Below are 72,089 nucleotides of genomic sequence, written 5' to 3' on the forward strand. Positions count from 1 at the left end.
AAAATTGATTATATGCAATGGAGATTATGGTATGTTTGCCATCAAACATATCATACATTTGTTTTCTAGGCTACCACTCGATACCGTTATCGATGAGAACATGCAGCATTTTAAGACCAAGTGGTGTGTGGACCTATTCTATTAGAATTTGTCACTGTGATGCTCTTTACATTTTTTTGATACACCTCTTGTATAGTATAGTATATAGTTAGTTTTGTATGTGGTTTTTTATCAAACATTATTTTTTTATAAAGTTATTAAATAAAAAACTATTGAATTCACAAAACTTGTCTGCCTCGACAAAACTCAATGTGCCAAAAACACTGCCTCAATAAGACTCGATTAGGTCTAGAATAATACTTAACCAAATCTGCCTCGATAGGCCTTGATAGGACTGAATAGGTCCAGATTAATACATGACGATATATGCCTCGATAGGCCTCGATGGATCCAGATTAATACATAATGATATTTGCCTCGATAGGACTCGACTGGACTCGATAGGTCCAGATTAATACATAACGATTTATGCCTCGATAGGCCTCGATAAGACTCGATTAGCCTTGATGGGTCCAGATTAATACATAACGATATCTGCCTCAATAGGCCTCGATAAGACTCGACTGGCCTCGATGGTTCCAGATTAAGGCCTGTCGAGGTAGACTGACTACTGTGTCGAGGCCAATCGAGGCAGATAGGAAAAGTTTTGTGAAGAGCTATTTATTTAGATCAAAACCAAAAAAGTATTAGGAGAGGTACCTTAATGAAATAAATGCAGCAAAATCAATTGAATTATTATAGAACACAAATTTGTAAAGCCTAGCCTTACTTGACTTCCTATTATGCGCACTACCACCACATTTGCTACACTTACGTGGCTTGACGATCTTTTCCTCGCGTGAAGCATAGAAGTTTGTCTTTCGCTAACACAAATGACAGGATGACAGTACTAGAATCCACGCATAAAAACACTGAGGAAAAAGAAGCAATACAAGAAATGACCATCTTCTGCTACAAAATCAGTAATTGTACCTGGGATCTTATGCTCCAATTGACACAGGTATCCAAGTAACTTGGAGTATGATTCCTCAGGTGTCCCTCAGACATACAGGAGAGCTTTTTCTCTACATCTCCATGTCTTCTCATAGCTCATTTCGACCCCAGAATAGTGCTTCATGTCCTCCCTTATGTTGTTTTCCATGTACCGAGTACCATCGGTAGCAAATTTCCTCTTGATTAGGTGGCCAACAATCCACAGTGATGCTTGATGGTGGTTCTTATCTCGAATTTCTTGTGAGCAAGTGTGTACTTCGTTGTATACAGTAATCTCGAACATTTCATATCACATTTTTTTCTTTCCCCTCAATCTCCAACCACAATCAGGATCCTTGCAGGTAATGTACCACACATCAGTACCAGATTTCTTCACCATAAACTCAAAATTATTCTTCATATCAAATATGGATGCTTTGGTTTTCAATTCAAGCTTGTTTTGAAAGAACTTGCAAAGGTGCAATTCTCCTGAAGCTTTGTTGGTTGAGGAATGATGTTGAAGTGAGGCATCTATATCCTCTTTGGTGAACATGGGAGCACTTCATGTTCTACGATCTTCACCTAAGTCCAATGGAGAACTCCATCTAAAACTATCATCTGTTCTACTTGGACCTGGACGACTATTGCTGGTCTTAGGTGTTTGCCGATCTTTTATTCTGCGCTCCTCAACTACCATAACATTTGAACTCTGCGTTGGAAAATCTTACCTAATATCTGGCCCACCAGCATCTGTTGCATCAGCAGCTGGACCCTTTTTGACAAAAGGATCGTAGACATAGGGATCATACTCCGTTGTGTCATGAAAGTATGGCGGATCTCTAACAGGGATATCATCATGGACTATAACGTCTGGATTTGTCTCAGGAACAAATGTCCCAACCTCACTTTGAGTTCCTTTGAAACCATGACATGGGGGAGAAATATTCTCTTCAAATCGAACTTATTTATTAACACTGGGAGAGGTCGATGAATTTCTTATACCTCCCTTCTTAACCAATGTCGAACATAGAGGAATTAGCTTCTCCACAGATTTTGATGCTAACCCAATGAATGCATGCACATCCTATCATTTTTTATAACGGTAGGTTTGATGGATTGTGAGAGGCATGTGTACGGGACCTCAATTTTCAAGTCATACACACATTTATCCACTTCAAGCTCATCGTACAGAATGTCAAGCAGTTGCTCATACGTCACACCCTTCTCCAAAGGCAGAACTTGATTTTTAGCATCCCTAAAAATTCAATCCCTTTTTTCCAGTTCCCAAACACCATTGAATGCAACAAATATGGAAATAGTCGAATTTGTATCAAAAAAACAAAAAAAAAAAGGTCAAAAATTAAAATTATAACATAAAACAGCAAAATATCGATTTCTATCGAGATATGTCGAGGCCTATCGAGGTCAACCTATCGAGGTCTATCGAGTACAATCGAGGTAGACTGACTAAAAAAATTTCTTATGAACCCATTGAGGCACATACTACATACATTAAGTACTATGCCTCTATCGAGGTCCATTGAGGACCATCGAGTCATATCGAGGTAGCCTATTGACATAAACGTATGAGGGTTTTATCGAGGTCCATTGAGAACCATCGATTCTCATTGAGTCATATCGAGGTAGCCTATTGACATAAACGTATGAGGGTTTTATCGGGTCCATCGAGAACCATCGAGTCTCATTGAGGCATGTCGAGGTAGCCAATTGGCATAAAAATATGAGGGCTTTATCGAGGTCCATCGAGGACCATCAAGTCTCATCGAGACAAACAAAAAACCCAGAAAATCCAAGAAAGGAATGAAAATCCATTCCGACCGTGAAAATTACAATAAAACATGAAGGCATACACAGATCTGTTTGAAATAGCACAAGCAATGTAGATAAACAAGTTTCCTCACTACATATAATAAATATATACTTACCCATATGATTTTTCCCCTAAATTCGAAAGAGAAACCAAAATGAAGTTTCTTTGCTTGAAAGGATTCACAATTTTCTTCTAGATTCGAAATACAAAATGACCTCGAAAATTAGTATAGATTAAAATAATGGTGGTTGTCTGTGTATGAGACCTTAGAGAGATAGAGAGGGAAAACGTGAGAGATGGAGAGAGAGAGAGAAGACAATAGGAGAAGAAAATAGGGAAATAAATGAGAGGGGTATTTTTGGAACTAATGAAGATACTAGGATCAAATGCATATGTATACAATGGGTATGGTATTTTTGTTATGGTACCCCATTTAATGCATCAATAGTCAAATTTCTCTTTGTCATTATAGATTGTCTCCCCCATTTTGTATCCCATCTCCTCTTATTTATTGTGAGGAGTTTAGGATTACAATTAGATCATGGGCCTAAGTTATTGGGCTTGGCTTGCAAATAATACATTACAACAGAAATACAATTATATTTTGATAAATGACAACTCTGTACTCCTTTGCTAATTCTTTTAGCGTGGATTTTGGGTGTTGAACGAGCAAGATCCTTCTGTTAGCTTGTAATGGTTTGCCTTGTGCGAACAAAGGTTGAAGGATGTGGCTATGCGACCAAATCCCTTCTGTTAGTGCTTGGTAGTGTGCTTTGTACTTTGTGAGAACAGGAACTCCTTTGTGCTTTGTGAGAACAGGAACTCCTTTGTGCTTTGTGAGAATAGGAAGCACTTTGTGCTTCATGAGAACAGGAAGTATTTTGTGCTTCGTGATAACAGGAAGTACTTTGTGCTTTATGCTTTGTGAGAATATGAAGTACTTTGTACTTCGTGAGAACAGGAAGTACTTTGTGCTTTGTGAGAATATGAAGGTTATGTGTTTTATTCATCATCCCTTTATAATTGTTATTTTTTGAAATGTCATAAATCCCCAAAATGGGTACAACACAATTCACCAAGTTTAGGTAAATTACAACATTGTCCATAAAGAATACAATAAAAAATCAACTACTACCCACATTTACATAAATACCCTCATTTAGCTATATATTTCTTACTCTAAATATACAATCCAATAATAAATACTGACTACAGCAAGTTGACTCCTGAATTTTTTAAGCTTATGTGGGCCATTGCCCTATACACCTTTTTCATCCAAGTACACATTCTTGTACAACAAAGTTAGGCCTCATCATTTTTTTTAATAAATAAGAGTGTTACTCATTCTACCATAGTAACATTATCAGATGGCTTTTTCTTTGTATTTGAAAAGAGAACATAAATAATACTATAATAGTATGACAGAATTCATAGTAATAGTATGGACAACATTGAAGAATGTGTAGGCCTATGTCAACGTTTCTCGTATGAATGAATCACATTTTTTCACCTCATAATATTTTTTTAAAATTACATTTTCAATAAAAAAAAAGTGTTATATATAAGTTAAAAAAAAGCATTTTTTCAGAAAAGGAAGTAATTGAGTTCAAAACTTCTACTCTAGAATAGAGTACTACATGTCAGTTTAATGAACCACAAAAGAAGAAGGCCATTAATAGAGATAGAAGATGAAGAAGGAGAAAGAGTGACCAAAGAAGCAAGAGCTTAATCGACCTTGAATTTGAAGAGCTAAAATGGTTTATAGATCTGGGTTTTTTTTTCTCAGAAGATGACATGGAATATATCAAGCTTGACTTCAAAAATTTCTGGTTTACAGAGATCAGGAAATAAAAATAAGAAAGAAGAAGAAGAAGAAGAAGTAGTCGAAGATGAAGAAGAAGGTGTTGATGATAACGATTCTCGGATTTCTAGTAGGGGTGCACATATGGACCCGCCCGACCCGCACCCAAAAAACCCAAAAAAATGACGAAACCCAAAAGGTCGAGTCGGGCTCAACTCTAGGGTCCTGTCGGGTCAGGTTCGGGTGTAACAAATTTAAGTATGTCGGGTTTGGGTTACACCCAAACCTGACCAAGTCTTATTATTATTATTATTTTTTTTTCAGTTTTTACTTTTTAATTTTACTTTTTAGTTTTAAAAATAAAAAACTAAACCCTAAACTAAAAGACCCTCCCCCCAAGTCCCGACCCCTCAGCCCCAGCCCCCATCCTCTTGCTCGCCTCAGAGCGCCACCACCCACCCACCCAGCCCGACCAGACCACCACCCACCCAGGCACCCACGATCCCACGCCCCATGGTCCCGACTCCCCACCATTGGTCCACCTACAGTCCCACGCCCACCTCTCTTGCTTCTCCTGCTGTCCTGCGACGACTCGTTCTGATTCTACGGAGGTTCATTGTCAACGCCAGCAAGGCAAAGGGAATAGACAGGAGCACACTAGGCTCAACAGGCAGGGGTCACACACGCACGGCAGTCGGCACCACTCGACAGAGGTAATTTTTTTATTTTATATTTTAAATGTATATATATTTATATTATAAATATTAATGTGTGATTGTACGCTTATATAATATATAATATATATGATGATTATGATGAATAATACATAATGTTTGGTTTGAATTGAAATTGTTATTAGTTAGTTAGTTTAATGGATATTGGATTTGGATAATTGGAATTTTGAATTGTTTTGCTTAATTGTATATGTAAAATTAAAATTGTTATTAGTTTAACTTTGATGTATATTTGATATTTATAATTTTGGATTGTTTTCCTTGGTTGTGTGTGGTTTGTTTAGTGTTTAGTGGATATTTGATTGTTTTGCCATGCCTCTTCTCTATCTGTTGTACTAGACTGGATTAGTGGATTTTAGGTCTACTTTGTCATTAATCATTATATTATATATTTTTGTGTTTTATAGATTATAGATATATATCAAGATCAAGTAGATGAAACTTGTAATGTCCCAAATTACCTAATAAGGTTTAGGCCTTGATTAGGGGGCCAGGATGGTAAATTATGGAAAATTATGTGTTTATGTGATATATATATGTGTATCATTATATGATTATGTGAGTTATATTATAATATGACTTGATATGCATGTTTAGGTGTATTAAATATGTATGTGGGCCCGTTTCTCATCAGAAGGGCAATTTTCGTAATTTGGCCTGTTATGGGTATATTTGGAGTAAATGTGCATATATGTTGTATATGTGTGGGACCACATCATTGTGTGGATATATTTGGGTTACTCGGCACGAGGCGATCCTAGGGAGCAAGCTAGCGGGAAAGCCACAATGGGACCAATACTCGACTCGGGGTGAGTCAAGGGGTATTATGGGTATTTAGTACATTACCGTGATATTGGGTAATGGAAACAAATATTCAAGGATATATTCGGAGTTAGCGATATTAGGAGGGAATTATGCGGATTTTGACCATTTTTCCCTCAGGGACGTTTTTGGGTATCTCGAGCCTTGGGATTTGTTTAAGGATACTTGAACTCAAAGTAACCTCTCATAACCGTATAACTGAGAAAGCTCTCTCGCTCTCTCTCATGTTCTCTCATTTCAGCTCGTTAGTATTTTTGAAGGAAACTCGAGTTTTAGAGCTCGCATTCAAGCAAGGTTAGAGTCATAACGATTCTAGGGAAGATTAGAAGCTTGATAGCCAAGGGATTTAGCTGGAAAACAACATAATCAGAGGTAATATAAGCTTTAAGTTTTTGAGTTTTGTTTCCTTAAGCTTGGATTGGATTTTATGGTTTTGATGAGTTTTTGATTCGTTTATAACTTGGGTTTTGTTGGTTTTGAGTTGAGGAGTTGATTGGGAACTTTACTTTTGGGATTTGGCTATGTTTGGATAGGTTTATGGAGGGATTTGGCTTGAGAAAAATGGAGGAAAAGCTGGGATTTCATGTCGAGCCGCGACCTTGTTCTCGGGGCATCGCGGCTCTCATGAACGAGAAGGAGAAGGAGGTGTTGAACCTCCATTTGAGTCACGGTGCTTGTTGGGGAACGCCACGGTGGGTTTGTTCAAAGAAGATTCCTTGGGCTCTCTGACTTGGGCGGGTCACGACTCTTTTGTCTGGGACGCAGCGCTTGAAGGGTTTTTGGGCCCTAGGGAGATTTTGAGTGCGGGAACTCAAACCTAAGGACTCGAGATCGATCCTACTACTCGTTTTAGTAAAATTCGATGTCCCGGAGGCTAGGACTTGGTCCGGAAGCCTTTATTTGCTCGTTATTGATGGGATTCTATACTTTCTTGTGACTAGGTTATCACCAGGGTCTCAAAAATAGGATCGTGCTCGAGGGTCGTTCATTCTTAACATGAGCTTGGACCAAAGGTAAGAAAATTGCACCCAATACATGATGTACGTGATTAGGGCTTGGCCCGAATGTTGAATATAGATTTGATCGAGGCTTGGGCCTCTCAGAATGTGCATGATTATGATTATGTTTGTGGTTGTTTATTAAGCATGTTGAATGGTCTGTATCTGGATATTTGGTATATGATATATGCTTGTCTGCATTATCTAATTGAAAAGACTTGACTTATAAGTCAAGAACGACAATAACGCACTAAGCATTGGTCGAAATAATTGACTCATAAGTCAAGGGCAGCAATAGTGCGCTGAGCACTGGTTGAAATAATTAGGCTAATCAGGAGCACATCATACGCTTGTCCGACCCAATGGTCGTGGAAAACTCAGCGCCAGGTACGATGGGCCAACTCCAAGGCTGGTTATAAAAAGGATAGGGAAATGGGCCTTGGGGTGACTTATTAGTCTCATATCCTAGGCCTGGGCCCCCTGACTTGACTTATAATTCAAGAACGGCATTAGCGCATTGAGCACTGGTCGATATGGTTATGCCTAATCAGGAGTGCATCATACGCTTGTCCCACCCAATGGTCGTGGAAAATTCAGTGCCAGGTACACTGGCTAGCTCCAAGGCTTGTTATATAGAGGATAGGGCAACGGGACCGGGGCGACTTTTTAGTCTCATATCTTAGGGCGCTGAGCCCCAGTATGATTCATTAATCATGTATTTTGGGCAACGACCCTGATATGGTTCGTTAATCATTTATCTAGGGCAACTAGCTCCATATGACGTTGTAGTCATTTATATGAATGGTATGCGTGCATGAGTAGGGTTATTACTGCTAGGCATGCTTATTATGATTTGGTAACGTGTTATTAACTGCTTATGAACATGCTTATGTTTTATTGTTGAGCCTTGGCTCACGGGCGCTATGTGGTGCAAGTAAAGGGAAAATGAAGTTGGACCATTCATGAGTTGGAGAGGTTCGGTAACGATGTGTACATATGCGACTGCTCGAGCACCACGGCCGGGGTTTCTCAGAGGAACTAGGGTCAAAACCTATTTTTCCGCTTAGGTCGGCTGGTTGTAACTTTTCAATTATAATTAACCTTATTAAATGTGAGTTTGGGATCCCATGTATGGAAGTAAACATTTTAGTGAAACAGTTATACCTTTTGACCAAAAACTTTAACCCTAAACCATTAATTACGTTTAGTTACACGGTTATGGCCAGACGACTAGTTTAGCGAGTCGAGTACTATTTAAAATACACATTGTAATGGTCCTTGATTAGGAGGACGTTACAAAACTCCACCACCTCCACCTACCAATGATGAAACACCTACAGATCAGGCCCAGGGTAAACCTAAAAGAAGGGGTAAAAAAAGAAAAAAACCTCCTTTGCCTCCAAAAAAAACAAAAGGGTCAAATATTTTGGAGCATTTAAAAAAATTGCCCACAATTGATCCTAATGATAAAGAAGAGATACCCAAGTGCATTTTTGTTATTGTGGTGGTGAGTTCTTATGTGATAGTATAAAGCATGGGACTAGTCATCTGTGGAATCACTTTAGGAATGTTTGTGAGTTTAGTCCGTATAAGGTTCATGAGAAAAAGAAAAAGGTTTAAGTTTTGAGCCAATGAAAGGAGGGAAGGAAGGGGAAATAACTTTAGTTCCAGTGGCTTATAACAAAGAGGCATGCAGGCTTGCCTTGTCAAAACACATTGTGTTGGATGAGTTACCTTTTAGACATGTTGAGGGGGAGGGTTTCTGATAATTTGTTAGAACCATACAACCTAGGTTTGATATCCTTCCTAGGATGACTATTGCTTAAGATATGTTGAAATTGTATGATGCAGAGAAAAGGAATTTGAAAAATATTTTAAATCATGAGAGAGTCTCCATCACCACTGATACATGGACTTCTATTAAAAATTTGAACTATATGGTCATCACGGCGCATTGGATTGACTCTGATTTCCACTATCAGAAAAGAATCATAATTTTGTGCCTAGTGGTAGATCATACGGGGAGACTATTGGCAAAGAGATTGAGACTTGTTTAAATGATTGGAGAATTTCAAAATTGTTTGCCATTACGGTGGACAATGCTTCTTCAGATGATGTTGTTATTCAGTTTTTAAAGAGACGGTTTAGAGAAAAGAAAAATTGTCTCATTTTAGATGGGAAGTTTTTACATATGAGGTGTTGTGCTCATATTGTAAACTTGATTGTCAATGAAGGATTAAAAGAGAAGCATGATTCGATTGCTAGCATTAGACATGTTGTAAGATATGTTAGGTCTTCTCTCGCTAGGCTCAAAATGTTTAAAGAACTTGCCATAGAAGAAGGAATTGAATGCAAAGGAGTTCTATCTTTAGATGTCCAGACAAGGTGGAACTCTACATATCTCATGCTTAATTGTGCATTAAAATTCCAAAAGGGCATTTGAAATTTTAATGTCATATGCAAATTGCAAATTTCTTGAAGTATTTTGATGAGGTTAACAAAGATGGAAAGAAAAAGAAGGGGCCGCCTACTAAGACAGACTAGGAGAATGTGACAGTCTTTGTGAAGTTTTTGGAGACTTTCTACGAGGTGACATTAAGGTTTAGTGGATCAACCTATGTTACGGCAGACAAGTACTTTATTGAAATATGTAATATGCATCACACTTTGTATAGAATGGCAGTTGAGGAGGATGACCCATTGTTAGCGAGTATGGCACAAAGCATGAAAGTGAAATATTACAAATACTGGGGAAAGATTGAGGAATGTAACAAGGCCCTTATAATTGCCTTGGTTCTTGACCCAAGATACAAGCTCAAGTATCTCAACCATTGCTTCAAAGCTTTTTATGGTCCACTGACATGGGCTTATATGGTTAATGAGGTAGAACAAACATTACGATCACTATTTGATTTGTATGGTGGTGGGGGTTCTACATTACTTCAGCCTCAGCCTCAACCTAGTGGATCTTCCTCTTCCTCATTCACTTCTACTTCTAGTTTGAAGAAGTATGCTTTGTTGCATGATGAGTTTGTACACCAAAGGAAAGAGGAAGATGGTGGTAAGACAAAGAATGAGGTTGATAGGTATCTAACTGAGGATGTTGAACCTATGATTGAGAGTGACAACTTTGACATTTTGAAATGGTGGGCCGGAAATGCATCCAAGTACAAGATCTTGTCAATCATTGCTCGTGATGTGTTAGCCATATCAGTTACAACTGTTGCTTCTGGGGCTACCTTTTTGACTGGTGATCAAATTTTAGATCCTTTTAGGAGTTCACTGAGTCCTAAAATGGTTGAATGTTTAATATGTCTCAAAAACTGGTGGAGCAGTTCACATCAACCAATCATTGTTCGAGACTACATGGATGAAATAGAAGTGCTAGAGACATCAGAGATTCTCGAGTCTGGTAAGTTGTTAAACAAACTTTTATTTGGTATTTTAGTTGTAATTATTTTTTGAATCATATTTATGGAAGTATATAATATATGAAATTTATTGATATATTGCAGAGATCACAGGTGATACTGCTGCTGCTAGTGCTAGTGAAAATGTTTATGATTCGCCTTCGCCTTCGGGTTCTATTAATGCTCCATCTACAGCCTCATCTGCTGCACAAGGAACTTAATGAATGAAGATGGGAACCTCATATGATGTGGCTTGACTTGTAAGAATTTAAGAAACTCATAATTCAAAATTCATACTTAGCATTTTTGTTTTAATTTATTTAACTTATTTATTTTTCTATTTCAAGGTTTACATTATTTTGGAATTGGAAACTGGGAAGGAGAAATGTAGGAAATGAAGGGAAGGATGATGAAGGAAGACTTTTATATCTATTTTGGAAATTACTTTATTTGGGCTTTGGACATTTTGTGGACTTTTTAAATTTTAGTAGTTTAGTAACTTTTGTTAAGGACTTTGAATTTTGACTTTTGGACTATGGTTTTGGTATAGTTGGTATAGACGTTATAATTTTAATTAAGGACTTTGGAAATTATAGATTTTTGTTTTTGGTTAGAGTTTGAACTTGGATGTTTCATGTTAGTTTTATATTTGTGAATTGAATTGTGTGAATTGGAATAGTCAATAGCCAATACTCTCTAGTCATAGTCAAGTCAATACCCAATTGTTTTATAAATTAACTCAATTGTAAAAAAAAAAAAAAGAGTTAATAGTCTAATTTTGCAATGAAAAAAAAAATAAAAATAAGTAAAGTCTTGGGCCCACTCGAACCCTACCCTACCCGAGTCTATTTCGGTTGGGTTCGGTTACACTTCTTCCCCACCCGAATCAGACACCACCTGAGCCCAAGGTTCCCCCATCCGACCTGATTCGAACCCAATCTAACCCCGACTGCATTTCGGGCGGGTTCGGTATTACCTTCTCTCACCCGAAACTCAACAAACTTGACCCGACTAACGCGAATCCGACCAACCCACTCGATGTGCAGCCCTAATTTCTTGGGTCGTGTTTGTTTTCCATTATACTAACTAGGTATTAGATGCTTGTTTCTATAACGTATTAAACCACATTTTAATGGCATCGCAATTTATTTATGCTCATGAATGTGTGATGAATCCTTATTCCATTTTGTTTACTGCTGCCATCATCTGACGCTTAATGCTAATGTTTTCTTAGTTGGACGGAGAATGGAAACGATTAAATGTTTTTCAGGCTTTAAGATTCTGGATTTTTTTTTATTGTTTATTTGTGATTTTTAATTCTTTAAATTGATGTTTTTCATTTGGTGACGAGCTAGATCTTCGAAGAATGGTAATTTTAAGCCTCCTGATATGCTATTTCAGCTAAACTAGTCTACAATTGATATTGACAAAGCTTCTTTGTACTGGAAATGGGTAAAATAAAGAGTATCAACCTGGGAAAATCTTGAACTTTTTCGTATTTATGCTTAGGTTGGTTGAGAAAAAGATTGATATGTCACGTTCTCTCTAAAAAAAAATAGAATGTCAAGTTGGTTTATTCATAAAGGGAGGTTGAGTGGACACATGTTTATTTAAATACTTTAATATAAAAATAAAATGTGAGAAAATGGTGTAATTCTATCAGCCGATTTCCAAAAGCTAATTTATTAGAAAATGGGATCTACATCAAAAACAATAAAAATGGTAGTTGGTGCTGGCGTTTTCGTCGCCAGCACATATGAATCCCCTAACACATAATATGTTTGTTAACACTAATTATATAACTTGAATAAAAAAAAGTACTTTTGTTAAATTATATGAAATTGTGTGGATATATTGTTTTTTATTTTTATTTTTGTGTAAGAATTGTGAAATTATAACGGTCATTTTTCTTTTTCCCAATATTGACCCGAAACTAGCATTATCAGCCACGTTATTAACAACATCCTCCTGTAAAAGAAGCATTTGGGTCACCGGAAAGTCCCTAAACTCAACTTCAACCTCAACCTCAACCTCACCCACCGGACCCCATTGCTTTCCAATCCTGTATCTGAGATTCTGGGTTGTCGCTTGATTCAAATATGGCGTCGTTTTTGGCCTTCCCCGCCATTTCCACACCTCCTTCCTCTCTCCCAAGACCTTCCTTTCCCATTCGCCTCAACTCACTTTTCCACAACCGCTCTGCTATCTCTCTCCCCCACTCTCCCAGGTCACAATTCAAACTCTCTGTCACTTACTCCACATACACTTTTCCTCATAACTTACTTTTTTTCTTTTTCTTTCTTCTTTCTTATTATTTACCAGATAATTGCATGGTCTAGTTTTGAAAATTATCACTAAAGATAGCAAGCAACCCAGAAAAGTGTTGATTTTATTTTGTTCCGTCTTTGTTTCTTTTGTGGGTTTTAGTTCCAAAATTTCTAGTGGGTTTTTCAATGGAGAAAATAATGGTAAAATTTGAAGCTCCTATTGTGGGTTTTCTGCAAGTTCTCTAATGGGAGTTGTCGTTTTTCTTGAACTGTAGTGGAGTGTGTATTCTGTTATCACCCCATGAGGAATTATGCGAAATAATCATAAGACCTACCATAGTCTTCCCTTTAAGAAGAAAGCAGCTTCTTTTCTACTATGTAGCCTCTTTTGTTGATGTTAGTACTTCTATTATGATTTTGGAGTGAAGATTTTCACATTGTTTTGATTGCTAGCTTATGCAGGTTTAGAGTTGGATGTAGTTATGCGGAATCAAGTATAAACGCAGACTCCAATTCTGCCACGATAGATGTTGTGGCTGATATTAGGAGTGAACGGGTAGGTCACAACTTATTCCACCTTTTCATTGTTAGACATCATGATGATATATGCAATTTCAGGCCATTTTGGCTACATTTTACATTTATATGCATAAGCAACTGACCAAGATGCTCTTAGTAGATTGTGGTCTTGGGAGGCAGTGGTTTTGTTGGTTCGGCTATATGCAAGGCTGCAGTTTCCAAGGGCATAGAGGTCGTTAGTGTAAGCAGGTGCTACAAATTTTGATTTTTTTTGTTTTTTTAACAGTAATGTGTGTTTTGTGTTCTTTATGTTTCTGACTGCTTATATTTTGGTGATCTTTGATGAAGAACTGTAATGAACTGATTAATCAATGTATTGCCGTTTTACCATTTTATTGTATTCTTTGTCTGAAATATGAAACTTTGCTCTATTCACAGGTCAGGCCGTCCTACTTATCCTGGTTCATGGATTGATCAAGTTTCTTGGGTACCGGGTATTATAAATTCATCATGTTCCCATGAATTATTTTGCAAAATATATTCTCATGGTGATCCAGTAAATTACTTATTTAGAGAGTTTATTTGAATGAATTTGTGTTTGTGGATGTAAATTAAAAGAAAGAATAACAAGCATACTTGAAAGAAACAAATTGCATTTCAAGTATCAGTTCTTTGGTTGTATTTTTGGTATCTGCCACTAGAAATAAATTGCTTACCTTAAATCAAGTGTTGATGGTGGTTAGTTAGGGCAACGTGCATAAACCAGACAATATTTGGAAGAGGCAAGTGCAACGAATGAGGTAATAGAACCGATGACACAGTTTCATTTTAGTGAAACAGATCCTCCATGATAAAGATATTTGGATCATTCAAAAAGCTCTTTGCTTATTCAGATGGTCTTCATTCTTTTACTATATAATATGGAATTGGGAGTAGTGTCTATGTGACTATACCTTTAACATATTAAAGTTGTTTCTAAAGGATATGGAGGTGGAGAATACGTGCATGGCTAGATAGTGCATTAGGTGCTGCTAAGTTGTTAAGTAGGAGACCGAGTAGCTGGGCAAGGGATGGCCATATGGATCACTTCTCCGACTGATAGTTTTACTCGTTTTGCTAAAACTATATGTCAACGAGTGATGTCAGTATTAAAATAGCTGATGGTACTCTCTCTTCAGTAGCTAGTAAAGGGTCTATCTATTTATCTCCTTCAATTACCCTTACAAATGTTCTCCTTGTTCCAAAACTCTCTTGCAATCTACTCTTTGTTAGTAAACTCACAAAAGATCAGAATTGTATTGCATCTTTCTCCCCTAATTGTTGTACATTTCAGGACATGTCCTCTAGGAAGACGATTGGAAGTGCGAAGGCATGTAGTGGGCTGTATTACATCGATCCGTTTCCTATCTATTCTGCTCAAGTGAATAACACTCTTGTTGCTAGTTATCTTGCTTCTAGTGATAATGATATTATGCGGTGGCATTATCGGCTAGGCCACCCTAGTTTTCCCTATTTGAAATATTTGTTTCCTATGTTATTTAAAAATAAACACTTGAGCTTATTTAAATGTGAAATTTGTCAGTTTGCTAAACATACTCGGGCTGTTTTTCGTTCTATTCCATACAAAGCATCTCACCCTTTTTCTAGTATTCATAGTGATTTATGGGGACGATCTAAGATAACAAATACTACCAATACCAGCTGGTTTATCACATTTATTGATGATCACACACGAACTAGTTGGGTATATCTTCTCAAAAATAAATCTAATGCTGCCATGACATTTAAAAAATTTCATTCTATGATTAAAAATCAATTCAATGCAAATCTGAAAGTCTTTCATACAGATAATGGAACTAAATACTTCAACTCTATCTTAAATGATTATTTTTTATCTCATGGTATTCTTCATACAAGTTCTTGTCCCGACACACCCCAACAAAATGGGATTGCCGAACGAAAAAATAAATATCTATTAGAAATTGCTAGAGCACTCATGTTTACTGCGTCTATGCCAAAAATCTTTTGGGGAGAAGCCATACTCACCGCTGTTTACCTCATAAATGTATGCCTTCTCGAGTGTTAAAATATAATACTCCTTTCTCTATCCTTCTTAAAAATCATCCTCATGCACATCTTATTTCTAATCTCCCCGTGAAGACATTTGGATGTGTCTCTTATGTGCATGTTTTGGGTCCAAATCGCTCAAAATTTGACCCACGTGCTCTTTAAGTGTGTTTTTTTGGGCTACTCTTCTACCAGAAAAGGGTATAAATGTTATCACCCCTCTACTCGTCGTATGTATACGATGTCACCTTCAATGAAGAGCAATTTTTTTTATTACACCACTTCACTTCAGGGAGGGACAGTGAGTGAAGTTTCTGGTTGGGATACTTGTCTACCTAAGGCTATTCTTGATTTTGCTATTCATCCCTCGTTTGATCAATCGTCTCAGCAGCCACTATCTCAGTCATCTCAGCAGACACTATCTCAGCCTATAACAAAAGAGGTGATAGTATACGATCGAAGAAATAGAAACCATCAAGTAATACAGTCAACTACTGAGCCTCCACCTCATGAGTCTGACTCTCGGACTACTCCTAATGTAAGTAACCCTTCTCTTAATTCTATACTACCTAATGAAATTCCTAACAGTACGGAGGAACATGAAGCTGAGTTACCTATTGCCAAAAGAAAAGGAGTTCGTAGTTGCACTGTACATCCTATATCCAAATATGTATGTTATAGTAAGCTCACTCCTCAATACAAAGCCTTTCTTACAAAAGTTGAGCAAGAGGTGGTTCCAAGAGATATAACCGAAGCTTTATCGAGAGAAGAGTGGAAGAAAGCAGTTTATGAGGAGATTGGGGCACTTGAGAACAACACTACATGGACAATAGTTACAAAGCTTGAGGATAAACATGTGGTAGGATGCAAATGGGTGTTTATTATTAAGCATAGAGCTTATGGAACCATAGATCGGTATAAAGCGAGACTAGTTGCGAAAGGGTTCACACAAACATATGGAGTGGACTACAAAGAGACCTTTGCACCTGTTGCTAAGCTAAATACTGTGAGGGTTCTGCTATCATTTGCTGCAAATCTCAATTGGCCACTTCAACAACTGGACATAAAGAACGCCTTCCTTAATGGACACGGGGAAAAAGAAGTCTACATGAAGATTCCTCTAGGGTTCGAAGAGAGATATGGAAAAGGGAGGGTGTGTCACTTGAAAAAATCCTTGTATGGCTTGAAACAATCCCCACGGACATGATTTGATAGATTTAATTAGGTGGTAAAGAAGTATGGGTACAAACAGGCGCAGTCCGATCATACCTTGTTCTTTAAGCATTCACAAGAGGGTAAGATAGCTATTCTTTTTGTCTATGTCAATGTATTTTAGAGAACAAATGGAACTCAAAAGACTGCTAGCCCAAGGGTTTGACGTAAAGGACCTTGGATCAATGAAGTATTTTTTGGGTATGGGGGTTGCAAGAACAAAGAAAGGAATTGCTGTACCTCAGAGGAAATATGTGTTTGATCTACTCAAAGAAACTGGAATGAGTGGCTGCAAACCTGTAGCAACACCAGTCGAACCAAAGAGCAAATACAAGGATTTAATTAAAGAAGATACAGTTGACAAAGGAATGTATCAACGATTAGTGGGAAAACTGATCTACTTCTCCCACACAAGGCCTGATATTGTATTTGCCGTGAGCCTAGTTAGTCAATACATGCATAATCCATTAGAGGAACACATGAAGGCAGTATATAGGATACTACGGTACCTAAAAGGAACACCAAGAAATGGATTACTGTTCCAAAAGAATGAAGAAAGGGGGTTGAGGCTTTACAAATGCAGATTGGGCAGGTTCAGTTGAAGATAGAAGATCAACAACTGGATATTGTACTAAAGTATGGGGGAATTTAGTCACATGGAGGAGTTAAAAACAACCAGTGGTAGCTCGCAGTAGTGCAGAGGCAGAATTGAGGGCCCTTGCTCAGGGAGTTTGCGAGCTGTTATGGATCAAATGAATATTCGAAGAATTAGAGCTGCAACAAACTGAGCCTTTAAAGCTGTACTGTGACAGTAAGTCAGCAATCAGCATAGCACACAATCCAGTTCATCACAACAGGACCAAACACGTTGAAGTGGATAGACACTGTATCAAAGAAAGGATCGATGGAAAAGAGCTATGCGTTGTGTACATTCCTAGCAAACTGCAGCAAGCTGATATGTTAACCAAAGGCTTGTCAAAAGAAGTTTTTAACGAGTTAGTTTACAAGCTGGGCATGTGGAATCTTTATGCACCAACTTGAGGGAGGATGTAGAAAACATTCTATTTTTAGCATTTATTTAGTATAGCTGTATAATTGTAGTAGATACTATAATTAGATTATTCTGATTAGGCTAATTAATTTACTCTAGAATATTTGTAATTATTTTTTGTATATTTGGTATTAACTACCAGATTTGTTAGAGCTGTACAGTGCCTAGTGCCTATTTAAAGGCCTTATTCCTCATGAATAAAACATAAGAAAAAGTCTCTTTTTCCACCGTACTTATTGACAGTGGAGCGACACATAATTTCATCTCATCAACATTTGTCTCGGCCATAGGACTTCCAATTACAGCCACCACATGCTATGGAGTTCTCTTGGGAACAGGGGGAGAAAGTCTGAACAGAGGGAATTTGTGCTCAAGTTGAGTTGAATTTGGGTGCAATAAGAGTGGTAGCTGACTTCTTACCCTTGGAATTAGGTGGAGCAGATGTAATTTTGGGTATCAAATGGCTGGAAACACTGAGAAATATGCAAGTGAACTGGAGGACTATGGTGATGAAGTTTGAGCAAGGTGTTTGGGTGACTTTGCAAGGAGACCCAAGCTTGTGCAAATCACCAATTTCTTTAAAGATTATGCTACTCACAGTAGAGAAGGAAGGGCACGGTTTTTGGGTACAATTCGGATCCATGGCAGCAGCTCCAGAGGAGGCTCTCCCTCTCGTTCCACTGCCGGTATCGTCCTTGCTTTAGTGTTTTGAGTCGGTATTTGCCATGCCCGCCGGCCTACCACCAGGAATAGGGAGCATTCGATCACCTTGAAGGAAGGAGTAGGACCTATCTCAGTGAGACCCTACCGATATGCCCAGGCTCAAAAGGATGAAATCGAGAGGCTAGTGAAGGAAATGATGCAAGCTGGACTCATATAGCCGAGTACGGGCCCTTTTTCCAGCTCAGTTTTGCTTGTTAAAAAAAAAGACGGGAGTTGGAGGTTTTGTGTGGACTATAGAGCTCTAAATCGGGAGATGGTGGCTGACAAATTCCCAATACCAGTGATTGATGAGCTGTTGGATGAACTACATACATGGAGCTAAATTTTTTTCAAAACTTGATTTGAAGTCGGGATATCACCAAATAAGAGTGGCGACCAAGGATCTGGAGAAGATGACTTTCCGCACACATGAATGACATTATGAGTGGCTGGTCATGCTGTTTGGGCTTACTAAGGCGCCCGCAACTTTCCAAGGTGAAATGAATGAGATCTTCCGAGATCTTTTGCCCAAGTATGTGTTAGTTTTCTTTGATGATATTTTGGTCTACAGCCCATCAATGGAGGAGGACGTAAAACACTTGGAAGTGGTACTCGACAGACTTCAACAAGCCAACTTCTATGGTAATCAGAAGAAGTGTTTATTTGCTCAAGAGAAGATAGAGTACCTTGGTCACATAATTTCAACTTTTGGAGTTTCTGCTGATCCAAGTAAAATTGACGCTATGAGCAAGTGGCCGGTACCCAAGAGCATTAAAGAACTCAGAGGTTTTTTGGGACTCACGGGCTATTATCACAAATTTGTTCAAGGCTATGGACAACTAGCTCGACCATTGACTGATCAGCTGAGAAAGGATGCATTTGGATGGAATCAAGAAGCCCAAGAAGCTTTCGACTGACTCAAGGGAGCGATGTGCACGGTTCCGGTTTTGGCATTGCCTGATTTTTCGATGCCTTTTGTGGTGGAGGTTGACGCTTCAGGATCAAGGTTGGGGGCTATGTTGATGCAAAACCAGCGCCCCATCGCATATTTTAGCCAAGTTTTGTCAGCCCGAGTTCGTGCGAAGTAAGTGTATGAAAGGGAATTGATGGTGATTGTGTTAGCCATTCAAAAATGGCGTCCATATCTCTTAGGGCACAAGTTCATTGTCTGCACGGACCAACGCAGCTTTAGGTACTTATTAGAGCAGCGGTTAGTAGCAACGGAGCACCAGAAATGGCTCTAAAAAATTCTAGGGTATGATTTCGATATTCAGTACAAACGCGGACTTGAAAACAAGGCTGCTGATGCATTATCTAGAATTTATCAAGAAGTTTCATTGGCTGCCATTTCTGTTCCAAATGTGTTATCCATACCAGACCTTCAAGCACATATTGCGTCAGATCCTACCCTCTCTAAAGTGGTTCATGAGCTGAGTTTGGGGAAGGAATGTGAGGGATATTCGCTGGTGCAAGGCTGCCTCGAGTTCAAAGGACGGTTAGTACTGCCTTCGACCTCTCCCTTCATCCCATTACTGTTACAAGAATATCACAGCAGTAAAGTGGGGGGACATTCAGGGGTGTTTAAGACATTTCAAAGGCTGACAACGGACTTGTATTGGTCCGGGATGAGGAGGACGTTCAGAAATTCGTGGCGGATTGTGCAATATGTCAACAAAACAAATACTTGGCTCAATCTCCAGCTGGGTTATTACTGCCCCTACCTATACTGGAGCAAGTGTGGGAGGACATCTCAATAGATTTCATCGAGGAGCTGCCAATGTTGAATGGGTTCGATTCCATTTTCGTGGTGGTGGACCGTTTGAGTAAGTATGGGCATTTTATCCCTCTCCGCCATCCTTTTTCAGCCCTCACAGTAGCAACGGTTTTTGCTCGCAAAGTTGTTAAGCTCCATGGACTGCCACGTTCAATCGTTTTTGACCGGGATAAAATATTCCTTAGTAATTTTTGGAAGGAATTATTTCGTTTGCAAGGCACTACACTGAAACAGAGCACTGCTTATCATCCACAATCGCATCCACAATCCGATGGGCAAACGGAGGTGGTGAAATGTTCCTTACCTCAGGTGTTTTGTTAGCCACAAACCCAAACAGTGGGTGAAATGAGTGTCGTGGGCTTAATATTGGTATAACACTTGCTACCATTCAGCAACAGGGATGGCGCCATTTCGGGCAGTGTATCATCGGGACCCCCTTCCATTACTTCGCTTTGAACCAGCTCGCACCAAGATTTCATCGGTTGAGGAGCACCTTCAAGAAAGGGATGATATTCTGACCTTGCTGAAACAAAATCTGCTCCGAGCTTAGCAAAAAATGAAGGCCCAAGCAGATCGTAAGTACCGGGATGTGAACTATGAGGTGGGTGATTTGGTCTATGTCAAGTTGCGCCCGTACCGTCAACAATCGGTGGCCAAACGTCACAACGAGAACAACGAAAAGCTATCTCCTTGATATTTTGGTCCATTTCTAGTGCTGGCTAGGGTTGGAGCAGCGGCATATCGCTTACAACTTCCGCCAGATGCTACCATTCATTCGGTGTTCCATGTTTTGCTCTTGACAGCTGCTCGTGGCCACCATCAGCAGGCATCTGCTCTTCCTCCCGGTTTGACAGCCGAATTGGAATGGATTTTGGAACCTGAGAGTGTTCACGGTGCGACCATGTACTCACAAGGTGGCTCCACAAGCTCTGATCAAGTGGATTAATATACCGGAATTTGAAGCTACTTGGGAAGACTTCGCCTTTATTCAAGAGCAATTTCCTCACATCCACCTTGTCCAACCTTGAGGACAAGGTGAGACTTTTGGCCGGCGGTATTGATAGGCCTCCACTGACCTAGGCAGCAGTAGGGGAATAAAACTGATTATGATGTAAGTTGTTATTTGGGTTGCGTTTGTATGTGGCTGTGGTCCACAATAGTCTAGTGAGTACTAGTATAAAGTTTGTATGGTGGGTCTCTAGTGGTGTAAGGTTGTAACCTTTTTGTGGGAGAGAACAGGGCTCTCGAACTCCCTGGATATTCAATACCAGCTCAATTTCCTCATTTCTATTTCCTTACTGTTACTATACTTGCTGTTTATACTTTCTTAACCAGGCAAATTCCTATCAGTAGCTTGTTAATATGGTTGCAAAAAAATTCAGCATGCCAAATTTGTAGTGTTCACATAGATGCCTATTAAGCATATTGGCCAGCTAACATTTGTTAATACTAAATATGATATGGTGTTAACTTGATCATGACTTTATTCAGCAGGACATGGTGCCTGCTCACTCTATAATTTTTCGATCTCTTTCAAGAAAGTTCCAAAAAATATGTGTTTTTTTGCCTAGAATGCTAATTTGGAAAATGTTTTTGAAACAAGAGGTATTCTCTTATATTTCAATGAGAAATAAACATATATTTATATACAACCTAGGGAAGCTATTCTAGGAAACTATAAATTCTCAGCTCAATATTCTTATGAGCCAGAGTAATTCTATTTATATATGAATGCTTTGTACAATAGTGTGAATATGAAAAGGCTCAATACAGCTATTACAAATCAGAATATTCTGAGAATGATTACAACATAAAGATATTTTTGGGACCACATAATCATTGGGTGAGCACACCCACATACTTCGTACAAGCCGTTAGCAATCCTGGGATATTCTAGCTGCTATATTCCTCTGTGTGTAGCCTCATGAATTCTCTGCTGCACTGTGTTTCTCAACATCCCCTCTCAAACGAAAGGGTGATGTTCTCACACCGAGTTTGTTGACGAGAAAATGGAATCGCTCATAAGTGAGCCCTTTGGTAAGGCAGTCGGCGATTTGATCGTGTGACGGAATGTACCTGACTTCAAGCTTTCGTTGCAGTACTTTGTCTCTCACATAATGCACGTCTATTTCTATATGCTTGGTTCTAGCATGAAACACAGGATTGGATGCTAAGGCACTAGCACCAATATTGTCACACCATGCGACTGAGGGTGTGATTACAGGAGCACTAATTTCATTCAGCAAGGATTCAATCTATGAAATTTCCGCAGCCACATGTGCTAAAGCTCGATACTCCGATTCTGTGCTAGACCTTGAGACTACTGGCTGCTTTTTCGAAGACCATGACACAAGCGAATCACCAAGGTAAACACAGTAGCCTGCTACTGATCTCCTATCATCGGGGCAGCATGCCCAATCGGCATCCGAGAATCCTGTGATGTTCAGTTTGTTATTGCAGCTGATGTGTAGGCCGAGTTTAGTGGTTCCTTTCAAATATCGCAGGACCCGTTTTGCTCCACTCCAATGCACAGATGTAGGTGATTGCAGAAATTGACTTAGTTTATTTACTGCATAAGTTATATCTGGACGTGTGTGACACAAGTATTGAAGGGCACCGATTATACTTCTATAGACAGTCGGATTGTGCATAAGTTCACCATCATTAATAGACATAGGTCTCCCAGCAGTCATAGGGGTAGGACATGGCTTCAAATTTACCATGTTCATTCTTCGTAGTAGATCTTCTATGTACTTCGTCTGTGTTAGATATAGGCCCGAATCATCTCGGCTCACCTCTATACCGAGAAAGTAATGCAAGGGCCCCAAATCTTTGAGTGTAAACCGCTTGTTTAGCTCAGCAATAAAGTCCCTGATTTTGTTGTTATCATTCCCAGTAACAATGATATCATCTACATAGATTAGTACCATGATGATTGTTTTTCCTGACTTGTAGAAAAATAATGATGTATCAGCCTTGGAGTTCTTGAAATTCCACTGTATGAAGGTGTTCTTGAGTCTTTCAAACCAAGCCTTTGGTGCTTGCTTCAATCCATAGAGAGACTTATTTAATTTGCACACAAAATTCTCCTTGGATTTTTCTTCAAAACCTTGCGGTTGTGCCATATAAATATCCTCTTCCAAAACTCCATTTAAGAACGCATTATTTATGTCTAGCTGCCTTATATCCCATCCTTTTGATACAACTATGGTAAGAATTATCCTCACTGTTGAAGCTTTAACAACCGGGCTGAAAGTTTCTCCGAAATCAATGCCGGGCCTTTGGTGGAAGCCCTTGGCAACAAGCCTAGTGATAGGAACCAACCTGTAAATTCAGCAAACAAACTAACACAGACAACAGAATGAATAAACTCAGCTTTGCATTAATGGAATTTCCTAGAGTTCGAGAGCCAAGGTCTCTCCTCAGTCCAAACAGACTACAATATCAGCATAAGAAAATACATTTAGTTACTACCCCTTTATTTACTACTCAAGCTTACCCCAAACCCGTGCACCCTCACACAGAGGAAAAACACTCCTCTAACTAACATTCTAGCCACTTACTGAGCTGGCAGCCCCTTTTCCCTTCCTTGTATACACGTATGTGATTGGAGGCCTATCAATACCCCCTGCCCAAAGTCTCACCTTGTCCTCAAGGTGGAATGCAGGATAGTTCTGTTGAAGCACATTAAAATCTTCCCAAGTGGCATCAAACTCAGGTAGACCGACCCATTGAATCAAGGCTTGTGGTTGCTGTTTTTGTGTACCTGGCCGCACGTCCAGGACCTTGGCTGGTTCAAGTGTCCATTCCAGATCTGGCGAGAGGTCTTTGGGAAGAGTGGTGGCTGTTTGTTGGGGTCCCAAGGCAGCACGAAGCATGGACACATGAAAGACGGAGTGAATGCGAGACCCCGGAGGCAATTGGAGCTTGTAAGCCGCTGCACCAACCCGAGCTATTACAGGAAACGGCCCGAAGAAGCGAGGACTGAGTTTCTCATTCTTTCTCTTGGCGATGGAACGCTGTCTATACGGGCGAAGTTTAATATAAACCAAATCACCTACCGCGAACTGAACATCCCTTCGTTTCTTATCAGCCTGAGCTTTCATTTTTTGTTGGGCACGGTGTAAGTTAGCTTTCAGGAGTGCTAAAATCTCATCACGCGACTGTAAAAACTGGTCTACCGCCGAGACCTTTGTGCTGGCTGGTTCAAAGCGCAAGAGCGGAGGGGGATCACGGCCATAAACAGCTTTGAAGGGAGTCATTCCAGCTGCTGAATGGAAGGCAGAATTGTACCAGTATTCGGCCCAAGACAGCCATTTCGCCCACTGTGATGGTTTCTCACTAACAAAGCACTTCAAATAAGTCTCAAGGCAGCGATTAACAACTTCCGTCTGGCCATCCGACTGTGGGTGATATGCCGAACTTTGCTGTAAACTGGTGCCTTGTAAACGAAATAACTCCTTCCAAAAAATGCTCAAGAAAACTTTATCTCTGTCAGAGACGATGGATCGTGAGATTCCATGGAGGCGCACTACTTCTCGCACAAAAACAGCGGCTACCGTGGTTGTGGAAAAAGGATGACGTAAAGCAATGAAATGCCCATATTTAGTGAGCCTATCCACCACAACAAAAATTGAATCGAACCCATTCGAATGCGGCAGCCCCTCAATGAAGTCCATTGAAATATCCTCCCAAACTCTATCCGGAATCGGTAAAGGTTGCAGAAGTCCCGCTGGCGACTGTGCTAAGTATTTGTGCTGCTGGCAAACTGTGCATTTTGCCACAAACTCCTGAACAGATTTCCGCATCCCCAGCCAATGAAAGTCAGCCGCTGTAAAGTCTTGAACGCCCCAGAATGGCCCCCAACTTTGCTGTTGTGATACTCTTGTAAAATCAGCGGAATGAACGGTGATGACGAAGGCAGCACCAATTTCCCTTTAAATTTCAGGCAGCCATGATTATAAGTGTATCCAGAATTTGCGAGGCCCATCTGCACTTCCTGAATAATTTTTGACAGCAAGGGGTCGGCTGAAACATGGGCTTGCAAATCAGGAATGGAGAGGACTGAAGGTACCAAAATGGCCACTAACTCAGCTGAGTGATCTACCCTTGATAGTGCATCCGCCGCTTTGTTTTCGAGCCCGGGACGATATTGAATCTCAAAGTCATAACCCAGTAGCTTTGTCAACCATTTTTGATGTTCCGAAGCTACCAATTGCTGCTCCAACAAATACTTAAGACTGCGTTGATCTGTGCGAACTATAAACTTCCTGCCCAACAAATAAGGTCGCCATTTCTGAATGGCCAGCACTATCGCCATGAGCTCACGTTCGTACACTGATTTGGTCTTCGCTGTGGGGGTCAAAACCTGACTGAAATATGCTATGGGGCGCTGATTTTGCGATAAAACAACCCTTAATCCTTCACCTGGAGCGTCAGTTTCAACAATAAAAGGGGCAAGGAAATTCGGCAAAGCAAGAACAGGTACCGAACACATGGCTGTCTTGAGATGTTCAAATGCTTCCTGTGCTTCAATGTTCCAGCCAAAAGACTCCTTACGCAGCTGGTCAGTCAAGGGCTTAGCTATCGAACCGTATCCCTTCACAAATTTACGGTAGTAGCCCGTAAGACCAAGGAAACCCCACAGCTCTTTGAGTGTTTTTGGGACTGGCCAGCTCGTCATAGCCACTATTTTAGCAGGATCTGCCTCCACACCTTCTGCAGTAATCACATGACCCAAGTAATCAATTCTAGCCTTGCCGAAATGACATTTGTTTGCATTGGCGTACAACTGGTGCTGCTGTAGTCGCTGTAAAACCTGCTCCAAATGATCCTTGTGCGCTGCCAAAGATGGGCTATACACCAAAATATCGTCAAAAAATACTAAAACGAACTTGCGTAGAAAGTCGCGGAATACCTCATTCATAAGGGCTTGGAAGGTGGCGGGTGCATTGGTTAGGCCAAAAGGCATCACCAAAAATTCATAATGCCCCTCGTGAGTGCGGAATGCCGTCTTTCAGCAACCCGAATTTGATGGTAACCGGACTTGAGATCTAACTTGGAAAAGATAGCCGCACCATGAAGTTCATCCAATAACTCATCGATTACTGGTATGGGAAATTTATCCGCCACTGTCTCACGATTCAAGGCTCGGTAGTCAACACAAAACCGCCAGCTGCCATCTTTCTTTTTAACGAGCAAGACCGGACTTGAAAATAGACTCATACTTGGGCGCACTATTCCTGACTGCAACATTTCAGCAACCAACCGTTCGATTTCGTCCTTTTGGACCTGGGCGTATCTGTATGGGCGTACCGAAACAGGACCAGCTCCGTCACGCAAAATAATAGAATGCTCCTTAGCTCGCTTTGGCGGCAGTCCCACTGTCATGTCAAAAACCGAAGCAAATCTGGCCAGCAACTGTGAAATAATGGGTGGAACTTGCTGCAATGGTGCCTCCATTTCAGTCGACAAAAGCCCAAAATGTACCCAATACCCATGCCCCTCTTGCTGCACCACCCGAATCATAGTATTGAGTGAAATCTGTGACATACACAGTTGTGGATCTCCTTGTAACGAAACCCGAGTCCCTGCCACCTGAAATCGCATAGTCATTTCCCGCCAATTTACCTCCATGTTGCCAAGGGTTTCTAGCCAATGAATGCCGAGAATCACATCAGCCCCCCCTAAATCCAACGGTAAAAAATCTGTGACTACATGCAGTGTACCCAAATCGAGATTAACTTGAGAACAAATACCCTCCGTTCGTACTTTACTTCCTGTACCCAACAGAACGCCATAACAGTTTGTAGCGGAAATCGGTATCTTCGCCGCCTTCACCACATCCGTGGAGATGAAATTATGTGTAGCACCGCTGTCAATCAACACAGTAACCTGCTGAAGGCCTATCTTGCCGGCTAACTTCATCGTATGGGCCGATGTAATGCCCACTAGCGAGTTCAACGATAAGGTGGCCAAGGTTTCTTCTGGGGTTTCTTCCGACGAGGAGTCCGGTGTGAGAGGTGGTGAGTCGAACCCCAGTGGTCTCTTCATCATCCAAAATTAACATTATTTGCAAGCTTTTCTGTTCACATTCATGCCCCTTGTGGTACTTCTTATCACATTTAAAACAAATTCCGCGAGCCCGCTTGTCCTGATATTCGGCCTCTGTGAGACGCCTGGTGAACGGCGAAGTCGTCGTGGTTATGGGTCTGCTCATAGCTGCGTTCGCCGGAGCCACGCCAGGAGAAGTCGAAGAAGACGGAGCGACAAATCCCTTGGCTGAGAAAGGGGGAAACGGGCGCCTGGGTATGGCCAACGGGCTTGGAGCAACTTTTGGGCCAGGGAATGGAGTAGGGTAGCCCGATTGAAACATGGAATGGGTTTCTTCAACCCGTTGGGCCGTGTCCATGATTTGGGCCAAGCCCACTGGTTGCAAAATATGCAGTGCCCCTTTGATATCTTCTTTCAGGCCCTTCACGAAGCTGCCTTCCAGAATGTGTTCCGGTACACCGGAAACACGGGATGCCAGAGCCTCCCACTTCACACGATATTCTCGAACAGTGGTATCCTGAGTAATGGATAACCACTCTTCGGTCGAGGACCCCACCGGCACCGTTCTGAAACGCAGGAGCAACAACGTCTTCAACCCCATCCAGGAAGTGATGGGTCTCCTCTGATTTTCCCATTGGAACCATGAGAGAGCATCTCCCTCTAGACTGATAATTGCAGCTTCTAGCATGTGTGCCTCTGTCAATCTGTTCAGGAGGAAATACCGTTCAACTCGAAAAATCCATCCCTCCGGATTACTCCCTGAAAACAATGGAAGATCCATTCTAGGGGGGCGATAATCGCGACCTGGGCAATGGTCGGTGGCCGCCCAAGGTTCCTCCGTCCGCGAATGGGGTGGTTGCGACGGCCGCAGCTCAGGCGGAAGCTGACTCGACGAAGACGACCCCTCCGCATCCACCGCTTTCCTCTGGCGATCATTATCGGCGGCTGTTGGTTCAGTGAGGTGGCGGCCCGACGTCGAAAACATCTTGGTCATATGGTCAACTAGGAAGTCGATCTTCTTCTGCATAGTCGACACATTCGACTTCAACGAATCCAATTCCTGAGGCAGATGCTGGAAATCTGATCGCACCCCCATCAACTCTGAACGAAAACCCAGCTGTAAATTCTCCAATTTCTCGTCAATGGCTTCCAACGGAAGGTCTTTCTTAGGCGCCATGGAACGTAGAGTCTCTGATACCACTATGATAGGAACCAACCTATAAATTCAGCAAACAAACTAACACAGACAACAGAATGAATAAACTCAGTTTTGCATTAATGGAATTTCCTGGAGTTCGAGAGCCTAGGTCTCTCCTCAGTCCAAACAGACTACAATATCAGCATAAGAAAATACATTTAGTTACTACCCCTTTATTTACTACTCAAGCTTACCCCAAACCCGTGCACCCTCACACAGAGGAAAAACACTCCTCTAACTAACATTCTAGCCACTTACTGAGCTGGCAGCCCCTTTTCCCTTCCTTGTATACACGTATGTGATTGGAGGCCTATCACCTAGCTTTAAGTCTTTCAACACTGCCATCTGCTTTCTTTTTTATCCTGAAGACCCATTTATTTCCAACTAAGTTGTAGCTGCTTGAGGGAGGTACAAGAGTCCAGGTGTTGTTAGCTTGTAAGGCATCCAACTCAGCCTTCATTGCGGCTTTCCAGCCATCATGTTGCAAGGCATCTTCAACCGTGTGTGGTTCTTCACTTATTGGACACCATTTGGAACTGCCCATGTATACTTTTGGCTTGAATATTCCAGCCTTTGCACGTGTCACCATAGGATGTGTAGGGAGTGGAGCTTTAGATTGTGCAACTGGAATGGAGTGAGTAGGTGTGGTTGAGCTCGAAACAACAACCTGCTGCATATTATCCCCCTCACAACCTGACTGTGCACTAGCTAAAACATCAGAACTTACAAAATCAATAGCAACAAACTCATTGGAATTCACCTGGTGTGTTGCAGAGGAGGTTGAACACACTGGAGAAGGTAATTCAGCAGCGAATACTAAAGATGTATTGGGTCGAGTAGAGCCAGCAGGTTGAGAGGAGATTGAAGTTGATGGTCAGAAAGGAAAAGGAGGCAGCATGGTCGAAGAGGAACTATGAATAATGACTGGTTTTTCAGCTTGATAATTGTTGAGGATACCAAGTTTGAAGGGAAACTCTAGTTCGTTAAACACTACATTTCTAGAGATATATATTCTGCCCGTGGGACTGAGACATTTATAGCCTTTGTGTGACTCACTAAAACCCAAGTTAACACACTTGACTGAGTGAAACTGAAATTTATGAGATTGGTAAGGACGAAGACACGGAGAGCATGCCGAGCCAAAGGTTTTGATTGAAGTGTAATCAGGTTTTTGAAGATACAAAACCTCAAATGGTGACTGGTTATCAAGTGTAGGTGTGGGAAGCCTATTTATTAAATGGACAGCTATTTGAAAAGCATCACACCAATACTTGAGAGGCATGCTAGCTTGAGCTAAGAGTGTGAGGCCCATTTCGACAATATGTCGATGTTTACGTTCAGCTCTACCATTTTGAGCGGAGGTATGAGGGCAAGAGTGTTGAAACTCAATCCCATGAACTTTGACAAGATCAGAAAAGCTTTGATATTCCCTCCCCAATCAGTTCTAAGACATTTTATTTTCCTGTCAAATTTGTTTTCTACAAAGGCTTTGAAATGAATGAATGCATCTAATGCATCTGATTTGTTTTTGAGAGGATATACCCAAGTAAATCTACTAAAGTCGTCAATGAAATGTATGTAGTACCTATGGTTTATGTTAGAGGCAATTGGGGCAGGCCCCCATAAGTCGGTATGAACTAAATCAAGCACAAACTGAGCACGATTTGATGATAGTTTATATGGTAGAGCATGAGATTTTCCATATTGGCAAGCATCACAAAAGCTTTTGATTTCATTTCTGGAAAATTTTACATTATTGGACTCTAGGACTTGACTTAGGACTCTTGAAGATGGGTGACCTAGTCTCCTATGCCACACATCTATTTTGGAAATAAAAGACTCGTCAGCCACAAGCTGATTTACATTGACTCTAGACACTTTGGTTAAACCAGAAAAAGGAAAAGAAACAGTAGTGCTGAACTGAGATGTGGAAGGCAGACTTGGCTTGGGATTTGATGTCTCTAATTGATACAATCCTTCTTTAAGTATCCCCTGAAGAAGTACCTTCCCTGTTGCTTTGTCCTTCACCAAACAACAATTAGAGTGAAATTCAATGAGTATATTATTATCTGATGTAAGTTTAGAAATGCTAAGCAAATTTTTAGCTATATTAGGCACATGCAGTATTTCTTTTAGCAACAAGGTGTGGCCAGATTTAGTAAGTAAACAACCATTTCCAATGTGTGCTATAGAAAGCTTACTTCCATTTCCTACTGTAACAGTTTCCTTACCCCCATATTCTCGTTTCTGGTTCATTGTGGACACATCTGAGGTGATGTGATTACTGGCCCCACTGTCTGCGAACCAGGTGTCGCTGTCCAAGATCTCCGAAGTGGCAACAAGGGCACTATGATTAGAAGGTGTCTTGTTTAGAGATGAGGTTGTATTAGGGTCAGATCCCATATAGTGGTCATCATATCGATTGTAACAAACGGCTGCAGAATGGCCATACTTGCCACAAACTTGACATGTTGGTTTGGAGACAGTGGACCTGCCTCTACCACGAGAGCGCCCCCTGAACCACGACCATTAGGGCCACGACCACCCCCACCATTTGAGTAAGAGCCACGGCCACGATGACTGGAGGAAGGAGGCTTAGCAACCAAGTTGGCTTGAGGACTAGGAAGGGAGCCAAGGAGTTTGCTAGTAGAGGAAATGGTGTGGAGACGCTCAATCTTGCTGTCAAAACTGAGTAACAAGTCTTGAAGTTCCTGCCAGGAGGTGCTAGACCGAGCTTCAATCAGCACAATGATGGAGAGATACTCCGAATCAAGGCCGGAGAGCACATTTGCAACTAAATGAGCTTCAGGATATGGATCCCCAGCAAGAGCAAGGATGTCTGCCCAATGCTTCTTTTGACGAAGATACTCACTCATGGTGGTGGTTCCCTTTCGAGTGGTCTGTATAAGAGTGCGAGTCTCATCCATTTTGGATTTGGAGTAGGCACCATATAAAGCGTCAAGGGCGCGCCATAAACCAGCTGCAGTAGAGGAGCCCATGACCTCGGTTGCAATAGCCTCAGACATGGAGCTATATAGCCAGCCCATGAGCAACTGGTCGTTGACGACCCAATGCTCATATTCGGGGTTCACTTGCCGTTCAAACCCAGAACCGGTATCGCCAGAAGAGCCACCTGCATCAAGAAACTCATTAGGACACGGTTTAGTACCAGTAAGAAAGCCATCTAAACGATGACCCCTAACTATAGTGGAGACCATAGTCTTCCAGAGGGAGAAATTGGTGCGGTCAAGTTTTAGGGAAAAGGGCTGGTTGGGGAAAGGGATTTGGGAGCTGAGATGAGGAGGAGGGAGCAGAGTGTGAGGCACCATGAGGTGCTGCACTGGCAACGATTGACCCAGTGAGAGGAGAGGTGCCAGTTGGCGTGGCAGCCGGGGGAGGAGTTGAGTCGTTCCCAGTCGACATGGCTAGGGCCGAGGAGAAGGCTCTTGATACCAAGATTGAAAATATAAAACAGAGTATTGAATATAAATTCTCAGTTCAATATTCTTATGAGCCAGAGTAATTCTATTTATATATGAATGCTTTGTACAATAGTGTGAATATGAAAAGGCTCAATACAGCTATTACAAATCAGAATATTCTAGAGAATGATTACAACAGAAAGATATTTTTGGGACCACATAATCATTGGGTGAGCACACCCACATACTCCGTACAAGCCGTTAGCAATCCTGGGATATTCTAGCTGCTATATTCCTCTGTGTGTAGCCTCATGAATTCTCTGCTGCACTGTGTTTCTCAACATGCTCACTCTATAATTCTTCGATCTCTTTCAAGAAAGTTCCCAAAAATATGTGTTTTTTTGCCTAGAATGCTAATTTGGAAAATGTTTTTGAAACAAGAGGTATTCTCTTATATTTCAATGAGAAATAAACATATATTTATATACAACCTAGGGAAGCTATTCTAGGAAACTATGAGAGAATAGGAAACTAATTAGTCCTAATATATAGCTAATTTAGAGTTAATATGAACAACTAATATATATAGCCAAGAGTTTTCATAAACAGGAGATGTTTTCTACCTTAACTGGGATGAAGTACTTCCTGGGGCAACTGCAGTTGTTTCCACAATCGGGGGGTTTGGCAGCGAGGAACAGATGCTAAGGATTAATGGTGAAGCAAATGTTGTCGCTGTTAATGCTGCTAAAGATTATGGTAAGCATAACCATCAATTTTAATATTGCAGCAGTTTATAACATTGATGTCAGTATGTTTTTCCTTTGTAATCGCTTTTCCTGGTTATACATTGCATAACAGCTCCCTTCTTTTCAGTGCATAGGGTCCATTGGAAACATCTAAATGTTTGACGTGTATTGGACAACTTGTCATTCCCTTTTTGAAATACTGTCTTATGTGCTTCTAACTTGCATCAGCTCTTTTCTTTCCCCAGTTTTCTTTTATCAAGGAATGCTGTTTAAGCATGGCAGTTACTATTCTTCTCCATTTTTTAAATGTTATGTTAATTTTTGGTCTAATTAGGAAGAAACCCAGTGCTCTTGGTTTCGATTTCCTCCTTTGTATGGATTAATTTGGATATCATATTGTTAAGTTCAACACATAATGGCAAAATAGATGCCATCATGCTAGAACGATTGGTAGAGCTTTGGAAGTAAAGGCCCTTATAGCTTGATCCTTGAAACTTCTTGTTGTATCAATTAAGAAGCGATATTTTATAATTGTCTGGATCAGTTTTTTCTTTTACATCTTACTATCTACAATTGTCTGTATCCTTGAAACTTCTTGTTGTATCAATTAAGATGCATATGTGGTCTCTTATGCATCTTAATTATGGACAAAGCATGCTAGGATGCTAGCCCATGGATAGAGAAATGAGCTCTTACTCTTTTTTTTCTTCTTTTATGGCAGGAATTCCCAAATTTGTCTTGATATCAGTGCATGACTATAATCTTCCATCATTTTTACTTTCATCTGGATACTTCACCGGAAAAAGGAAAGCAGAATCCGAGGTTCTCTCCAAATATCCAAACTCTGGTAACATAAAACATTTCTTCTCCGTTCTTTCTTTTTTCTTTGAAGAATTTAAGAATCCCGGTCTTACTAGAACTTCATAATTCAACTCAGTGAAAAGATGCAAAATTGAAAATGTGGATACTAGTATATCTTTTTTTTTCAAAAAGAAATTATATGTTAAATAATTGTTTGGTAACATTTTAACTGCTGGAACATTACCTTTATAAAGAAATAGGAGCAACAAGCTCAGTGAAACTATTGATAGGTTATATAGTATTGGATTCGTTTAAGTTACTCTTAGCGTCAAGTTTTTCTTGAAGTGCAGACTGTTCAAATTAGATGTTTTTTGCTTCAATTCATAGCCACTGGGTTTTGCATCCTTAGCTGCAACATTTTTTTTTTATAGTTTTTCATTTGCTTATTTATTCAAACCCGCACAGGAGTCGTGCTAAGGCCAGGTTTCATATATGGGAAGAGGCGAGTGGACAGCTACGAGATTCCATTAGATTTGGTAGGAGAACCGCTGGAGAGAATACTATGTTCTGTTGAGAACTTCACAAAACCATTAAACTCTCTTCCAGCATCTGATCTGATATTGGCTCCACCAGTTAGTGTCGATGATGTTGCATCTGCAGCAATCAACTCGATTACAGATGACGATTTCTTTGGCATTTATACCATTGAACAAATCAAGGAAGCTGCAAAAAAGGTGAAGGTGTGAGCATGCATCGCATATTAGAAAAGACATATTAATAAGTACACAAAAGATCTGAGTTTCATATGTTGAGCTGCTATACAAATGACAAACTGCCTTGTGACAATACCTTCTGCATGTTTTTTTTTATTAATCTCTTGCTTATAAAATTGTATATCTTTGTACAATCCTATAATGAAAAGTGACCAGAGTTGGGGTATACATGTCCATAAGAATCTTGTAAGGAAACATATCTGCCAATGTCAAAGTGAATATAGATTTTTTTTCTTTTTCCACAGCCTGGAATGCTCATTATAATTATGTACTAAATTATAATAATATGTATCAAATACCAAAATTTATGTCACCAACTAAAGCATAAAATTAATTGTTTATACGAATTATATATTTTAAAAATATTTATGTACCAAAATTATATTTTTATCTATAAAGAAAAAATGAATTTATACCATTATGTAAAAATATCCCAATTATGATCTTATCATAGACCAAAACTAAGAATTGCATTACTGCAATAAAAAAACTAAGAATTGCATGTACCAATATACCAACTAACTAAAATATTAAAACAAATCAAATAGTTGTACTAATTATATAAAATATATATAGATGAAATTACATATTTACGGTTTATTTATTTAATTTTAATTTTATGATTTTACAAGTTTTTTTTCTTCATATTTACGGTTTCCCCATCACTTTTTTCATGTGCTTGAGTTGCTCCACTGACGGGCAATCGTGTTGTACAAAGGACTGGAGAGAAATCTGAAGAATCAATTCAAAGTCTACAAGTTGTGGGAGGCGTTGACGATTTGTCTGATGACCACGCCGACATCGCCACTTCCCCTGAACCTCCTCTAGTTCATGGACCCTTTCGACCTCAAGACCCAGACCTCCAAAATTCACCTCACTCAATGCCTCGAACCTCTTTGATCAAGCCAAAGAGCATGTAATGTAAATAAGACTTCAAATGAACCTACTAAGTCCGAAAAGGCCGAGCCTAAAGAGAAGAGGGTCATTTCGGCAAAAACTTTGACCAGTTAAGGAAGCCTCCAGTGGGTCACTTCAATCTAGAGAAAAATGATAAAAAAAAAATTATTGATCATCCTCACTTTGAAGAAATTTGGAATGATAACACTTTTTTTTTGAACAAGTGTGAATTGGAGTTTAGAAAAGTGAGGGTTTGGGAGGAAGGATACTCACAATGAAGTGCAATGGAATAAAAAATTAAATATTAGCTTTTTAGTGGTATTTATTAAGTAGATGACGACTACAACGCATCTTTTTTTTTGCAATATTGGTACATCTTTTTTTTATTTTTGGCACCTAAGTTGATATAATCTCATTTTTTTATACGACCGTATACATTGTAAGTATTTAGAATATCCTGCAAATTTTCAAGAAATTCTAAATAGCTTACGAAGCCAAAAACATAGTTCAAACTGTCAAATTTTATACGCGTACACAAAAAAACAGGCACGCGTGCAATAGAGTTTAGACCCGGTATTCGGTACCATAATTTATTTAGAATTTCTTGAAAATTTGCAGGATATTCTAAATACCTACAATGTATTATATCTATCCAAGTGCCGAAAATAGAAAAAGGATGCACCGGTGTTGCAGAAAAAGGAGATGTGTTGTAGTCGCTCCCTTATTAAGTATATTTTTTGGTATATTCGTGTTATTTGGTTGATTTTTGGTATTATGTACTAGTTGCAAGTAATATACAATGTATTTGCTTAGTTTTATTGAGAAAATGGATTAATTTATTTCTATTATATTTTTTAATTATTATTTAAATTTTAAACTAGTAAATAATGTTATATATTATAAAAGGATGATATAAATTATTTGATGTCATTCTTTTATAATATATGACATTATTTACTAGTTTAAAATTTAGTGTTCATAATAATTTAAATTTTGGTATTTTTTATGTTTTATTTTATACATAATATATGGTAATTCTAGTTTTAAAATTATTTTTTTTTTCTAATTTTTTTTTTAAAATATTCAATATAATAAAATATTCAAAAACTCTAGATTAAAAATATGAATAATCTAAAAAGTTTATTTGATAAAATTTTGATTATTTAATTTAAAAATTTTTAAAGCTAACAAAAAGTTATATATAAATATATATTATTTAATTAATTACTTGAACAATTAAAATAAACAATTTCTCGTTAAAAAAAAGCTAAACAACAAAATAATAATATGTATATTTATGTATTATGTCACTATTACATATATGTATGTTTGGAGAAACAAAATACATTAAATGACAAAATAAATAATCAATAAAATAAACAAAAGAATAAATTTAAACACATAAATATTTTTCGGTTTTAGTTTTAAAAACATAATTGATAGTGTATTAAATACTTTAATATGAAATTTAAAAATATGTAATAAGAAATTATTATGACTCTTTTATTACTTTTATTTTTATTTATAATTTATTAATCTTATTTATATGAGTTTATTATTGTTTTAATTTTTTTTTTAATTTATTTACCTTATTTAGATAGCTTTAAAACTAACAATATTAGAAAACATGTGAGGCGGAATCTGAAGCAAAAGGTGTTAGGATTAGTTATTCACAAAGCCTAAATGGGTCTACACAAGGTGGTGTAAAATCCCTAATGATTTCACAAAATGGAGGTGTGAAATTTGAGTTTGAGTTGCAGGCATTAAAAGATTATCTTTTTGGGTCTAAAGTGATACAATAAGGTATCTAAGCATGTCCAAAAAGGTTGGGAGCAATCGAAGCTATCTAAGGACAATTTTGAAAAACTTGACTAGAGGTTAGACGATACGTCGAAGATCACTAGGCGACATGTCGCCTATGACCAACGACATGTTGCATGTTCCTGGCGTGACAAATATGATTATTGGCTAAATTTAAAACCTAAAAGCTCTAATCCTATTGGTTAGAGTTAATGACGATGCTAACACTAAAAAAAACAAGTCAATTATAGTTAAGAGGCCTTGATCACACTTCTCAATTATCTCTCTAACATCTCTCTCTAGCTCTCAAGAACACACTTTTTTCTCCAAGAAAATTACCAATAGTTGCTTAAGTTGTGTGATTTTCAAGGCTTGTTGAATCACAATTCTCATTTCACTACTATGGAAGCTTCAAGCAACTTGGAAAATGCATGAAATAGAAAATTTGGACAACAATTATAGTCGTGGAAATATTTGTTGCAAGGATTTCAATATCTTTGAGATAGGAAGTTTTGATTTCGTTTTTAAGTTTCTCATATTCGTTTGTGTTATTACTTTTGATATTTACATTGTACTTACTATTTAGGGTTGTATAATTAGGGTGGTGACTACTCACTTTCCCAACAAAAGGTGTATTGGGTTTTGGGTGGAGCGATTGAGAGATTTTTGAGTATATGTAATATTAATGTTTAAAGTGAAATAGATCTCTCTTTGTGAGTTTGGTAATTACCAAACTGAGTAATTTTTTTTTCTTCTTGATTATTCAGAGTCTTTTTTTTCCCAACACTTTGCTCTCCCCCATCCTAGTTGACCTTAGAGAATCCATAGTTGCATAACAATGGTAGTGGAGCTCTCTCTTTCTTCTTTCTCCTCCTTCTCTATTTTCTTCCTGAAGTTATTTAGTCTCCCCCCCCCCCCCCCCCAGTCGGCCCTAGATGGAAGAGCTTTGGTCTCCTACCCAGCCAACCCTAGATGGAGGAGCTTTAGTCTCCTACCCATCTAGTTCGTGGAGCTTAGTTGTTGAAAGAGCTATATATGTGGGTTCAGATCTGCGACGGAGCATCCATTCTTCTTCTTCTTCTCACTACTACAAAAATGGGCTTTCCTGACAGTTTTTAACTGTCGCTATTGAGCAACAACGATAGTCGACTAACTGTCGAATTTGCCTATGCCGGCATAGGGTAGCTACGCCGACAATTAAAAACGGTTGCTATTGTGGGCAACACCGACAGTTATTAGGTGTTGCTGATTCTGGCAACGCCGACAATTATTAGGTGTCGTTGTTGCTGGCAACGCCGATAGTTATTAGGTGTCGTTGTTGCTGGCAACGCCGATAGTTATTAGGTGTTGCTGTTGCTGGCAATGCCGACAGTTATTAGGTGTCGTCGTTACTTGCAAAAAAAATTATTTATTTTTATTTTAAATTAAAAATTATGATTTAAATGAAACATTTATATACAAATTTAATAAATTATAGATTAAAATAACGAAACCTATACAAAGTATTTACAAATCTAATAAAATTAATTTTGGAACAAATATAACACTACTACTTGACTCAAAAATCATATAGTCTTGTCTATAAACATAATCGTCTTGACCTTAAAAAATATTATTTACCAAAAAATGGCACCTGATGATGTGGCAAGAATTTCTTACACATGGCTGGCATGTGGCAGTTTCGAATGAAGGGATCTTGTTCGACCATCGACCAGATAATTATTGATTCGTTAAGTCTCTTGATTAGGTGCGACCAATCTAGTCGTATACTTTCATTTACTTCCTTTAGAATACGCAATCTTGTAATAATTACATTTATTATGTTTAATTTTATTACCTTGATATGCTGATCTTAATGGTAATTAAGGCCCATAGGCCCATGTAACCCCCCTGGAGCCTATAAATAAGAAGAAGAGGGTTCAAGGAAGGGACTTTTGGACTTTTGAACTTTTAGTCTTTGTATTCAGAGAGAAAAGCATAGTGTGATTATCCACCGAAATTGTAATCCTCTCAAGACTTGTGAAACTCGTGAACCCTAGTTCATTGATCACAATATTGGGATTTAATATCAATAAGAACACTAAGTGGACGTAGGTCATTACCATCCAATTGGGGCCGAACCACTATAAATCATTTGTGTTATTTGCTTTCCATTTGATTCTTTTCTTATTTTCATCTCATTTCCTGTTGTTATTTTGACTCCGTGTCGCTGGCCAAATCGAGGGTCAACATTTTGGTGCTTTCATTGAGAGAATTATTTTGAGATTTCAAGAAGATCAAATGGCTAAGACATCCAAGAAAAGTGGGCAGACTTCCGCTGCTGCATCCACTCAGCCTCCTCCTCCAAATGTGGCTGAAAATGAGCCACACTTGGATTTTGAGGAGGAAGAAATGGATCCTGAAATGTCGAGGGCAACACTGGGTGTGTTGTAGGACGATTTGGCCAATCTGAGGGCCAATCAAGAGAATCTAGCGGAGACCTTGGCGCTACAGCAGAGGGAAATCGAGCGTCAACGCCAGGAACTGAATGAGCGGTAGGCAGACATGGACCCCCGGCAGAGAGATGCCACTGCCGGCTTAGAAGCAGCCATTCAATTGGCTCGAGGACAAGCTGCACCGACTTCTCAACTGGATCAGCCACCAAACGCACCACCAAACTGGGCCCCAAACCCGAGTCCTCCACTTCAGCCGGCAAGCCCTCAAAGGCCGCAGCAACCGCCTGCTGCTCAACAGGACATCCCAATTTAGGATCCTGAGTAGCAGCCACCTTCTCAAGCTGGTCGAGGCAATCCCCAGCGCCAGAGGTAGAATAGGGTCAGGCAACCTCCCCGAAGCCCTAGACGCCTAGGGGCCAATGAGCCAAATCCACCGAGCAGGGGGCAACGTCCTTTTGCTAACAGAAGGCATGATGAGTTAGGCTCAGCGGTCAGGGGACCCCCAATGCATAATAATGCACGGGGACCCACTGACCAACGCAAGCCTCCCCCTGATGCTCGAGAGATGCCAGCTAGAGGAGGAAACAGTGTGACCAGTCGGTCACGCTATAGTTGGTCACAGTTTAGGGATGCCCATGATTATAATGAGGCTGACTCTGGCAGGAGAAATGTTGGCCGGGGGCATGAAGGAAGAGGTGGAGATAGGAACCCCCCGCCAAGAAAAAATAGGCCTACAAGCCAAAATGCTAGGGGGCAGCTCAAACAGCATAATGTCTTTGATCGGATGGGCGTTAGCGAATAGAGGCGCAGAGATGATGACTTGAGGGACGTGCTCAACGACAGGCGTGAGAGGCACGATGAGTACGCTCCTCCGGCACCAGTCGCCCCAGCAATCTCAGACGTTGTACAGGCCCAAATTGATGCACTGAATCAGGCTGTCCAGCAGTTGGTGGGAAGTCGGACATCCCACATTGAGTATGATCGGAGAAGAGGCACTCCATTCATACAAAGGATAGTTGTGGCCAAGACCCCCAGCAAATTCAAAATGCCAGTGTTACCCAACTTCGATGGGTATGGTGACCCAGTATCTCATGTTAATAAGTTTGAGATACAGATACATATTCAGAAGGTGTCAGATGATGCCCGCTGCAGGATCTTCCCCGCCACCCTATCTGACACTGCTCAGGAGTGGTTCTTTAAATTCCCTCCTGCTAGTATAGTATCATGGGAAATGTTTGTGAAGGAATTCTATGGACAATTCTATGCTGGTCACGTACACCCCACTGAGGCCAACCAGCTGGTCGAGATACAACAGAATGAGGGAGAGCCCTTAAAAGACTACGTCCAACGTTTCATGCGAGCAGCTACTGGAGCTAAAACAGTAGGCGACGAGGGAAAAATGATGGCCCTAACTGCTGGGGTAAGGCGCCATTCGCCCCTCTGGAACAGCCTAAGAAAGAATGGGGTAAAGAGTACCCAGGAGTTTCTAGATCGAGCTGATCGATACATCAAGCTCGAGGATGCGATTTCCAACAAGGGAAAATCGCCTGCGAAAGATAAGGGACCAAAGGAAGATCCTGCCAAAGCCGCCAACTGGTCGAATAAACCCAATGGAAATGGCAAAGGCAATGAGAACGGAAATGGTAAAAACGGTGGAAAAAGGGTGAACAATGAGCCATCAACATTCGAAAATAAATGCCCCAAAGGCAATAGGTATGAGTCAAGATTCACCAACTATACGGCCCTTGTCGAAAGCAGGGCGGAGGTCTACCAGGCGACCAACTCCACTGTCCCTTATAAAGCGACCAACACCTATAAGGAAGGATATCTCCAAGAGAGATACAACAAAATTCTGTCGTTTTCACAATGATTACGGTCATGACACCGATGATTGTAACTAGTTGAAGGATGAGATTGAGTTCCTCATTAGACAGGGACACCTAAGGAGGTACGTACGAGCCATAGGAGGATCTCAGCGAGAGGCTCAAGGAGGCAACGAGCAAGCGCCTGCACGCCAACGCTCGCCACCTTTACAGCCAGCTCATGTGGCAGGTACGTTACTCACCATCTGTGGCGGCCCACACCTTGCAGGAGATAGTGGGAAGGCAAGGGAGCGGTACGCTCTGACCTTACGCCACAACCAGGACATCGAAATGATGAGTGTGGAGGATCGAGAGCCTAAGAAAGCTCGAACGGAGGAAGATTTAATAACTTTCTCTGAGGATGATGCCCGGCATGTCCAATTCCCACATTCAGATCCGCTGGTTGTGGACGTCCAGATTTCCAATATGATGGTTAAGAGGGTGTTTGTTGACACAGGGAGCTCAGTCAACATCTTGTATAAGTCTTCACTGGAGAGGATGAAGTTGTTCGTCAAGGACCTGGAGCCATGCAACCAAACCATATATGGTTTTTCTGGCGAAGGACTTGCACCAACATGGTCGATTAGGCTACCAGTTATAGCATGAACTGCGCCCGCGAACAGGACATTACTCACTACTTTTACAGTAGTTGATTGTCCTTTTGCATACAATGCTGTAATTGGAAGGCCTATTCTAGTCGACCTGCGAGCTGTTACCTCTGTTTGGCACGTTGCCATGAAATTCCCAACTGACGTAGGGATAGGATGCGTATTGGGGAACCAACGAGAAGCAAGGGAGTGCTGCAATTCCTTGATATCTAAGGTGAAGAAAGGTGGATTGAGAGAAGCCGCCGAAAAAGAGTTACAAACGGCCAATGAAGCACAAGCCCAATCAAGTGATTGCGTCACCAAATAGGGTGTTGCCCAAAATGAGGATAGGGATTTGGATCCTCGGTTTGGGGATTTTGATGAAGAAGTAAGACTCGTCAAGGACCTCAAAGAGGTCCAACTCGATGAAGCAGATCCGACCAGGGTTGTGAAAGTCGGTAAAAACTTAGAGACAACAACAAAACAAAAACTGGTGGAATTTTTGAAGAAGAACCAGGAAGTCTTTGCCTGGTCGCATAAATACATGGTTGGAATAGACCCAGCAGTTATCAGCCATGTCCTGAACATAGACAAAGTTTTCCACCAGTACAATAGAAAATAAGGCTGCTCGACAAAGATAGATCAAAATCTTTAAAGGAAGAAGTCGAGAAGCTAAAGGAGAACGAATTCATCAGGGTAGCGTTTTATCCATCGTGGGTCTCTAATCCCGTACTAGTACCCAAGCTGAATGGAAAATGGAGAACATGCGTGGATTTCACAGACCTTAATAAAGCTTGCCCGAAAGATTATTTCCCACTCCCGAGAATCGACCAGCTGGTCGATGCCACTTCAAGGCATGAGATCCTATCATTTATGGATGCATACTCTGGGTACAATCAAATTAGTATGCACCCACTTGATGAGGATCACACTAGCTTTCAGACCGATACAGGGCTTTACTGTTACAAAGTAATGCCCTTCGGTTTGAAAAACGCTGGTGCGACTTACCAGCGACTAGTCAATCACATGTTCAAGGTGCTAATCGGTACAAACATGGAAGTATATGTTGATGACATGCTGGTTAAGTCGAAGAAGGAAAAAGTACACATAGGAGACTTGCAAGAATGCTTCAACGTCTTGAATAAATATCAGATGAAGCTAAATCCCCTTAAGTGTTCCTTCAGAGTTGGATCAGGGAAATTCTTGGGATTTATAGTAAACTCACGAGGGATAGAAGCTAATCCCAAGAAGATCAAGGCCCTGATCGATATGAAATTGCCAACAAAAATCAAAGATGTTCAGAGTTTAACCGGAAGGATTGCTGCTCTAAGTAGATTTATCTCCAAATCAACGGACAAGTGCGTCCCATTTTTGAATCTACTTAGAGGCAACAAGAAATTTGAGTGGACGGAGGAGTGCGAACAGGCTTTCCAAGCTTTAAAGTCTCACATGTCGCAGCCACGGGATCTATCTAAGCCAGTCGAAAAAGAAACTTTGTTCATCTACTTGGCAATCATAGAATACGCTGCTAGTGTTGTCTTGGTAAGAGAGGAGGAAAATGTAATGCCCCAAATTTTCTAATAAGGTTGAGGACCTTGATTAGGAGGCTGGAGGGCCATAATTGATTTATTATGCTATTTAATGATAATATGCATGTTTAAGTGTATTAAATATGCATGTGAACCCATTTCTGATTAATTGGGTGATTTTTTATATTTTGGCCATTTCGGGCATATTTGGCATATATGTGATATGTGTGCGGTGCTTTATTATTATTTGGTTATGCTAGGGTTACTCAGCACAAGACGATCCTAGGAGGAAAGCTAGTGGGAAAGTCACAACGGGATTTATTCTTGACTCGGAGTGAGTTAAGGGGTATTTAGCACATTACCGGGTTATTGGGTTTTGGGAGTCAATATTTGATGATAAATTGGGAGTTAGTAAGATCAGGGAGAAATTTTAGAGGTTTTGACTATTTTGCCCCCGGGGACATTTTCTGGACCCCGAGCGTTAGGATTTGTTTAAGGCTACTTAAGCTTGAAGTAACCTGTTAAGAAATAAAAAGAACGTTCAGTAAGTTCTCTCTCCCTCTAAGTTCCTTTTTGTCTCCCGATCACATTTTTGAAGGAAACTTGAGTTCTAGGACTCAGATTCAAGCAAGGATCGAGGCATAGTGATCCTAGGGAAGATTAGAAGCTTATTAGCCGGAGGATTTAGTTGGGAAACAACTCAATCGGAGGTAATTCAAGTTTTATGTTCTAAGTTTTTAAGCTTGAATTGGACTTTGCGTTTTGGATGAGTTTTTGATTGAATTGAAGATTGGGTTTTATTGGTTTTGGATCATGGGGATGTTTGGGAACTTTGATTTTGGGATTTGGAGATGTTTGGATAGGTTTTTGGAAGGTTTTAAAATGGAGAAAATGAGGGCAAATGGCTGGTTCGTGGTTGGGCCGCGGCCTTGTTCTTGGGCGCCGCAGCCCAGGCTCGATGAAGAAGGTGAAGGTTGCTGATGGCCTGTAAGGGTCGTGGCACAAGGTGGAGCGCTGTGGCGCTAGGCTCTTGCAGAGAAGAGTTCTACCTCTGTTTGGAGGCGGGCCACAATGCTTGGGAGGAAGGGTCGCGGTGCTTGAGGCCATTTGTGGCTAAAATGGTGTTTTGGTTATGGGAACTCAAACCTTAGGACTCGGGATCGTTCCTACTACCCGGTCTAGTAGGATTCGATGTCTCGGAGGCTAGGTCTTGGTCTGGGAACCTTTTATTTCTCATTTTGATGAGGTTTTATATTGTGGTTGTGACTAGGTTATCACTAAAGGCTTGGAATCAGGATCGTGCTTGCGGTTCGTTTATTGGTAACCTGTGCTTGGACCAAAGGTAAGAAAACTGCACCCTATATATATGACATGCGTGGTTGTTATTGAGGCATGTCGAGTGTTTAAATGTGATGCATGTGATGCACGAGAAATATGTGGTTAGGGCATGCCATGAATGTTAAATGTGAGATTGATCAGAGCTTGAGTCTCTATGTTTGTCCGTGTTACTGACCTAAGAGTCAGAAGCGGCATAAGCGTCATGAATGCAGAGCCAATAAAAGATTAGATCTAATCAACATCGGCATTGAATGACTCATATGGAGCATTAATGCTGGACCGACCCTAAGTTCAATGAAAATTATAAGCGCTTGCCTAGTTCTATGATTAGTTACTTAGAGCCAGGGCCAAAAGCCTAGGTGACCCTATCGTCACATGGCTAAGGGAGTGGTACCCACAGTTGTGACCCTATAGTCACTCCCTTTTTGTCTAGTCTATGACTAGTTACTTAGAGCCAGGGCCAAAGGCCTAGGTGACCGTTTTGTCACATGGCTGAGGGAAACAGAATCCCACCTCAGTGACTCTAAGGTCACTCGGTAGGTTTATGTTGGTGACTATTTCATCAAATACCTATCTTGTTTAAGTTAGTGAAAGAATCATTTATTTGTAAAGCCCAGGTGACTGTATTGTCACATGGCTAATGGGAACGGAACCCACCTTAGTGACTTTTACAACTGTCACTCTTCTATTTAGGGTTAAAAGCCTTGGATGATTATTATGATCATTGGTTGATGTTATTTACTCATCATTATTAGAATTTATTTGCATGCGTGATTAAGGCTATTATTGCTAGGCATGCACATTATAGTTTGATGACATGCTATTACTGTTCATGAGCATATTGAGTTTTCTTGTTGGGCTTCGGCTCACGGGTGCTATGTGGTGCAGGTAAAGGCAAAAGAAATCCGGGCCATCCTTGAGTTGGAGAGCTTAGGTGACGATGTGTACATATGCAGTTGCGCGACCACCACGGCCGAGGGTTGAAAGAAGAACTAGGGTTAAACCCTATTTTGCCGCTTAGACCGACTGGTTGTAAATATTTTCTTGTAATAGACCTTTAAATTATATTTTTGGGATCCCAATGTATACAATAAATGTTTTAGTGAAATGTTATATCTTAACCAAAAATTTTAATCCCTAAACTGCTAATCATACTTAGTTACACGATTATTTCCAAATGACTCGGTTAGCGAGTTTAGCACTGTTTAAAATGCGCACAGTAACGGTCTCTGGAGTTTAGGGCATTACAGAAAATGTGCAAAAAGCCGTATATTATGTAAGCAAAAGACTAATAGGAGCAGAACTGTGGTATCCTCCTATTGAAAAATTAGCCTATTGCTTGATTTTAGCCTCTAGAAAGTTGCGGCCGTACTTCCAAGCCCACCCAATCACATTTTTAACCGACCAGCCTCTACGGCAAGTCCTGTAGAAGCTAGAAGCTGCAAGCCGATTATTAAAATGGGCAATGGAACTTGGGCAATTTGAAATCTCTTACTTACCACGAGCAGCAGTAAAAGGACAAGCTCTAGCTGACTTTGTCGCAGAGCTCACTAGGCTTCCAGACAACGAGCAGACAGAAGAGCCTGAACCTCAAAGCCAAACTCCCTCTTGGAAGTTGTTCATAGACAATTCTTCTAATGAACACCACGCTGGAGCCAGAGTGATTTTAGTGACGCTTGAAGGACGTCGATTCCACTGCGCAATCAGATTTGACTTCACTGCGTCCAACAACGAAGCAGAGTATGAAGCACTGCTCACCGGGTTACGATTAGCCAGAGGCATGAACATAAAGTCACTTGAAATCTACAGTGACTCCCAGTTGGTGATTAATCAGATCATTGGAGAATACCAAGCCAGGGGCTTGAATATGGTCGCTTACTTAAACAAAGCAAAGGATTTGTTGGCACAATTTGAAAAGTATACTCTCCAGCAAGTACCTCGCGACCAAAACTCGAATGCTGATGCTCTGGCCAAGTTAGTGAGTGCCAAGGATGCTGACACCCTGAATATAGTACCTGTTGAACGGCTGGCCACACCAAGCATCCAAGTAGAAAAAAACCTCTCTGGTGATTCAGGCGGCGGATACATGGATGGCGCCTTTCATTGAGTACTTGACGCATGGTGTGTCGCCGACAGACAGAAACAAAGCTAGGACTCTTCATCGCCAGGCTGCTAGGTTCATCCTGGTCGACGAAATTCTATACTGAAGAGGATACTCTATGCCACTCCTCAGGTGTATTTCAAAAGAAAAGGCCAAAGTATTAATGAGAGAGGTCCATGAAGGCTTTTGTGGGGACCACGCTGGGGGCAGAGTTTATCGAAAAAGATCCTAAGGCAAGGATACTTCTGGCCAACAATGAATGAAGATTCGATGGAATTTGTGCGAAAATGCGACAAGTGACAGAGATTCTTCAAGATTCCGCAAGCAGCCCCTAATGAGCTAAAACAGATGCAAAGTCTGTGGCCCTTTGCAGTATGGGGTATAAACCTGATCGGATCTTTGCCCGCAAGGAAAGGTGGCATCAATTATGCCGTAGTGGTTGTCGATTACTTCACAAAGTGGGCTGAAGCCGAGCCACTTGCAACCATAACGACCAAGAAAGTGATGGATTTTGTGGTCAAGAACATTGTGTGTCACTATGGATTGCCAAGAAAAATTGTCTCAGACAACGACACACATTTTGATAGTGATCTGTTCACAGATTTTTGCAAGCGACATGGAATTATCAAAAACTTTTCTTTAGTTGCTCACCCTCAGCCAAACGGGCAAGTTGAGGCTGTCAATAAAACACTTAAGGATACTCTGAAGAAAAGTCTTAAGGAAGCAAAGGGGGCATGGCCAGAGCAGTTGCCTGAAGTCCTCTGGTCGTACAGAACATCCCATCGAATAGCAACGGGCCATACTCCATTTTCCCTAGCTTATGGATATGAGACTGTTGACGGTGAGAACTCGTCAACTAAGTTAAGTTGGAAAGAATTTCAAAATCAAGATTATCAATAGAAAAGCCTTAGAAATTTAAGTATCAACTCTAAGAACAATTGTAGAAGAACAATGGTGAAATCAGTTTTTCATTCACTATGGTGCACTTGCTACAGTACATTTTCCAACCCCCATCCATGGGGAAGTGGGGTTCCTTTTATAGTAGGCTCTAATGGCCTTGGATACATGGTGGTCCAGGGGACCAGGTGGTACACAAGTACACTATCAGGAGAGTGGTATCAGGTGTAGTGGTCTTGGGTGTAGTGGTGTTGGCTTTGGTATACGGTCAGAGTTCATGGGTGCACCTCAGCTTTTGTACCCGATCACGACTCCACCACTCGCCTTGTACGGGCATCAGAGACGTGGTGGTGGTGTAGCCACTCTTCGTACTATTCCCAACCGCCACTACTTGTCGGGCACAGGTGTCAGACCTGTCCCCTGATCCTAGCAGGCATGTACGTACCCCTTTAGAGGTACCTTGTTCGTACTCTTCTTGTCTCTTGTGGGCCACCTCGAACACTGGCATCTTGCACGCGGGGCCTTGGGACGAGACCCATTGGAGCGAGGTTGCCATATACGCGTAGCTCTTTGGGGGGGGCTCTCACGAGAGGCCCCCCGCGAGGCTGCTGGGCGCATCAAGACGCTGCACGCGAGATGGTGCACCTGGGCATGGGCGAGGGCCTCGCATGGCCGAGGCGAGACGCGAGATGGTGACGTGCAGACATGGCCTCACGTGGGCGTGCTGTGAGCGAAGCGGTGTCTTGCGCCTGGGCATGGCCGAGCGAGGCGGGGCCTTGTGCCTGGGTGTGGACGAGCGAGGCGGGGCGATGCCTTTCGCCTGGGCATGGCCGAGTAAGGCAGGGCCTCGCGCCTAGGCGTTGCCAAGCGAGGCGGGGCCTCGCGCCTGGGTGTGGCCGAGCGAAGCAGGGCGGTGCCTTGCGCCTGGGCATGGCCGAGTGAGGCAGGGCCTCGTGCCTAGGCGTGGCCGAGCAAGGCGGGGCCTCGCACCTGGGTGTGGCCGAGCGAGGCGGGGCGGTGCCTTTCGCCTGGGCATGGCCGAGTGAGGTAGGGCCTCGCACCTAGACGTGGCCGAGCGAGGCGGGGCCTCGCGCCTGGGTGTGGCCGAGCGAGGTGGTTTCCAGAGGACGGTGGCCCGAGCGTCCTGCGGCTCAAACACTCACTTAGGCCTTTATGGGACCTTAGCGCGCGTCTTGGATCTTTTATGGGCGTGGAATATTGAGCATCCACACTTGCCCCCCAGTCTAGGAGAGGACCTTTAGGTGCTCTTGTAGACTATTCTCCTTAATTCTTATAAATAAGCCCTCATGCAAGGCTTATTATTTACACCTTACTTCCTTAGCTTAGTGGTATCTAGACCCTTACTCCTTTCAAGAGGCAAGGGGTTCAATCCCCCACAACCTCACTTTTGCCATAGTTTTCTTTATTTTATTTTTTCATTTCATCAATTTTTTTTTTTTACATAAGAGCTAATTTTTTGGTATGTATATTTGGAGGCTAACACATCCTTTTTGTCTATTTTTGCAGACGCGTATTTTCGACCATTTGGTGCTTTTGGCCCTCGACCTCCTTCAGACCTCGACAGCGCTCCATTTTACCTGCCTGAGGTATACTTTCTTTTTCCCTCATGTTCATTGGGTCCAAATTAGCATTACTCGAGATGGGGTACCTTGGCCTGAGCTTGCAGTGAGTTTGACTCCTTGCATGCCCCTCCTTTTTATACCCTGTAGTGCATCATTTAGGGTGCACGCGTCTAGAGGTTTTAAGCCCATTCCTTTGTATTTTGTAGCCGTCCCCTCATTTATTCGTGAACCCCTTTTTGCTTTCGGGGCGAGGTCTCATGGCCAGCGACGGTCCGTTCGACGTACCTCCGGGGGTTGAGTTTGTTGACCTATCCTCAGACTCAGAGTCCCATGAGGAAAATCCTCACCAAGACTATGACTTCTTAAGGCAGGCCCGTATCTGTCACCTTGAGCACCTGGCTGAACTTAGGCGTAAAATTTGGGTGGTGGAGAGCAAAATTGACTCGGTGCTGAGAGAAGACGGAGCACCTTTCCCCCCAGACCTTAGTGACCATGTAGCGAGCCTTAGGATGACCCTTTCAGAATTGTAGAGGGAGTTGGAATTTATGGAGGGACACCTTCCGCCTGAGCCCTCCAGCCCATCCTCGCCTTATGACTGTCATGGGGCCACTACCACTTCTCCTCAACCCTTAATCTCGGTTTTCCCTAGCTTAGTGCTTCCGCAGTCGCTCCCCTAATGGAAGACTCTTGCTAGGAGGAAAAAATGGAGGGTCAAGTGTTCTGTCTCTTCCTCACATTTTTCTTTTGATTTTGTAGATATGCCGAGGGCACGACGACAGGTATCTACCCATGAACAGGATGACGCTCATTTACTGGCGTCTGAGCTGGTGTCGCATGTGTCAGAGAATAAATTGAAAGAAATTGTGAAGCACTATCGCGTTCCCCCAGAATACGCCTTATACGCTCCTCTGGAGACATACGGGCTGATCGCCCTAGGACTGGCCTCGTGGCTCTGAGTGAGCACATTTTGAAGGCGGGTGGCACCATCCCCTTGTACCCGTTTTTCGTAGCGGTCCTTAACTATTTCGACCTGGCCCCCCTTCAGCTGTCACCCAACAGTTGGTTGACCCTGAGCTGCCTTTTTGTGGTGTTCAAGGAACTGGCTAAACGTGCTCCTACGGCGCAAGAGGTGCACTTCCTGTACAACCTCATGGCCTCTCCCAAGTCCAAGGGCTTCTATTATTTGCAAAAGGCCAATAACGAGCTCCCCTTGATAGAGGGCTCAGTGTCCAATACGGGGTCTTGGAAACATGAATTTTTCTTCGTAGAGGGCCCTCTCTCTGTCCACGAGCACTTCCGCGCCACCCCCAGTAAGTACCCTGGTCCTCCTTTTCTTTTTGTTGGAACTTACTGTTTTGTAAATATGTTTGCATTGACAATGGCGTGGATCATGCAGAGCAATTTGTTGTTCCCGCGGTCGTTGGGTCGGAGGCGGACGCCGTGAAGGACCTCATTAATGCTGACCCCGCCATGAAGAAGGCGGCATTCTTATTCACCATGGAAAATCTCAACCTCCACCAGTTGTCCCCGGTTTCGGACCCCAAGTTCCTGTGGTCGATTTCTGGGTCAAAGAAGACAATGGCTGCGCCGGCTGAGCCTTTCCCAAACGAAGGTGAGGCTGAGGATGAGCTGGGGGAAGCCCCCCTTGAACGCGGGGGACCTCACCAGCGACCCTCGTCCCCCGGGGGATGCCCCCCTTATGACTCTTATGACCAGGACATAGCCTTCCAATATCGAGACCAGCATGTCGCACCGGGGTGCTTTGTTTGCCCCGACCCTGAGGGCTACGACGCTTTTACTCAGGTTCCTCTCGACCTTGGACCATCAGGGGCTTATTTCGCCGATCTCCCAGAGCCTCCCTCTGATCCACTGGGGCCTCACTTTTCCACTTTCACCGCGCCCCCTCCCATTTCGGCGAGCGGGTCGTCTGTCCTCACCCTACCAGATGCCCCTGGTGTGAATGGGGAGCCCTGGGTGACTCGGATGGCGACGTCTTATGGGCAGCGATACATCCAACTTGCCTCGGGCCTCCCCGTATCTGACTGGAACGGTCTTGGGAACGTTGCCTAGTCAGACATTGGGGAAACCCTAAGACGCACCATGGCTTGGGTGAGTTCCTGCACCTCGCGTTGGCCCTATTATGTATAGATGTACATGCACACTTTTTTTTTGTTACTTATTGTTGCTGTTGTTAATTTTCTTGTGCAGGCCTACACTGTGGCTCTGCGGTTTGCCGACTCGTCTAGCAACCTCTCCGCGTCTACTGCTGAGAGAGACTGCCTTACGGCCCGGGTCCAAGAGCTCGAGAAAGAGCTTAAGGAAACCCAGACCGAGCTAAAGAAGGTTCGGACCTAAATTGCTGCCTCGTCGAGAAGGAAGCTGAAGGCGGTTGCCAAGGCCACAAAGCTGAAGGACCAAGTTACCAGCCTGAAGAGCGAACTCCTGGCGACCAAGGCTATCGTGGCGGCGTCGCAGGAGAGGGTTACTTATTTAGAGGCCGAGGTCGAGGCTACCAGGGGCGAACTCCAAGCTGCTAGGGCCGACGTCGCCTCACTGTAGGAGAGAAATGCTTCCTTAGAGGCGGAGAAGACTGCCATTGAGTACAAGTCCATAGACCGCGCCCTTTACAACGTGTGGAGGCAGGATCCCAATTTTGATATCTCTTCTTTCGGTGAGCACGCCGTCGCTCGAGCAGCCATGTAGAGTGCCCGTGGTAGGAGGCCCTGAAGTTGTTATTTCATAACTTTTGTCAGCTAGCCCACCATGGGTGTACGCTCTTTTTTAAGACTTTGTAATATCACTATCATCACTATTGTTGACGGTAAGAACTCGTCAACGATTGATGGTTAGAAAACTTTAATCTCTATACTATAGAAAGCTCTGAATTAGATAGGAAGAACTCTAATCAACAGAAGGAAACTCAGGCCACAATGAAAACCATATATTTCTTAAGTCTCTTTCATACATTCAGTCTTCCAACCCCTTAGCCTGAGGGGCTGGAGCCTATTTATAGGGGGAGGGGGGCTCTATTGGCCCAGGATACAAACAAGTCCCAGACCACAGGGGCGTACACAGGTACTCTGATAGTGTAGTGGCTCAGGGCGTAGTGGTGTCTACCCTGATGGTGTCAGAGTCGTGGCCCAGGACAAAGTACTGTCGGCTCTGGCGTATGGTCGGGGGTGTCCAAGTGGTACCACTACTCTTCGTACAGGTCCGTACCGCCACTACTCCTCAGACGCAGATCATAGGGTCGTGCCTCTGTTCTCTCCACAACCGTACGCCCCGTGTCAGCGCACGTGTTCCGTACTCGGTCGTCCTCACCAATCCCCGTTCAATGCTCCATGTTCGTTTGGCATATCAACAAGGTTTCTCCAAGTGATCCCGTGCCTATGTCAAGGAGGCTTCAACCTATGCATGTCCTAAGAAGTCAAGGCGCCAGGGGTCAGGGCCGGCTTATGCGGATCGCATAGACACGAGGCTCGCAGCATGAGCGCCGTGGCAAGGCCATACCCTCGCGTAGCGAGGCTGGCCCTTTTCCCTCAGGTATAGGCATGGCTCGGGCGTCGCAACAAGGTAGCACCCTCGCATAGCGAGGCTGCCTCTCCTCCTCCTGGGTGCAGCGTCGCGAGGCTAGGGGCACGGATGCCACAACAAAGCCCCACCCTCACATAGCGAGGGTGCCTCGCGTAGCGAGGCTGACCTTCTTCTCCCGAGTGCAGGCGGGGCTTGATGCCTGAGGGGTCAAGGCGTACGCTGATGGCCATCCGAGGACTCTCGCATAGCAAGGGTGGCGTTTGGTTTGGCTGGTGGCCAAGGGCCCTCACATAGTGAGGGTGGCTCTCTTAGCCCAACTCCTTCAACGCCGTGTGATATCCTCGTCCCCTTGTACGTGCACTAAGTAGCATGTAGGATGCCTCGTAGCATAGAGCTTCACTGGTGAAATAAAATTCACAAAGGAAAACTTTCCACATTTACACTTCCTCCCGAGTCTATAAGTATACTTTTAAGTGTGCTTGTAGACTCTCTCTATTTCTCTTGCTTGACAGGTACGGCCACCCTTGGGGGACTTAGCTTTGGAAATTTTTCAACGTCGCTCGAAGAAGTACGAGGTGAGGTTTGGTTTTGTGTTTAGTGTCCAAAGGAACACGACAGCCACCTAACACTTGGGGGATCCATGAAAGTTCCTAAGGTTGCATAAGGACTAATCATCCTCAATCGCGGATCCCAAGGTTCGAAGCCACTTGTTCACACCAAGACTTGCCTAGCCAAGTGGCATGCTCTCCAACTTATTTTTGCGAGTTCAAGGGTTCTATCTTCCTCCAAAGCATTCTTGAGATGCCCTTTCTTATTTTATTTTTTTTCGATCTGATGGCGATAATCTTTCCGGTGCACCTTGATTATACTTGTAAGGACACATTAACCCGTTGGGCTGTTGGGGTCCTTTTATATTCATTGCGCGCGCTTGTTATTTTTTTTTTGCGAGAAGCGTCCTTCTCGTCCTTATACATAGTACTATTTTTTCCAAGGGTCCCTTGTAAGACCCTTTTTGGCTAGCCGGCTTAATGGCCGATCTAGACTTATTGGGTGATTCCCTCCTTACGGCTTCACCTCTTGGGGTGTCGGCCTTTAGTTAGAGGTCATCCTTTTAGACTGTTCTCTTGATATTCATAAGGGTAGCTACTCCTTTTGAATATAAGAGAGGTCTGTTTTTTTTTTTTTTGCTCATGCCTCCTGTCCTACCCCCCAAGTGCTTGGTGAGATTTAATTCAGCAGGCAGTTCGGTTGATGCTCGCATGAAAAAGAAAAAATCACATGTGAAGTTGTGAACATTTTTATTTATAGCAGTCAGATTACAACGACATGCATATAGAAGGCTTACATCTACTTAGGGGTTATGTAGGTAACCTCTTTGATTCTCGTCTACTGAGATAGCCTATCCTATGACGAACTAAACACAGCTACTGCCTGTGCTGGGAGTGGAAGTCTTACTGGTAGTACTTCCTCAGGTGCTCCGCGTTCCATGCTTAGGGTATGATGGTGTCGTCCATGCGCGCCAGCTTGTAAGTGTTCGGGGGTATGCACTGAGCCACCTGGTAGGGCCCTTCCCAATTCGCCCCCAGCACTCCTGCGCCTGGGTCTCGCGTGTTAGGGAGTACCTTCCTTAGCACCAGGTCGCCAACTCTGAAAGTTCTCTCTCACACCCTCGAATTGTAGTACCTTGCAACGCGCTGCTGGTATACTGCCACCCTCATTTGTGCTTTTTCTCTCTTCTCTTCAAGCATGTCTAAGCTTTTGGTCAGGGCTACGCGGTTGGCTTCGTCTCCATATGCCTGTACCCTGTGGGACTCGACTTGCATCTCGATTGGGAGCGCCTCGCACCCATAGGCCAAGGAGAATGGGGACTCCCCAGTAGTCGTGCGTGGGGTGGTTCTGTAAGCCCACAGCACATTTGGTAGCTCATCCACCCAGGCTCCCTTCATCTTTTCTAGCTTTGTCTTCAGGTTCTTCTTAAGGACCCTGTATATGGCCTCCACTTGCCCATTGTCCTGGGGGTGCACAACCGCAGAGAAACTCCTCCTTATGCCCCTTTCCCTACAATATTCATCGAAAGCTCCTCCCTCGAACTGGGTACCATTGTCGGAAATAATCTTGTAGGGTATTCCATATCTACAAACAATGAACTTGTTGACGAAAGAGGTGATGTGCTTGGTGGTTATCTTCACAAGGGGTTCTGCCTCTACCCACTTAGTGAAATAGTCCACGGCCACCACTGCGTACTTCGCTCCACCCCTGCCTGTAGGAAGAGCGCCGATTAAGTCTATCCCCCAGATAGCGAAGGGCCAGGGGTTGGTCATGCTGGTCAGTTCGCTTGGGGGTTTCCGAGGGTAGTTGGCGTGCCTCTGGCATTTGTCGTATTTCGTGGCAAAGTCATGCGCATCTTTCTCCATGGAGGGCCAGTAGTTTCCTTGTCTCATGGCCTTCCTAGCCGTGGAGGGTCCGCTCTCGTGGTTGCCGCACTCTCCCTCATGTATCTCATGTAACACTTTCAACGCCTCCTCCTCTTCCACACACCGCAGGAGTGGCATTGAGAATCCTCTTTTGTAAAGGACCCCATCTACCAGGGTGTATCTTGCGGCCTTGTACACCAACCTTCGGGACTCGTTTTTATCTGTAGGCAAGGTTCCTTCTTCCAGGTACCTCTTGATTGGCTCGGTCCACGATTCCCTTGGGACACCAATCATGTGCACGTCCGCGCCTTCGATGCTGGGCTTGGGTAAGTATTCCACGGGTATTGACTCCAGGATATCACCATCCTTGGTAGACGCCAGCTTTGCGAGTGCATCGGCATGGGTATTCTTTTCTCTGGGGATTTGCTCTATATTATATGCCACCAACCGTCCTAGATAGCCCTTCACCTTCTCCAAGTAGGCTGCCATCTTGGGTCCCCTCGCCTGGTACTCCCCCTTTACTTGGCATACTACCAATTGAGAGTCACTGAAGATATGAAGGCGCGTCACTCTTAGTGCCTGGGCCAAACGCAGGCCAGCTAGGAGCGCCTCGTACTCTGCCTCATTATTGGAGGCCTCAAACCCAAATCGGATCGCGCAATACATTCTGTGTCCCTCGGGCCCAGTCATCATGATGCCCGCTCCTGATCCTCCTTCATTTGATGCCCCGTCAACATGCAAACTCCACTCCTCCAAACCTCCTAGCTCTTCCTCCATAACAGGCTGCTCCCCTTCTTCATTCCTTCCTTTATTCGGCTGATGGGTGAGTTCTACTATAAAATCTGCCAGCACCTGTCCATTGATGGAAGCCCTTGGAGTGTATACAATATCAAATTGACTTAGCTCGATTGACCATTTCATTAGTCTTCCCGAAGTCTCAGGCTTATGTAAGACCTGCCTCAAAGGATTATCTGTTAGGACCTCAATTGTATGTGCATGGAAGTAAGGCCTCAACTTCCTTGAAGCCACCACTAGTGCATAGGCCAATTTTTCGATCTTTGGATACCGGTTCTCCGCGTCCACCAAACGCTTGCTGATGTAGTATACGGGTTGCTGCTGCTTCTTCTCTCCCTTTACCAAGGCTGCGCTGATGGCATGCTCAGACACCGCTAAGTACAGGTACAGCTTCTCGCCCTTCTCTGGCTTTGCCAACAGGGGTGGCTTCCCCAGGTGCTCTTTCAGCTTGACAAAGGCTTCCTCACATCTTTCATCCCAAGCAAACTTTTTGCTCCCTTTGAGGATGTCGAAGAATGGGAGGCACTTGTCGGTGGACCTCGAGATAAACCTATTAAGGGCTGCCACTCTTCTCGTTAGGCACTGCACCTCCTTCTTATTCTTTGGCGGGCTCATCTCTATTAGTGCCTTTATCTTGTCAGGATTGGCTTCGATGCCTCTGGAGTTGACCATGAAGCCCAAGAACTTTCCTGATGATACCCCGAAGGTGCACTTGACTGGATTCAACTTCATCCGGTATTTCCTGAGCGTGGCAAACATCTCACCAAGGTCTTTGTTGAGTTCTGCTGCTTCTTTGGTCTTCACTAGCATGTCATCCACATACACCTCCATATTCCTTCCTATCTGGTTGGCGAACATTTTATTCACCAACCTCTGATAGGTGGCTCCCCCGTTTTTGAGCCCGAAGGGCATCACCTTGTAACAGTAGAGCCCTTTGTTTGTAATAAATGACGTGTGCTCTTCATCTGCCGGATTCATTGGGATTTGGTTGTATCCTGAGTAGGCATCCATGAAACTCAGTAACTCATGTCCTGCCGTCGCATCTACTAGCTGTTCTATCCTAGGAAGTGGGAAGCTGTCCTTAGGGCAAGCTTTATTCAAGTTCGTGAAATCAACACAAGTTCTCCATTTCCCATTCGGCTTCGGCACGAGTACTGGGTTCGATACCCACACGGGGTAGAAAGACTCACGGATGAACCCGTTGGCCTTCAACTTGTCAACCTCCTCCTTTAATGCTGCGTATCTTGTTGGGTCTAGCGCTCGCCTCTTTTGCCTGACGGGCCTTGCTTCTTGGGAGATGTTCAGGTGGTGGCACATCACACTGGGGTCTATACCCACCATATCCTCATGACTCCATGCGAACACGTCTAGATTATCTTTCAAAAATTTCATCAGCTCCTCCTTCACATCACCTTGTAGGCTCCTCCCTATCTTCAATTTCCTTAGGAGTTCCTCCGTCACCGTAACCTCCTCTACTTCTTCTACTAGTTCTGCTCTTGACTCGTCCACGACCCGAGGGTCCAGTTCCTGCGAACCCCCCGTGGGCATACGTAGCGCCTCATGTACCACCATGGCCATTGGCTCACGCGGTTTCACAGGCGCACGGAGTGAGGTGTTGTAGCATTCCCTTGCCTCTTTCTATTCTCCCTTCATACTAGCGACCCCTCCTGGAGTTGGGAACTTGACAACCAAGTGATATATTGAAGTTATGGCCTTCAATTCTCTTAGGGAGGGTCTCCCCAATACCGCGTTGAAAGCTGATGCACAATCTACTACAACAAAGTTAGACATTACTGTGGTCTGCCGGGGTCGCTCCTCCATGGTAAGTGTTAACCCGATCATTCTAAGGGGTTGTACTGAGTCCCCTGTGAATCCGTATAGGGACGACTGGCAGGGCTTCAGATGACGAATGCCCAGTCCCATCTTTTCCAAAGCAGGGCGATATAGGATGTCCACCGAGCTCCCGTTGTCCACTAGGACTCGATGCACACGCATATTTGCCAATTGAACTGTCAACACCAGCGGATCATTGTGGGGAAAGTGTACCCCCCGTGCGTCCTCCTCAGTGAAGGTGATCGAATCGTTTTCTCCCTTGAAGCTTTTCGGGGGTCGTTGTTCCAAAATCATGACACAGGGTGGTGGACTTCGCCTGGCTTCTCTGGCATACCGATCTCGTCCTCTGCGGGAGTCCCCTCCAAACCCCGGACCTCCGAAAATAGTTCTCACTTCTCCCCGGATCTCTGGAGCGTCCCTTTACGCCTTAGATATCACTGGCTCATCTTCCAACTTCGGCCTTTCTCTCCTGGGGGTGTTACTGGTGGAGTGTCTGGTCTTCCCGTCGTCTACTGGGACAGTGGTTTCCCGACCTTTCTTTTTTCTCTTGGGCAGGGTCACGTTCAACTTACCTTGCAACAGGCCATTCAGCACCTCTTGCATGTTCTCCAAGGTAGTCTCCAGTCTTTGGTTTTTACTGTGCAGCTCACGAATCTCCTCTTCATAGAAACGAGACTTAGAACTCGAGCTCACGGAATGGACCCGGGGTTGCTTATCATGTCTACGCGTCGAGGGGCCCGGGTCTTGCCGGCCGGAGTTCGGTACCTGTGGTGGTTTGGGAGGAGGGAACTCGTTGGCATTCCCGGGTGGTGCAGTAGTTGTCCTTGGAGGATTCTCACCGGGCGAGATGGCCGGTGACGAGGCCTCCCTATCATTATCGTGAACCTCAGGGTCCCTTGGGGGCTCTACGTCTCGGGGTGGAGGTGAATCCTTCATGGAGGCCTTCAGCTGGACTCCGGTAAGGTGGACCTCCACCTCTCGAGGCTCCCTGAGTCGCTTCGAACGTCTTGGCATTTCTCCTTGCTGGAAGTAATGGCAGAACAGTAGCTTGGTGCTTACGTTCCCACAGACGGCGCCAAACTGTTGACGGTAAGAACTCGTCAACGATTGATGGTTAGAAAACTTTAATCTCTATACTATAGAAAGCTTTGAATTAGATAGGAAGAACTCTAATCAACAGAAGGAAACTCAGGCCACAATGAAAACCATATATTTCTTAAGTCTCTTTCATACATTCAGTCTTCCAACCCCTTAGCCTGAGGGGTTGGAGCCTATTTATAGGGGGGGGGCGCTCTATTGGCCCAGGATACAAACAATTCCCAGGCCACAGGGGCGTACACAGGTACTATGATAGTGTAGTGGCTCAGGGCGTAGTGGTGTCTACCCTGATGGTGTCAGAGTCGTGGCCCAGGACAAAGTACTGTCGGCTCTGGCGTATGGTCGGGGGTGTCCAAGTGGTACCACTACTCTTCGTACAGGTCCGTACCGCCACTACTCCTCAGACGCAAATCATAGGGTCGTGCCTCTGTTCTCTCCACAATCATAGTGTCAGCGCACGTGTTTCGTACTCGGTCGTCCTCACCAATCCCCGTTCAATGCTCCATGTTCGTTTGGCATATCAACAAGGTTTCTCCAAGTGATCCCGTGCCTATGTCAAGGAGGCTTCAACCTATGCATGTCCTGAGAAGTCAAGGCGCCAGGGGTCAGGGACGGCTTATGCGGATCGCATAGACACGAGGCTCGCAGCATGAGCGTCGTGGCAAGGCCATACCCTCGCGTAGCGAGGCTGGCCCTTTTCCCTCAGGTATAGGCATGGCTCGGGCGTCGCAACAAGGTAGCACCCTTGCATAGCGAGGCTGCCTCTCCTCCTCCCGGGTGCAGCGTCGCGAGGCTAGGGGCACGGATGCCACAACAAAGCCCCACCCTCGCATAGCGAGGGTGCCTCGCGTAGCGAGGCTGACCTTCTTCTCCCGAGTGCAGGCGGGGCTTGATGCCTGAGGGGTCAAGGCATACGCTGATGGCCATCCGAGGACTCTCGCATAGCGAGGGTGGCGTTTGGTTTGGCTGGTGGCCAAGGGCCCTCGCATAGTGAGGGTGGCTCTCTTAGCCCAACTCCTTCAACGCCGTGTGATATCCTCGTCCCCTTGTACGTGCACTAAGTAGCATGTAGGATGCCTCGTAGCATAGAGCTTCACTGGTGAAATAAAATTCACAAAGGAAAACTTTCCACATTTACAACTATTTTTCTTTTGTAAATCTTGTCATGTCCTCAATACTCCCTTTTTTAATGTATATATACATATGTGATTTTTTATCTCTTGTTCCACTGCATTTGAGGTCCTTTTGAGCCTGTATGATGGGGTTTGGTTGGTTCCCCTCTTTTATTTACCAGGCTGGAGGTCCTTTGGAGCCCATGTGAAAGGGTTCACTGGGACCTCTTTTTGGTGCCTCTTGATTACTTTTATAAGGATATTTTGACCCCTTGGGTCCTAGCTATCCTTTTATGTATTCTTGCGCGCGCTTATTATTTTTTTGCGAGAAGCGTCCTTCTCGTCATTATTCATAGTACTATTTTTGCAAGGGTCTCTTTTAGGACCCTTTTTGGCTAGACGGCTTGGTGGCCGCTCTAGACTTATTATTGTTGTTACTATATATATGTATATTTTTTTTTCTTTGTTGTAAGACCCTTTGGCCTCCTTGATGTTCACAAGGGTAGCTAATCCTTGTGAACCCAAGGGATGCCATGCCAGGTCCTCTCCTTATTTTCTACATATAAGGACCTCGCCTAAGGCCCCGATATAAGGGGTCCTTTTTGGGACCATGGTCCCTTTTAAGGTCCTCCTGATAAAGGGTCCTTTTTCGGATTCTCCTAGTGCATAGGGTCCTTTATAGGATCCTCCTGTTAGAGGGTCCTTTTTAGGATCCTTGTGTAAGGGGTCCCTTTTTCGGATCCTCTTATTTGCTGGGGCTCGCCACGAATTATATTTCTCTTTCAAAGAATTTTGCTTAAGGCTCTAATGCAAGGGGTCCTTTTTAGGATCTCCAGTTGGAGGGTCCTTTTTAGGATCTCCTGTTGGAGGGTCCTTTTTAGGATCTCCTGTTAGAGGGTCCTTTTTAGGATCCTCTTGGTAGAGGGTCCTTTCTAGGAGCCTCCTTTTTAGGAGGGCAAGGGGTCCTTTTTAGGATCCTCCTGATAGAGGGTCCTTTTTAGGAGCCCTCTTTAGGTTCCCCTTGCTAGCTGTGTGCTTTTGCCTCCGGCCCTGCCCCCCAAGTGTTTGGTGAAATTTATTTCGGCAGGCACTTTGGCTGATGCTCGCGTAGCGAAGAAAAGTAACACATGAAGTTGCAAACAGTTTCATTCATAGCATGCAGTTTACAACCAACCTTGTAAATAAAAGAGTTACATCTAACTAGGAGGTTACCTAGGTAGCCTCTTTGATTCTTACTTACTTAAGCTAAAACAATAGGGAACAAACTAAACATAGGTTCTCTTTGCACTGAGTGCCGAAGCCTCGCTGGTAGCACTTCTCGAGATGATCCGTAACTCGTGGTTCCAACTTGTGTGGGTCGCTCCTTCATACACAACCATTGCCATCGGTACAGATGGTTTGGTGGCTGTGCGGAGGGACATGTTATAGCATTCCCTCACTTCCTTCTGCTCCCCTTTCACGCATGCTACTCCCTCGGGGGTTGGGAATTTCATAGCTAGGTGATACACAAAAGTTATCGCCTTCAATTCTCTCAGAGAGGGTCTCCCTAATACTGCATTGAAGGCTGAGGTGCAATCCACCACGACAAAGTTAGCCATTACGGTGGTTTGCCTGGGTTGCTCCCCCATGGTGAGGGCTAATTCGATTTCCCCCAGGGGCTGTATCGAATCTCCCGTAAACCCATACAAAGACGTAGTGCAAGGCTTTAGGTGGCGGAGGCTCAATCCCATCTTTTCTAGCGCTGGTCGATACAAGATGTCCACAGAGCTCCCGTTATCCACCAAGACCCGATGTACCCTCATGTTAGCAAGCTGGGCAGTTAGCACCAGGGGGTCATTATGAGGGAAATGCACCCCCTGCGCATCTTCTTCAGTGAAAGTTATCGAGTCATTCTCGCTCTTGAAGCTCTTCGGGGGGCGTTGCTCCAAACTTAAAACGCAAGGTGGTGGACTTCGTCTGGCCTCCTTGGCGTACTTGTCTCACCCCTTCCTTGAATCGCCTCTGAACCCTGGTCCTCCAAAGATGGTCCTGACCTCTCCCTGCACTTCTGGGGCCACCCCTCGTGCCCGCAGCGGGGACACTCCTTCTTCTGGCCTTTGGTTCTCCTTGCACACATATCTGCCCAAATTCCCTCTGCGGATGAGCTCCTCGATTTCCACCTTCAAATGGTTGCACTCTGCGGTGGTGTGGCTGATATCCTTGTGATATTGTCAATACTTCCTGGGGTCTCTTTTAGACCGATATTTTTTTATTGGCGGGGGCCTTTTGAAAGGGACCTGGTTTTCGTTCGTAACGAAAATATCCTCTCTCGCGTGGGTGAGGTCTGTGTAAAAGGTGTAGGGGCTCTGTATGCACTCATCAAAGCGTTGGTGCTTCCGGGGTCGATCGTCCCTCATTCCCTCATAAGCCCCCTTCTTCTTTGCACTGCTTTGGTTTTCCCGGGCTGAAGGTCTCGTGACCATCCTCCACGCGAATGTACTTTTGTGCCCGCTCGTAGAAATCATCCAAGTTCGTGACCTCTCTCTTGAGCATGTTATCCCATAACTTGCTCCCTGGGCATACTCCAGCTGTGATGGCCATTTTCAGCTCTTGGCGGGTCAGGCTCCCTACCTTATCTGCCTCCATATTGAACCGGTGGATATAGCTCTTCAGACTCTCATTTTCTCCTTGCTTCACATTGGCGAGGCTGGTGCCTGGCATCGTGTAATCTCGCACGACGTGGTGCTGTTGGAGGAATTCATCAGAAAGTTGCTGTCAAGATCGGACGGTACCCGATCTAAGCCTCTTGAACCATTTGTATGCAGGTCCTCTTAATGTGACAGCGAAGCAATGACATCTCGCCCCACTCCCAATTCCCCTCAGCTTCATTAGGTCGTTAAATGTATCTAGATGATATTTTGGATCCATGCTTCCTTCGTAGGGTGTCATGTGGGGCTCTTTAAAGTTGGCAGGGAGCCTGATGGCTTGGATCTCCCTGATGAAGGGTTACTCATGGTCGAACTCCTCCTCAAAAATTTGACCTCCAGAGGCGTTGAAGATCTTGCTTCGCAGGCTCCTCATTTCTGTGTCCAAGTCCTGCCTTCTCTTGCTTAGGGAGTCCTTTAAAGTAGACGGGTTAGGATCACCCTTTCCTTTGCCCTCTCGAGGCGCCATAGGGGACGTGGTCCTTTTATCCGCCAGCTTTTTGTTGAGCTCCTCCCGTAAATCTGAGGGTGCTCTCTTAGAGGTGACCTCGTCCTCGTTGCGAGGGACAGCGTTGGTCCTTGGCTCTGGTTTATGGGCCTGCTTCGGTGGCTCAGGATGTTGGCGTTGCTTCGCTCGGGGGGTGTTACTGGTAGAGTGTCGATTCCTCCCATCATCTACCAGTACGGTGGTCTCTACCCCCTCCTGACCTTTATCTTTACTCTTGGGCAAGGTCACGCTCGACTTACCCTGCAATAGGCCATTCAGCACCTCTTGCATGTTTTCCAGGGTGGTCTCCAACCTTTGGTTCTTACGGTGGAGCTCACGTATTTCTTCTTCATAGAATCAAGATTTCGAACTCGAGCTCACGGAATGGACCCGGGGATGCTTATCGTGCCTACGCGTAGAGGGGCCCGGGTCCTACCGGTCGGAGTTCGGTACTTGTGGTGGTTTAGGGAGCGGGAAATCATTAGCATTTCCCGGTGGTGCTCTTGGAGGACTCTCTACAGGCGGGACGCCCGGTGATGAGGCCTCTCTATCACCCTCATGAACCTCAGGGTCCCTTGGGGGCTCCACCTCTCTGGGCGGAGGGAGATCCTTCATGGAGGCCTTTTGGCTGGACTCCGTTAAGGTGGACCTTCACCTCTTGTGGCTCCCTGAGTCGCTTTGAACGTCTTGGCATTTCTTCTTGCTGGAAGTAATGGTAGAACAGTAGCTTGGAACTTAAGTTCCCACAGACGGCGCCAAACTGTTGACGGTGAGAACTCGTCAACTAAGTTAAGTTGGAAAGAATTGCAAAATCAAGATTATCAATAGAAAAGACTTAGAAATTTAAGTATCAACTCTAAGAACAATTGCAGAAGAACAATGGTGAAATCAGTTTTTCATTCACTATGGTCCACTTGCTACAGTAAATTTTCCAACCCCCATCCATGGGGAAGTGGGGTTCCTTTTATAGTAGGCTCTAATGGCCTTGGATACATGGTGGTCTAGGGGACCAGGTGGTACACAAGTACACTATCAGGAGAGTGGTATCAGGTGTAGTGGTGTTGGGTGTAGTGGTGTTGGCTTTGGTACACGGTCAGAGTTCATGGGTGCACCTCAGCTTTTGTACCCGATCACGACTCCACCACTCGCCTTGTACGGGCATCAGAGACGTGGTGGTTGTGTAGCCACTCTTCGTACTATTCCCAACCGCCACTACTTGTCGGGCACAGGTGTCAGACCTGTCCCTTGATCCTAGCAGGCATGTACGTACCCCTTTAGAGGTACCTTGTTCGTACTCTTCTTGTCTCTTGTGGGCCACCTCGAACTCTGGCATCATGCATGTGGGGCCTTGGGACGAGACCCATTGGGGTGAGGTTGCCATATATGCGTAGCTCTTTGGGAGGGGCTCTCACGAGAGGCCCCCCGCGAGGCTGCTGGGCGCGTCAAGACGTTGCACGCGAGATGGTGCACCTGGGCATGGGCGAGGGCCTCGCATGGCCGAGGTGAGACGCGAGATGGTGACGTGCAGACATGGCCTCGCGTGGGCGTGCTGTGAGCGAGGCGATGTCTTGCGCCTGGGCATGGCCGAGCGAGGCGGGGCCTTGTGCCTGGGTGTGGACGAGCGAGGCGGGGCGATGCCTTTCGCCTGGGCATGGCCGAGTAAGGCAAGGCCTCGTGCCTAGGCGTTGCCAAGCGAGGCGGGGCCTCGCGCCTGGGTGTGGCCGAGCGAAGCGGGGCGGTGCCTTGCGCCTGGGCATGGCCGAGTGAGGCAGGGCCTCGCACCTAGGCGGGGCCGAGCGAGGCGGGGCCTCGCGCCTGGGTGTGGCCGAGCGAGGCGGGGCGGTGCCTTTCGCCTAGGCATGGCCGAGTAAGGCAGGGCCTCGCGCCTAGACGTGGCCGAGCGAGGCGGGGCCTCGCGCTTGGGTGTGGCCGAGCGAGACGGTTGCCAGAGGACGGTGGCCCGAGCGTACCGTGGCTCAGACACTCACTTAGGCCTTTATTTAGGCCTCTATGGGACCTTAGCGCGCGTCTTGGATCTTTTATGGGCGTGGAATATTGAGCATCCACATAGACTATGTTGCCCGTTGAATTAGATATGCCATCACATCGATGGATAGCATACGATCAAGACGCCAACAGCCAGTTATTAATGGAGTCTTTGGATTTGGTTGAGGAAAGGCCCGAGCAAGCCCAACTCCGAGTAACAGCTTACCAGCAAAAGGTCGTCCGGTATTTCAATTCTAAAGTACGTGAAAGGAAATTTAATGTGGGAGATCTGGTACTTAGAAGAGTCTTCCTTAATACCCGCGACCAAGCCGCTGGAGTACTCGGACCTAATTGGGAAGGGCCCTACCAAATCGAAGAAGTCCTCCATCCAGGCACTTACAAACTTGCTCGCTTAAATGGAGATCTCGTTCCTTGTTATTGGAATGGAGAACACCTGCGCAAGTATTATCAATGAACAATTCTTCTGAAAGAATTGGCTTGTATTAAATTTACTTTTTACAATTTTATGAGCAAGGGTTAGTTATTTTTGTAACTAATCACTTATAAGTGTAAGATCATATTTTTGATCACTTGTACAGACACGATTTGTCCATTTATTACAACAAATAAAAGGGACTGTGCGTAGCCAGTCAATCTTGCCAACTATTGTATTTATTACAACTATTTGCTCATTATGTGTGTAGTTTTGCTATATTTTCATTTTTACAAGTATTTATTCCGAGCAGAAATGTTTGAACAGGTCCTAGTCAAGGCAAGTGACCGAGGACCTAAAGCTCCTCAATCACTTGGGGGGCATATAAGGTATCTAGTAAAGCAAAGCATATCAAAAGGTATGTAAACACGTGAGCAAAATAAGTGAAAGCATACTACAGTACTTAGAGTATTTTTCAAAATTTTGTTATTTTGTGACATCAAACCAAAGTACTATGCTAAGTTCGGTCGTGCGAACAAATGTTATAATATAATGCAAGTATTATAATATCAAAAATGAAATCCTTTACACCGCGAGCAGTTACTGCTCGGATGTAATTGTCTATTAAAAGAAAAGCTGCCCGTGTAGCAATAAAAATAAAAATTGTGTTGACTACAGGATAAAATTAAAGAAAAAACAAGAAAAATTAGGAAGCATCAGGAGGATCCTGAGGTGTTGGCTGGTCGACAGAGACCTCAACTTCCACTTCTACACCTTCAATGCCCGTAGCCAAGGAAATTTCAGAGGAGGCTGGGATTTTCGCTCTCTCCTCTTCCTCTAAGCGAGAAAGGCACCAGGTTGTTGGAGATCGCCTCAGGCACTCAGAGAGATAGTTGAAATTAGCCTTGCGGTTGTGCTTCCAAAACTCGTAAAAGCAGTTGAAGGTGGCACCCTTGTACCTCTCCAAATTACTGGCATTAATCTCCTCGAGCTCTTTGATTTGCCCCTCTAGCTCTTTGGTGTCCTTTCTGATAGCGACCAGCTCGGCTTCAAGCTGTTTGGCCTCCTAAAAGTTAAATTTAGCACACTCCCTAAACTTCTCTTTATCTTCATTGGCTTTGGCCAGGGCAGCCTGGAATTTCTTCAGCTCTTCTGCCAGCTTGTTCTTCTGATCGAGCAGTTCAACGTTAGTCTTCTCGACTGCTTCCAGCTGCTCAGTATATTTGGCCTTGGCTGCTTCAACCTGCTTGATATGTTTGGCTTCGGCCATCTTTAGCTCCTCGACATGTTTAGCCTTAGAAATTTGGAGTTGAGTGATTAAAACCCCCGAGCGGCGCCAACTGGCAGTCATAGTTAGCATTCCCTACAACCAAAGAAGAAGATTAAGTGATAATTGAAATTGACAAGATAAACAATCAAAGCTCAGCAAAAGATGATATCTTACACTGGCTATTTCATTCAGCGCGCGATTAATAATATGGTCGACTTCCATGGAGTTAGTACCAGTGATAGCCTCTTGACTACGACGATGCCTCGTTAGTTTAGCCAACCTTTCTTTGGTTGAACTAAGCACGATGCTCGTCAATGTTTGGGCAGGAAGCGTCTGGCTGGTCGGTGCCTGAGGAGGTGTTTGATCGGGTGCTGGAGGAGAAGCCTGATCGGTGGGAGCTGGAGGAGATGTCTGATCAAGGGGGGTCGGAGGTGGTGTGGTTTCCCGAGATGGAACCATTGTTGGGGGATCCCCAGTCCAAGCCTTTTTCATTGGAGGAGCCTTGCTGCTCTCTCCACGGTGTTGCCTACTCCCTTTCTTCTTGCTTGAAGGTACAGTAGGTATGTTGTAAAGCTCGAAAAAATCTTCAGATGACATGGCTGCAAAAAAGAAATGAACATTCAGATAATGTGGATGGAGGTATCTACTAAATCAAGAAAATAAGTTCAAAAGAAATTATGAGTAAAATACCCGAACTATTTACTAGTCGATGTACTATTTATTGTACTACTGCTACACTCACTCTCTGGCTTGAAGAAGTCTGAATTTAAAGCAAGAGTGTATTTAAAGTTGCCGTCCCCGTCAAATAAATGACAGGGAATTGGAAAATTATCTAAAAGAGAAAGGACAGTACTGTTTTCATCTAAAGATTCATCAACGGACGCAAGGTGTTTGGAAGCCTTCTTTTTACCCTATCCTGAAGGAGCAGGGGGAGCGGTTGCTCGCGGGGTGCTGGAAGGTTCCTTGATTGTCACCCCAGTTTTCCTCCTCGGAGGTTGTGACACGTCAAAGGACCGAGTGTTCGATTCAAGGATGAAGTCTCTTTAATTATGGTTTTATATGTATTTTCCGCACTTTATTATGTAATTCATTTATTTACAATTATGTTAAGTTTTTCTTTTAAAAACAATGGGATCCCATATCCTACTTTAAATTTTTTGTAGTTTAACATTTGTTTTTACAAGTTTTTAATGAAGTAATGATTATTTCACTTGTAAGTTTTATTAAAGATTAGTGTCTATGTATAGTTGTCCTTAATGGTCCAAAGTCTAGAGTAGTTGGGTCATTACAGTTGGTATCAGAGAAACGATTCCTTCACATGAAGTTCTCCTCGATACACATACTCAAAGCTTTGAATCTGACCGCCAAGTAAGTATTTAGGTTATAGTTATTTTGCTTATATGTATAACTAACGAATTTAGCATTTATGTTTTCAGTTAAGAAAGAACGGAGCATTAACCTATGAGGATATCCGAGCCATTAAGGCTTTAAAAAGAATAAGAGAACCGAGAAACACCGTAGGAGCACTAGAGAGAATTACTCGGAGACTGCTTTTGTTCCACAAAGAAATAGGTCACCTTCAAGAGTCTAAGCAAATCATGATGAGAGCAACTGAACAATATGTATTAGTAATTGAACTGTTTAGAGATTTTCATCCTATAATAGCAGCCTTAGAGGAAATATGGGAAACAATGGATGGTGAAGATGAACTTCCAGTAGCAATGCGATATTACTTTCTCCTAATTAGGTTCACTGCAAAATCAGAATTTTAGTTTACAAATGAGCAAAAACATAGGATTTTTACGAACCTTCCTAGAGGACATTTTGAGGCACATGATAATGAAGATTATGAAGAGCTAGATGATGATATGCTAGATGAAGGATCGGATGTAGAAGATCCTGATTTTTAGAATAGTTAGTTTTCATTGTTTGTTTTATTTATTGTTTGTTTTATGGTTGTAATAAGTGAAAAACTCTTTTCCAAATTAATATCATGTTATTTTGTTATCATGTATGAGTTTGATTTTTATTTTCGCAATCATAATAAATAATAAGTAAAATAAATAATGTCTAAGTTCGGTGAGGGTGGATACAAATCAATGAACCAAGTTTCTATATTGAGAGTTAGGGGGCCATAGTAGTGGGAACGATTTTACTGATCCCAGCCCTCCCTCAATATGGTTAACTTTGGAACAAAGATGAGTTTCGAGCCTGAGAATTAAGTCATATAGATAATTAGAAACAAACTTAGAAAATAAATATGGCTTGTTTTTCTAAGTATAGAAACCCACTCTAATAATAAAGAAGACTTATATAATTTTTCATAAGAAGTCATAATCAATAGGTCCGAGTTATGTTTGTTTTAGAATAAGTTTTGCCTTAGAGCCTATTAGGTAAAGTTCTAACATGTTTCTTTCAACTGTTAGAACTCTGCTACGATGTCGCTCTGAAGATCTGCACGCACCAACGGAAATGCCTCCAACGCTGCTCGAGTGAGCAATGAAGCCCCTCCAGTTCGCAGAAGGGGAGTGCGTGCTACTGCTAGCCGCAACGCGCCGGCACCGCCAGCTGACAACATTGTGGAGATCGCCAGACTGCGACAACAAGTCGAGGAACTTTTGCAGCAACAACGACAATAGGCTCAGCCCCAGACTCAACCTCCACCGCAGCCACAGCCGCAGCCACAGCAAATGGCCTCAGCACCCCCAACAAGTTGGTCCATATGGGGGATGGCCAGTGGCGAACTACGCGCCGTATCCAGTACAAAACATGGAGCCAGTTTATGAGAGGTTCTGCAAGCAGCATGCTCCAAACTTCGAAGGAACTACAGACCCCTTTGAGGCAGAAGAGTGGCTAAGGAATGTGGAGCCAATTCTGACGTACATGAATCTCAGTAATGCGGATCTTATATCCTGTGTTTCGTCATTGCTTAAGAAGGATGCCAGGATATGGTGGGACTTGGTCCAGCAATCACATGATGTTGCCACCATGACATGGACTCGATTTGTGGAGTTGTTCCACAAGAAGTATTACAATTCAGCTGTACTCGCTTCAAGAGTTAAGGAGTTCGCCAACTTGAAGCAAGGAAGTTTATCAGTGGCAGAGTATGCTCGTCAGTTCGACCGCCTAGCAAAGTTTGCATCTGAGATGGTTCCAACTAATTTTCTGAGGGTGAACACATTCGTTAGAGGACTTTGACCAAAGATCGAGATGGGGGTTAAGCTAGCAAACCCAGGGAATACTACGTATGCCGACGTTCTTGAGACGAAAATAGAGGTAGAGAGGTTGCAGGCTAATGTAAGTAAAGAGGAAGCTAGTAAGCCTGAACCTAGACAGCAGAGTCAACCTCAGACCAGTCGGAACAACAACTATAATAACAACAATCAATCTGGCAACAATAGTAACGGCCAGAAAAGAAGGCATCCTGATAACAAGCAATCTGACAGCGATAAGAGGGCACGGAAAAATAATGGGGGAAATAGGTCGGTTTATGTGGAATACCCGCCATGTGCTAAGTGTCAAAAGAAACATCCTGTAGAATGCCGAACAAACACCAAGGAATGTTTTAACTGTGGTCAGGAAGGACACCAGAAAAGAGATTGTCCTCAGCGCAAGCCAGAAGGAAAGAAAGACGCAAGATGGTTCCTGCTAGGGTTTTTGCCTTAACCCAAGGAGAGGCTGATGCTAGTAATAAGTTGGCCATAGGTCAGGTTTCTATCCTCAATAACTTATGCTCTGTATTATTTGATTCGGGAGCCACTCATTCGTATATCTCATTAGGAATGATAGAAAAACTAGACAAACCTTGTGAAAGATTTAGAACTAGGTTTGTAACCGAGTTGCCTTCGGGCAAAGTAATTCTATCATCATGGATAGTACGAGGCATACCAATCAAGATTGAGGACATAGAACTAGAAGGAGACCTGATAGAATTGGTGATCAAGGACTTTGACGTGATACTAGGCATGGACTGGCTAGCACGACATGGCGCAACCATCGACTGTAAACGCGAGAAGGTGATGTTCGAGACTCCTGATGGCCAGAAACTATGCTTCATGGGACAAGCTTCAGGATTACGCACCCCGTTAGTATCATCTCTCAAAGCTCAAAGATTGATGGCAAAATGATGTCAAGTGTTCTTAGCCAGCATCACATATGTGGTAAAGGAGACACCACTTAAGGTTGGAGACGTCCGTATTGTACGAGAGTTCCCAGTGATATTTCCCAATGACTTGCCAGGATTGCCGCCAACTCGGGAAATTGACTTCATGATAGAATTAGTACCGGGCACTGAGCCTATCTCTAAGGCACCATACCGGATGGCACCTACGGAACTCAAGGAGTTAAAGACGCAGCTACAAGAACTCCTAGACTTAGGTTTTATTAGGCCGAGCCATTCACCATGGGGAGCTCTGGTGCTATCCGTGAAGAAGAAGGACGGAAGTATGCGGATGTGTATAGAATATCGCGAGCTGAACAAGGTAACGATCAAGAACAAGTACCCGCTACCCCGGATCGACGACTTGTTTGATCAACTCCGAGGCACGACTATATTTTCAAAGATCGATTTACGGTCCGGGTATCATCAGCTCGAGGTAAAGGGAGAAGATATTCCTAAGACAATCTTTAGAACTCATTATGGACATTACGAGTTCTTGGTTATGTCCTTTGGTCTTACTAACGCATCAGCCGCGTTTATGGACTTGATGAATAGGGTCTTCAAAGACTACTTAGATAAATTTGTCGTAGTGTTCATCGATGACATCTTAGTATACTCTAAGGATGAAGTAGAGCACGAGGGACATTTGAGATTGATTTTGTCGCGACTGAAGGAGCATCATCTCTACGCCAAATTCAAGAAATGTGAGTTTTGGCTTTCGCAAGTGGCGTTCCTCGGGCACATTATATCAAAAGACGGAGTTGCAGTAGACCCATCAAAGGTAGAGGCCGTGAAGGATTGGCCCAGACCAAAGAACGCATCTGAAGTAAGAAGCTTCCTAGGGTTAGCAGGTTATTATAGGAGGTTTGTAGAGGGCTTTTCTAAGATAGCCACTCCACTCACCAACCTGACCCGGAAACAACAAAGATTTAACTGGAATGATAGATGTGAAGAAAGCTTCCAGTTGCTTAAGGATAAGCTTTGCTCAGCACCAATACTCTGTGTACCAACACCCAACGATAAGTTCGTAGTCTGCTGCGAT

The 72,089-nt window shown here is 43.3% G+C and overlaps 1 protein-coding gene across 3 annotated transcripts; it reads left to right on the forward strand.

Annotated features, from left to right (window-relative positions):
* Positions 1 to 12,528: 12,528 nt before the first annotated feature.
* Positions 12,529 to 34,457, forward strand: LOC133777783 (uncharacterized protein At1g32220, chloroplastic). 3 transcript variants are annotated; one of them, XM_062217519.1, is made up of 7 exons: positions 12,529 to 12,855; positions 13,358 to 13,451; positions 13,575 to 13,663; positions 13,853 to 13,908; positions 32,503 to 32,649; positions 33,361 to 33,486; positions 33,906 to 34,457. In XM_062217519.1, exons 1-7 carry the CDS (start codon positions 12,728 to 12,730, stop codon positions 34,184 to 34,186), a joined length of 921 nt encoding a protein of 306 aa, XP_062073503.1. In that variant the 5' UTR covers positions 12,529 to 12,727; the 3' UTR covers positions 34,187 to 34,457. The 3 variants fall into 3 exon arrangements, with proteins under 3 accessions (XP_062073503.1, XP_062073501.1, XP_062073502.1); XM_062217517.1 differs by lacking the exons at positions 12,529 to 12,855; positions 13,358 to 13,451; positions 32,503 to 32,649; positions 33,361 to 33,486; positions 33,906 to 34,457 and adding an exon at positions 14,748 to 23,857 and having other exon boundaries at positions 13,581 to 13,663; XM_062217518.1 differs by lacking the exons at positions 12,529 to 12,855; positions 13,358 to 13,451; positions 13,575 to 13,663; ... (2 more) ...; positions 33,361 to 33,486; positions 33,906 to 34,457 and adding exons at positions 13,915 to 14,214; positions 14,396 to 14,577; positions 14,748 to 23,857.
* Positions 34,458 to 72,089: the final 37,632 nt, after the last annotated feature.

Source organism: Humulus lupulus, chromosome 5 (assembly GCF_963169125.1).
Source record: "Humulus lupulus chromosome 5, drHumLupu1.1, whole genome shotgun sequence".
NCBI classification, from domain to species: domain Eukaryota; kingdom Viridiplantae; phylum Streptophyta; class Magnoliopsida; order Rosales; family Cannabaceae; genus Humulus; species Humulus lupulus.

Coding starts and splice junctions, on each gene's coding strand:
- LOC133777783 (XM_062217517.1), top strand. CDS start 15,594: ATGTGCATGTTTTGGGTCCAAATCGCTCAAAATTTGACCCACGTGCTC.